Source organism: Astyanax mexicanus, chromosome 1 (assembly GCF_023375975.1).
Source record: "Astyanax mexicanus isolate ESR-SI-001 chromosome 1, AstMex3_surface, whole genome shotgun sequence".
Taxonomy (NCBI): domain Eukaryota; kingdom Metazoa; phylum Chordata; class Actinopteri; order Characiformes; family Acestrorhamphidae; genus Astyanax; species Astyanax mexicanus.
In genome coordinates this window covers 115,567,416-115,631,043 of record NC_064408.1, presented here as the reverse complement: position 1 = coordinate 115,631,043, position 63,628 = coordinate 115,567,416, and the positions used below count along the sequence as shown (strand labels likewise).

The 63,628-nt window shown below is 36.9% G+C and overlaps 1 protein-coding gene across 1 annotated transcript; it reads right to left on the bottom strand.

Moving 5' to 3' along the window:
- Window positions 1-23,663: 23,663 nt before the first annotated feature.
- On the bottom strand, window positions 23,664-47,375 carry nr2f5 (nuclear receptor subfamily 2, group F, member 5). Its single transcript, XM_007242152.4, has 4 exons — window positions 46,180-47,375; window positions 28,288-28,568; window positions 27,924-28,170; window positions 23,664-25,191 (listed from the first exon to the last, which is right to left on the bottom strand). Exons 1-4 carry the CDS (start codon window positions 46,544-46,546, stop codon window positions 24,875-24,877), a joined length of 1,212 nt encoding a protein of 403 aa, XP_007242214.2. The 5' UTR covers window positions 46,547-47,375; the 3' UTR covers window positions 23,664-24,874.
- Window positions 47,376-63,628: the final 16,253 nt, after the last annotated feature.

The window sequence follows — 63,628 nt, the reverse complement described above, 5'->3', positions numbered from 1 at the left end:
ACTGGGACAGCAGTCTGCCGCTGAATGAGCTCCTCTGCCTGGTGATGGTGCTGTGCAGAGGGTGGTGAACATTGTCCATGATGTTCAGCAGCTTGCTGAGGGCTCTCCTCTCTGCCAGTGGTGTTAAGGACTAAACTATAGCCCAGTGGTGTTAACTGAAACTATAGCCCAAGCCTGCTTTAAACTCCACAACCTTATTCCTGCCCTGTCTGGTGAGTTCTTTGGACGTCATGATGCTGTTAACTCCCCAATACTCTCTTAACCAACCTCTGAAGCCGTCACAGAGCAGCTGTATTTGTGCTGAGATTAGATTATACAGGTGGGCACTTTTAGTCAATAGCAGTCATCAGGCAACTTCTGAATGTGATTGATTGCATTCAGAGAAAACTGAAAACTGTTTGCAAACCACACTTTTCAGTTTATTATTTGTAAAAAAATGTTTTGAATCATATAGTGCTGTGCGATATGACGATATATATCATTTCTACAGTAATTTTATAAATTATTCATGCACATCTGAGTGTTATTATATTACTATTTCGTTTTGCTCTTTTAGAATTCGTTAGATTATATTTCTTTTAGCATTTTGAGCTTAGTGTAGTTGGTAATTTTCCTTTTTTATATCTATTTTTCTGTTTTTATTAAATGTTCTTATTAGCTTATTAGCTTTTAGCTTGTTGCTAGATTTTTTGTTATTTAGCATACAGAACGTCTCACTGGTCTTTTTAATGATGTTATTCGCGATAACACACGACCTCGAGTGTTCTATTGCTTTTATACAGTTTCTTTTTTTACTAAATAAATAAAGAAAATAAATTAAAGAACTTCAGAAATTCAGTTTGAATATGCTTTAATATGGACTGTGCCTTCCGCCAAAAAGTAGCTCCACCACAACTTAACTACAGACAGTGTATGGTTCAGGCAGACTAACACCACGAAAGTTAGCTTGAAAGCAAAATTGGGAATAAGTGAAGATGGTGATGTTAGGAGCGTGAAATAACGTTAATACTCTCCTCTCCTGCTCCGTGGAGTCGTCTTCAGGTGAAAGCCGCGAATTTTAGCATTTCTGCTTATTTTCCTGGGTGGTGTTGGTTTTAGCTAGCTGGCTGGACTGTGGTTGGGTTAGCGTAGCTTGCTTTAGCTCAGCATTAACTTAGCTTAGCCTAGCCTGGCTGGTTAGCGTTCTGGCTGTAAGATGGCATTAGCCGAGCGATTTTCGTTCCCTTTTTTCCACGAAAGACGAGCCAGTGCTGCGGCTGAGCGCTAGTCTGTGCTAAGCTAACGCTGCTGCGGGTGTCCTGTGTATATACGCCGTTACTCGGCAAAGCATCGGCGGAGAGATACAAGTTTAGTGTGAGAAGGCCATGATGTTATCACGAAATATCATCATGGCTAGATCACTTCTCAACCAATCAGATTGTGAGGTCGGAACTAACTGTTGTATAACATGATATATATCTTTATCGTGATATAAAAAATTCCATATCGTGATGTATGATTTTTCCCATATCGCCCAGCACTAGAATCATGCATAATTTTCTTTCCACTTCACAATCGTATACAACTGTGTGTTAATCTTTTACATTAAATTCCAGTAAGATACATATTTATGTTTGTAATGACAAAATATAAATAAAAGTTTAAGGAGTATGAATACTTTTGCGAGCCACTGTATTTTTACTATTTATAATCAGTCAGCTAATTACACAAACTGCTGATAAAGCTTTGGATCGTGTGAAAAACAAACTGAATTTGAATTTGAATTATGTAATCTGATTTAAATATTTCCTAAAAGAATTTAAACTAGTTTAATGTGAAGAACTACACTGACAGATACCCTCAGAAGTTCCTGACACTCTTACACAAATAAGGTGTAAATGAAAACACAGAAACAGGCTATTAGTGTTAGTCATATGTACCTGACTGACTATTTAAGGTCACCCTGTTGCTGTTATGTTGCCTCTATGCCTCAGAGAAGAGTTTAAAACTATTTGTGTGTGTGTGCGTGAGTGCGTGTGTGTATTGCATGTAGCACATTGTGGGAGGCCAGCATGGGGTTCTGCTCCGCTCCGTAGGGTAAGAATGGGATTCTTGCCCTCTTTTCTCACCCCAGAGCTCATATTTGTCCCACTTCACATGGCCAGCGCCGGTGCCTGATGGAACCCTCTGCTTTTCATCTGAGAGCGGCCCACTCTCCTCCCCGCTGACATTTTGCAGCTGAATGCCAAACGGAGCCGGGGATGGTATGTTCGACACTGACCTGTCCATGACCCCTCAGCTGCACTTTACACTCCCCCACTAGGCGTGTCAAAGTGGGCTGTTTAAAGGCTGCTGTGTATGTGTGATTGGTTAAGTGTTGTGAGTGTGTGTGTGTGTGTGTGTGTGTGTGTGAGAGAGAGAGAGAGAGAGAGAGAGAGAGAGAGAGAGAGAGTGAATGTGTATGTGTGATTGGTAAAGTGTTACATGAGTATGTGTGCATTTATGTGAGTGTCCATGTGAATGTGTATGTGTGATTTGGTGAAGTGTTACTTGTGTGTGTGTAAGAGTGTGTGTGTGCATGTATGTGAGTGGCAAGGTGAATGTGTATGTATGTGTGTGTATATGAATGTGGTTTGTGAAGTGTTACTTGTGTGCATGCACATATGTGTTTGTATATGTGAATGTGTATGTATGTGTGTTGGGTGAGTTGTGTGAGTTGTAATCTGTGTTTGTGTGTATGTGATTGTCCACAAAAAAACAGAAAAAAATAATAAAACAATCCATTATTTATGCATATAATTATAAATACTTTAAAAAGCCTATGGGATATTCTAGTATTGCATACAAAAATACATACATGCAATACATATGGGGCACTTAGATATTAGTCCTATAATTCACAATGCGTTGTCGCCTCTATCACAAGATAACACCTCATAACCAGTGTGTGCATGCATTGTCAATGTGTATGTGTGATTTGGTGAGGTGTTACATGTGCGTGTGAGTGTGTAAGTGTGTGCATGTACAGTGCCCTCCATAATTATTGGCACCCCTGGTTAAGATGTGTTCTTTAGCTTCTCATAAATTGAGTTTTGTTCAAAATAATATAGGACCACGATGGAAAAAAGAGTAAAATACAACCTTTAACTCAAGTAAATTTTAAATTCTAACAATTCTTAGGAAATAAATTTAATAAAAGTATTTCTGTCACTTCTACAGTAGTTTACGAAGTTGATCAGAGTATGTAGGAACATTTAATTAGTAATTCACAACTTCCTGTTTCCCTGGGGCATAAATATGACGTGACACAGAGGCCATTTATCTTCAACATGGGAAAGACAAAGGAACATACCATTCAAGTGAGGCAGATGTGTGTTGACCTTCACAAGTCAGGCAATGGCTACAAGAAAATCGCTACTCGCCTACACCTGTCCATATCTACTGTCAGAGGAATTATTAAGAAGTTTAAAACAACTGGAACAGTGGTAAACAAGCCTGGACGAGGACGCAAGTTTATTTTGCCACCACGCACAGTGAGGAGGATGATAAGAGAAATAAAAAGTTCTCCAAAGCTCACTGTTACACAATTGCAACAAATGGTAGCTTCTTGGGGTCACAAAGTCTCCAAAACAACCATCAGGCGCTATCTACATGCCAACAAGCTGTTTGGGAGGCATGCACGGAAGAAACCATTTCTCACTCACAATCATAAACGCAAACGTTTGGAGTTTGCTAAGCGGTACTGGGACTTCACACATTGAATGCACATTCAATTTGCATACATGCTTAAAAACACCGTACAAAAAACTGCATATTTTAATCTTTAATAAGAGAGATTTATTAAGTAGTCATTTATTATTAAGCCATTTTAAACCCTCACACAAATATTACATATAAAGCATTAGATATACCGACATTTATTATACTGTACCCAATAAATCACATCAAAACTATTTAACAATATTAATTTTATGATGATCTGCATAACAGTGTGTTTACTGTACTGTATTTATCAATACTCCAGTTTTCTACTATAAACCTTTTGGGTTCTAGAGATATTTTATATTATTAAGATTTAGGGACTATTTTTATGGTTAATGCTCACTTTATGATTCAGATGAATATGTGAGTGTTTTCGTTTAACACGCACTTCCCTGAGTGAACGTCTCAGCATTTTATGTGATGTTTTATTAAAGTCCCGCTGGGGAAAATGGGACAGGAGAAGTTTCTGGAGGAAGATTTTGATGTACTGAGGCAGCACAAATCTGCTGCTTTCAGGATCTGAAAACACTCCTGTTACTTTTAGTCACTGCTTAGGTAAATTCATGCTGAAGTTTATGAATCAAGACTGTAACCAATGGCACAGTGGGTCTACTGAATTCTAATAGGCCACCTCAATCTGTCTTTAATGTAATTGGCTGTTCGAAACCATCCACCAATCGGAGAGTAAAAAATACACTGACATGGCAAAAATCATGGGATAGCAGTGTGTATATTGATTGGAAAATGTAATTTCAAGGATGACTTGGGAACACCTACCCCTCTTTAAGGGCATATTTACACCTTTTGTTTGTTTGTTTGGTCCGAATAAGTTGATAACTTTGTTTAATTGGAGCGTTTCCTCCCTCGGTTTGGTTTGTTTTCACACAGGCATAAACCTAAACACACCAAAATGCTCACCAACAAACCACATGAGCACATTCTCTCCTCTGATTGGTCAGAGTGGTCAAGTGCAAGAGCAAAAAAGTAAATATAGCTAGAAGTTGGAAGGTTCTGTGTTCCAGTACAAGGCATATATTTGTTATAGTTATGCTTTTACAGCAGTTTAAGGCTGATTTGACACTGAACACAAAAAGTTTGTGGCTTCCCTTTTAAATAGCAAGCACAGTTGTGCAAAGCACATGAGTGACGAGCGATGCACATACAGTGTTCAGTGTGACAACAGCTTAAAAAAACAAGGTTTGTTCATAGCTGTAGTAATTATCTGACTAATCTAATATATCAGGTTAAACTGCACCTGAACAGCAGTTTAGCTCAAATAAAAGGAGTAAATGTGATAGTTGGGTTGGATCGAGACCAGATTATGTTCTCACCACAAGTGAATGCATTAGAGTTCTGGTCCAATTTATAATTTCATTTCTATTTTGTCACGTTTTCTCCCCAATTTTGCACAGCCAATTATCCAACTCACTCACCAGGACTCCCCTTATCACTAGTAATGCCCCAACACACTAGGAGGGAGAAAAACAAGCCCTTTTTAAATGAACCAGATAGTGCTGGTGTGAAAACTTCCCATGTTGCAACAATAGATTTAAAAGGGGTTTGAGAAAGGAAGTAAAATGGTTGTTAAATGGTTTATATTGTGGGAAACAAAAAAAAAACAGTCTTGTACAGTCTTGTACTGTACAGTCTATTAAAAACTACATAAAGTGTCACATTAATTATCCAGTCTGTACTCTCCATTAATCAAAACACACTAATTGTAACGTGATGTGTGCAGGTGTGATGATGGATCACAGTATAAACCAATAGGGAGTTGGGATGGTATATGTTTATACTTCGCTACATCCAATCACAATCAGGTTCACTCTTTCTGGATGGAGAGATTTATCTGGATAGGGGTTTTATTGAACGATAATAAGCCGGAATGAAAACGAGCTGAGATTAAATAGGAGGAACGAGGCTGTTTTTAAAATGTAAGGAGTAGAAAGTTCAGATAATTGTGTGAAAATGTAAGAAGTAGAAGTAAAAAGTAATCTGAAAAATAATTTTTATTTATACTTCTTTTATACAAAGTATTTATACTTCTTGAAACATCTGATGAGTTATAAGGTGTTATCTTGTAAGTAAGGCAGAAGATTTTAACAATTCCAGATCCACAGTGTCACATGCATAGTGTGAATACATTATAGAAGGCATTACAACCCACATATAGAGTGGACAGAGCATAGGGTGGTAAATATGATGGTGACCGGCAGCCTCTGGCTAGAATAACACACACACACACACATCCCACAGATCAGTGCAGCGTTCTTAAGTTGTCATGGGAGATAGCAAGAACCATGGGACATATGATACTAGTTCCTGTCCCATGTTTTTTGGCATGCCTATATATAAATGTAAAAGTATAGAAAAAAGCTCTTTGTTGCTTGTAATTAAATATATTGGGGGAAAAAACATAAAATAAAATGTGATGTGCACAATGTTAATGGCAGATTTTACATGTTTTTAGTTCTTCTAAAATTTAATATATGGACTAAAATGCATTACAACACCCACTGTAACTAAATAACCATTAATAAACATGTGCTTTTCCAAGCAACAGTATTTATGAGGAATTCTGTTGCTCTGAAAACTCCTGTTTTTATCATGATGGATTGATTTTGGCAGAAAGTCACGTACAGTGACACTGTGCAGCTGGAGAAGACTTAAAAACTACAAATAAAAAGAGAGCGCTGCGCCCTGTTTGCTCCGGATTCTGCTTGTTATCTCGGTGTAAAGTCAAGTAAGGTTCATGCTAGCCAATTCTCCTCATTTTAAAGGACCCCCCCCCGTGCCTCTTTCACACTTTTGGTTACCACCAGAGAGATGTGAGGAGCCAGAGCTTTCCTGTCCAGAGCTTTCGGACAGTGTGTTCCCACATCGCAGGCCCTATCTGCCAAAACAAATAGCCTGTAAGTTATTTGGGACAGAGGGGACAATATCAGCTGCTGCGCTCCCTCTGTTGTCCTGGCCGGGTCGTGCTGACTCCCCCCTCTCCCTCCAAAGAAGCTCTGAAGCTTTCTCTTAGTGCACGAGTCAAGGGTTCACGGTGGAGGCCCAGGGCGCCGGTGTTGTTCCCATAGAGGAATGTGAGCTTGTCGGACCACTCGAGCCGCATGGTGCTGCTATTATCATGATCAAAGCCTTGCACTGCGCTTTCAGTCTGAAAGAGTGAGATCCACTATTCTATCACACCTCTAGCTTTTTGCAGACGCTGCAGTCTTTGGATTGTGCCTTTTGTCCATTTTTAATAATTTTATTTCTAATTATTTTCCCATTTTCTCCCCAATTTAGAACAGCCATTTACCCAACCCACTTACTAGGACTCCCCCTATCCCTAGTAATGCGCCAACACACCAGGAGTGTGAAGACTAGCACATGCTTCCTCCGATATATGTGAGGCTAGCCACTGCTTCATTTCGAGATGCTGCTGATGCAGCATTGCCAAGTAGCATCACAGTGCACTCGGAGGAAAGCGCAGCGTCTCGGTCCCAATACATCAGTTCACAGATGCCCTGTGCCGTGGACATCACCCTAGGAGTTATGTGGGGAGAGAGTGCCATCTACCCACCCAGAGGGAGCAGGGCCAATTTTGCTCCCTCTGAGCACCGGCAGCTTGATTGCAAAGCTGCATGTGTGGGGGTTCGAACCTGCGACCTTCCGCTCATAGTGGCAGTGCTTTCGACTGCTGAACCACTCGGCACCCAATTTAAAATTATTTAAACATGAACAATAACAATTTAAACATTAAACAATTAGATTGACAGCACAAGGCATAGTGGTTAGTACATTCACCTTCCAGCACTGGAGTCTTGGGTTCAAGTCCTTATCTGTGTGGAGTTTTAATGTTCTTTCCGTGTCTGCGTAGATTTTCTCCCACAGTCCAAAAACATAAAGATCAGATAAATTAAATATTCTAAATTACTTAGATAATTAATTTTACTTATTTGTTACTTAGAAAAAATTGTCTGTTTGTGTGTGTGTATGAGTTTATGACCAAGATATGAATTGGCACTCTTTGCCATTTCAGCTCCTCAGGGCGTGGATGGTTGTTTCTGGTTGAGAGTACGTTGAGCGCTATTGGCTGCTGCTTCTCATTGGTGTGGGCGTGTGTGGATGAGTGCTGAATGTAAATGGTTGTGTGTAGAACGTGAGTGTAAAGTGTTCTTGGGTTTCTAGAAAGGTAAGGTGTTATATAAGTGAAACTTTTTATTTATTGTTTTTTTTATTTGCACACATATGTGAAAGAAGGAAGCAAATTACAAAAGTGAAAAAAAAAAACGTGCAGGGAACGTGAGAAGGCCAATCAGGCTTATATACAGTACTTTCCCTATAAATTACAAACAAAATCATAAGAAAAGAATAATTGCAATAATTGAATAGTTGCAAACTTCATTCATTCAATTAAAATTGAATTAAATCTCATCTACAAAGTTAGGTGGCTGCACCTAATGATTATTTTTTCAATTAGTTAATCAATCTAACAACTAATTTATAACTTATATTGTGTTTGTAAAATAATTTTAAACCATAATAATGAAAAACAAATATTTTAATATTTTCTTTATTTGTTTGTTCACTTTAGGCATCATTCTGCACTATTTTTAGCACTCTTTTTATTGAGCTACTGTGTGGTGTCATCGCATTTAATGCAAATCAGCATTTTTCTGTAATATATACAGTTGATTACATCAATGAGTTCAATAAGATGCACTAGTCCTACTGCCAATAAAGGTTTTCACACTTTTTTATTAAATATTTATTTTAGTTAATCCAAAGTAATTTCCTTCCAAGTAATTCTTAATTATGAAAATAAATATTTTAGTGAAAAATAAGTGTTTAGTTTAGTTTAAATAAAAAGAATAATTAAATTCTTCATAACATTTAATGGAAGTCAGTTTAAAAACGATTTTATTCCAAGTCATTTTGGAACAATTCTATTGGTCCATTTATCATTGAAGATACTCTGGTTTTTGGCTGCAGTGCCTGACCATTAAGTGCAATTAGCATGCCAGCAAATGTTAGCTAACCTTCTTTCATAATACAGAAACCCCTTAATCTTATCTGTGGACTGTCCAAAAATGTTTTGTGCATTCCAAGTGCACTCTTCAGAACACCAAACAACATGTATCTGTATCCAGTGGAGTATTGCTAATATTTGTTAAATGCTATACAGTATATACAGTGATTTTTATGCGAACATCTGCCTGCTCTAACCACTGCCCACAAAAATAAATGATTTGGACTGTGTCATTATTAGTCATATTTGCAGTACTCACATGTTTCTGAATAGATCAGTGTAAAAACATACACATACAATGTAAAGCATAGAGGCATTGCAGAGGCGAAATTTACCACAATAAAAGCTTATATTAAAGTTTAGGAAAAGCTTATATTAAAAGCTTATATTAAAGTTAGGAAAGGAACACATTGCAGTGGCTAAGGTGTGACATACAATATTTTCAGATTACACAGTCTAGACTAAAACGGCTGTCTGTATTATTTAGTTTCTAATCTAAAAGCAGCAGCATTTCTGAGTGGAGAAGGGATAAAATATTGTGTTTAATGGTACCAGTGTGCTGAAACCACCATCCCTGCTAAACCTAATAATATATTAATTCTAAAAACTGGGGTGTAGGGTCGCTTTTCATGGGAGTTCTTTACGTACTTACGCGTCTTTACGTACTTACGTCACAGGTACAGTCCGACTCAGTTTTACTGAACGTGAGCAGCTGGTGGAGCAATGGAGACTTCAGAAGGGGAAACTCAGAGCTCAGTAGCTCATTTACTCATATTAAAAACAAAGAAACGAAGGAGTGAAGTTTCTGACTGAGCGCTCTCTCTCTCTCTCTCTCTCTCTCTCTCTCTCTCTCTGACTGAACATAACCTGGAATCGAATTAATCCGCTCTGAAAGGAGACCGCATCACATCCGCCCAGTTTAAAATGACCCCTCTGCATGCTCGGCGCTATTACCCATTCTCACCAGAGAGGGCCATAAATCCCAATAATCTGACAATGAACAAAATATATACACAACTAGGCTTTCAATTCAATAACTTTAAAAGAGAAACGGTTTAAGAATTATTCAGCGAAATCTAAGTTCATGCACTGCTTTATATCAAGTTATAAACAGCTTTAATCGGTGAATCAGGAACCTGTACAGTAGGGACAGACTGAAAATAAGCTCTCCAGCTCTGAACAAAGCTCTTTAAATCATTATGTTCTCACTGCATGCCGACACAGCTGTGAGCCGGGACGTAGCGCACACGTCCCAAACAAGTGGAGTACCAACTGGAGCCGGAGCCGTCCCGGGACCCCAGCAGGTGTGGCCGGACGCAGCTGTGTGCAGAACGGCAGGGGGACAGGTGGAGGAGCCGTCCAGCACTGCAGGGGGTTCGGTTACACCACTAGATGTCCACCACTGATCCAGGACAGGAAGATGATTTATAGATTAATACAGACCAGATAAGAAGGATAAAGAGGTGTAAATTTGTTTTTCACGGTCAAACTGTTGATTTTTTTTTAAGTATTTGGCCCCAAAAACAACTGTGTAAGCCTAAATTAAAATCTTACATATTTTAAGTAAGTGTTTACTGAAAACTTGACTTGATTAGGCTCAAAACTTGTATTGTTCTTGTATTGTTCTACTAATTAATTGACTTGCAATAATTCTACTTGTATTTCATGTGATAAGATTTCATTTAATCCCCCTGTTATGTTTAATCATGTTTAACAATCTAAATATATATATAAAAGTAAAAACTCTTCTTAATTTTTAGCTTAATTAACATACATTAATTATAATAAGTGATTTGTGTGATCAATTATTATTTTGCCTCTTGCAGATCATTGTTCGTCATTATGATATTTCAAAATAATGAATAAAATGAATAAACAAAATTAAGAAAACAAACGAATAAATAAACAGTTTTTTTTCTGGCCATTAAATGTAGCTGTGAAATATATGCATACTGAGAATTAAGATACATAATGTATACATACATTTAAATCACTAAAACAAAATACTGTGTAGCCCTATGCCTAACCACACTAAAATTAGCTGTCTGGCTAAACATCATACTGCGACCAGCCAGTAGAGGCGCTAGGAACACTCACACAGGAAGAATACACCAAAACGATCCAAGGATCAGATCTACAGTCCCAGTCCCTTGGATTCCCCTTTGGCACACACTGTGGTGCCACTGTGCCACCCTCTGTCTGGTCGTATTATTTACATAGTGCTGTGCAGTCTGAGTCTGTAAGTTTCATATATTTAATAAAACAACACACAGTATTAATATGAGAAATTGTTTCACATATTAGACGCACTCATACACACATAAACAAAGAGTTCACAGAGAAGAAAGCAAAAAAAAAAAAAACGCAGTGAGAATCATGCAGCTGCAACACCCTGCACCAATTAACACGGCTCTGACCTCACACATCCGGGTCAGTGCGCTCAGCCGGCGCAACAAAGACAAAGCTGGTCCCAGAATGTGAGTCCCCAATTACCCTTCAGTGAGCCGCGCGGACCACAATGCTGCAGGTGAGAAGTTGAGCGGGCACTTCGGTTACGGCCTGGCACTCACACAATGAACCTCTATGGCTCTGCCTGGAAAGGCCTCGAAAACCTGGAGCAGAAAATAATCATCAAGCCGAGCATGCAGGAGCTGTTATCACTGTCACAGATTACACACTTTACAGCAGGATGCTATACGACTGTACGAGTCACTTAAAAAATTTGATTTTTGTTGTAGTAAAACATGAAAAAAAGTACTTACCTTAGTTGAATAGCACACCTCCGCTCTCCCACAGCTTTCTGAGATCCAGTAATTTAGTGCTTTTTGCCCAGCTCTCTGTACAACAGCCGTATCAGGTCATATTTTGCTCAGATAAATCGTTTTTTACACCGTTATCCAGTCTCAAAGTAGCTCAAAGTGGCGCCAGCTGCTACACCAAGAGGCAGGCTATGCAGAGACTATGTATATATATATATATATATATGTCTATGTTATTATCAGTACAGTGATAATGGAGCTTGTAAAGAGTGGTTTTTGTATAAGCTTTTTCTACACGTTTTAAGTTATTAATGCCTTAATTTAAATGTCAGTGCTCTCCGAATCCTAGCAAAGAGGTGTGGAGCTACTTTAAGCCTGGATAACGGTGTAAAAAGTGATTTATCGGGGGAAAATATGCCCAATACGGCCATTGTAAAGAGTGTGAGCAAAAAGCACAACATTACTAGGTTTCATAAAGCTGTAGGAGAGCGAAGGTGTGCTATTTAACAAATAAAAGTATTTTTTAACATGTTTTACTACACCCAAAGTCCATTGTACACCGGAGTTCTCCTTTAACTCACAAGATATTCAACTGCATTTAAGAAATATTCCAGCATTTCCCATTTATAAACTATACACAAAAGTATATGGACAAAAGTATTGAGAAATGTGCTCATTTATTGTTTCTTCTATTTACTATCAAAAATAACCAGTGAACCCATTCATATTCACTTAGTCATACAGAGTACCATATTTTTTGCGCTATAAGTCAAACCTAAAATCCTTTAATTCTCCCAAAAATAAAAAATCATCGCCTTATAATCTGGTGTGCCTTATGTATGAATTTTACCAGTAAAGCAGTAAAGCCACACAGGAATGTACAGGGGTTTCAGTTTAGTCAGTAGTCTGGAGAGGCTGGAGCAGTATTAGCATTCCTGCTAACCATGCTAAGGGCTTGCTCTTTTCGCTGGTCAGAGGTGAGTATTATGAGCCTGTAACCTGCTTTTAACCCTGGCTAGCACTGCTGGAGCAGTATTAGCATTAGTCGCTAACTGCGGTAAATACTAGCCTAGCTTTCGCTGTTCAGGGGTGAGTATATCACACTGTAGTCTGCATGTTTACCGTGTTAAACCAAGCTATGTGGGACAAACCGCTAGCTAATATCACCCTGGATTACCAGAACACTTAGGGTTCCTTAGTGTAGTGCTGTCAGGTGGCATTTATTTACAGTAAGCTGTGGTTAGCGCAAGTGAATGCTGCCCGACAGCACTACACTGAGGAATCCTCAGTGTTCCAGTAAGCCAGGCTGATATTAATACTGATCTTTACAATCATTATATTATATTATATTATTATCATTTTAAATCATCTCAAAACTATGAGAATTCATCTTAAAACTATGAGAAATTACCTAAAATTTATGAGAAATTGTCTTGTAAAAGATCAAGAATATCTCAAAATGTTGAAACATTTTGTGAGATGATAGACAGGTAGATAATGTAGGTAATGACATCACTTCCAGTAAAACTCATAATTTACATTCTCCTATCTGTGTTACATCATTCACATGGAGCATAGAACCCCATTACAATGATGTAAAATAATCTAAAAATAATGAGTAATCATTATGAAATATTGAGAAAAATCCTCCTCAAACAATCTCTCAAAATAATGAGATATCACCTCAAGACATCAAGAACATTTCTCAAAACAATTAAAATATTGCAAAAGTATCTGACAATCAAAATTATGAGAAATCCGCTTAAAATGATAAAATGTTACCTAAAAATGTTGAGAAATCACGACAAGACATAAATTACCTAGCCATTCACAAACAGTGGCTGGAATCAGCTTCTATTAAACATATATATATATATATATATATTTTCCTGAGATGATAGGCAGGTAGGTAAAATAGGTTATGACATCCCTTTCCATTAAAACTGCTAACTTTCTAACATTCTCCTATCTGGGTTACATGATTTACATTTAACATTAACTGTGTGTAAAATCTTCAGTATAATATAAGCTGTATATTTTATATATTATTATCTATATATTTTAATGAAGCCAATGCAAAACATACTCCATGTAGCATAATTGATACTATGTAGGTGTATAGATTAGGTTGGCAATACAGAGAAAAAAAACAAAAAAAGGAAATCAGGATCATTAACAGTCACATGTTTGCTTAGAAAAGCATGAGAGACCTTTGGCCTGTGGGGCTGTAGGCGATCAGGAATGATCGCGGTATCTGGAAATTTGTGTTTGTGGAATCTCATCCCGACAGCAATTACGCCGGCCTGGCTGCACCCGGGAACTCGATACAGCGCTGCTGTGATCTAATGTGGCTGATCCATCAGCGCCGGATTTAGGGCACTGGTGTGAAAGAATCAATGTAGGCTAGAGCTCATTGGAAAGCATATCATAAAGAATACAGTACTGTGATACTGTGTATGGAACATATGATATAATCAATGCAGTTAATGCATAAATGTGCAATATAATGTATTGCAATGCTTAAATTATCGGTCAGTTTTTCTGGAAAGTCACTATTCGGCTTTTCAATGATGGTTTATCTCTCTCTCTCTCCCTCTCTCCATCCCTCCATGTAGCATCCACAGCCCTCCAGGCTCTGCTACCATGACTTAGTGGGTCAAATGGTGCCGGAGGACATAACAGCCAGAGAGAAAGAGAGAGAGAGAAAGAGAGAGAGAGACTGAGAGAGAGAGACTGAGAGAGAGAGAGAGAGAGAGAGAGAGAGACTGAAAGAGAGAGAGAGAGAGAGTGACAGCATAGCTGTACACACAGAAGAACATACAGTATACAAAGTGGAAACAGACGAGTCTAAAAATACACCATCTGAAATATTTAACTTACTGGCCCAGAAACTTCCACAGTGTAAATCGCATCAGCGCTCCAGCAGAGGAGACGCCACTGCGAGACTATGATATCATTAGTGTTGGAGGAACGGCAAAGAGGGAACACACACACACACACACACACACACACACACACACACACACACACACACACACACTCACACACACACACACACATATACACACACACAGCTGAGAGAGAAAAAATATGATAAACACAAATAAGGCATACACCACTGCTCCTTCAACCCTATAGAGAGTCACATGACCTCATGAATCATACATGAAGTTCTCGGTCATGTGACGAATAGGTCGTTCGGCCCTGGAAACACTTACATATTTCATGCCTAAGCTACTTCTGTATATACTAATGCATTAAAAAAAATTATAATATCATGGAAAAGTTACTTTATGTCAGTAATTCAGTTAAAAATGTGAAACTCATATATTATATAGATGTATTACACACAGAGTGATCTATTTTTTATTGTTAATGATTATGGATGGAACAAGTCCTGCTGGAAAATCTCCATAAAAGCTGTTCTTAGCTGAGGGAAGCATGAAGTGCTGTAAGATTTTCTGGAAAATTGACTGCACTGACTTTAGACTTGATAATAAAACACAGTGGATCAACACCAGCAGATGACATGTCTCTCTAAACCATCACTGATTGTAGAAACTTCACACTAGACCTCAAGCAGCTTGAACTGTGTGTCTCTCCACTCTTCCTCCAGACTCTGATCCCTTCATTTCCAAATTCCAAATACAATTTGCTGATGGTCAGTGATGGTTTGAGTTCAGTCTGCTCAGAATGATGTTAATTAATATTGCAACACTGAAGAAGCATAGACTTATTATTTAGGAAGACATTTTTTTAAGAACAGCTTGACACAGTGCTGCAAGACAAGCAAGTGATGTGGACAAGTGGAGGAATTCACGTGTGAGCCCCAGAGATGCGTGATTCTAACATTTTAAAACACAGTTTGATTTGTTACTTTGCTATAGTATGATCAGTACTGGGCATGTCACTTTGACAAAGTAATTAGTTATAGTTACTCGTTACTTCTCCAAAAAAGTAACCGAGTTACTAACTGAGTTACTCCACTATAAAAGTAACTAGTTACCAGTAAAAGTAACTATTGCATTACTTTTGTTATTCGCCCATAAAAAAAGGGAAATCAATTAGGTATTTACTACTATTATTAGAAAAATAACAAACGAAAATAAACCCAAAATGTTGACAAAAATATAATCTAACAAATTTAAAAAAAAAAACGAAAATTTCCACACAACCAAAGAAACGTAAAACGCGTCTGGGGATGAAATTAAACAAACCAAGCCACACTCAAAGGAAATATGTATATATAAACAAAACAAAAGAATGGACAAAAACAACAATCTAATGACTGTTAAAATGTTATTAATATAACAGTTTAACAGCTGGATCAAACAGCTTCACCAAGAGAAAGCAGCAGCATCACAAAAACCGGAGCAGCTAAAAAGAGCTTAAAGTCCTTAAATCGGAACTTGGCCTGTCCACGGCAATCACTGAATTGCAAGAGCACACAAATCGTCACAATTGTGCCTCACTTCACCACGCCAAACCACGTAAACCTACAGGCACAGCGGCCAGAAGCTCAAGTTCACCGGAAAGAGGAGGGGTTAACCAGGGCAAAGCGAAGTAAAAAAAAAAAAAAGTTCATTGAGCGGCTAAAGTAATGTGTAGTAACGGGGCATGGGAAATGGTAACGGTGTTATAGTTACAGTAAGAGTAATTAGTTAGATTGCTCGTTACTGAAAAAAGTAACGGTGTTAGTTACTCCCATCACTGAGTATGATTATCTCAGCCCAATTTAAACTCTAAGTGAGATCAGGATGTTGAATAATGATCACCTCCTTATCCCCAATTCTCCAACTAATTCCAGTTCCAGATTGGATGGAGCACCATTATTCCAGAAAACACAGTTCCACTGCTCCAAAGCTCAATACAAGTTGCTTCTGCCTTTGCTAGTGTAGTTATTGTATATTTCTTATAATTATTTATCTGTTCTAGCATTCCAGACTCATCTTCAATCACCATTTGTGCTCTCTTATTAACTCATAATGCGTTGAGAGGGAAATATACGTAACGGTTGTGAGGAATGAGCTTGTTTTCACGGTTCCTGAACCAGTCGCACTCCAGTAATTACCATATGAGAGTTCCAATAGGTGGCAGGGATGTAGCACAAGCCCATCAATATTGATGCTGTGGGGCTTAACAAGGCTTTGGAGGAACTTTCTCCCACGTTAATATTGATGTTGTTGCCACATATTGGAGTCAGGACCCCTCTTTAAGGATTTATAACAGGAAAAGCAGGGGTGTGTATCTTTATTAAAATGCAGTGGAATGCATCTCAGGCTTCCTCTCCCCATGATTTCACCATGGGATTAGGAAAGACTGCAATTCTCATGAGGAAATCCTTAGAGAAGAAGCAGGGCCGAGGCCATTTCCGATTTTAGTAGTCATGGTTAGAGTCTCAAGTGTCCTAGGATGTGGTAAGGCTCTGGTTGAGAGGGAAAAAGAACTGGGAGGCTTTTGCATAAACAACATGGTGGGTCTACAATGCTTCCAGAAGCTTCTGCTTCCACTTCTGCTGCTGAGATACTAGATCCTGGCTTGGACCAAAGTAATGTTGGCCATGACCAAGGATATAAGCTGAATAAAAGGAGCTGAAAACCACAAACAATCTGGATTCTAGACTCTTTCAACCCTATTTCCCACTAAAAGGATGCAGAAGGACATATACACTTATTATATCCAGACTGCTCAGCTTTTAAAAATCTCTGAAACAAATCAATCTTATATTCTTTTATTTTGTTTTGTGCTTCTCTGCATCCACACAAATTAAAACTCAGGCCTATAGAAGCTTCTTAAAGTTCTACTCGAAGAAGAACTGAAAAAACTGTGCTGGGAGATTAGGTGTTGGAGCTTAAAAAAGGTAATGGACTAAAATGAATCGAGGAACAGTACTGAGATTACTCACTTCATCGTGTTTAAAGGTTTAGATTAAGAGTTAAGATTAGGTTTAGGTGTAGATGACGGTGTAGGTTAGGGTGTGGATATGTAGATTAAGGTGTGAATTAAGATTAGGTTAAGGTGTAGATTTAGGTAATTAAAACTGAATTTCACATGTTTGTAGTTTTGCTTTGTTACAGTAATGGTGGGTCTGACAAATTGACAAGTAGTGAGTTGTGAGTTGATTCTCTGTTGTAAGTTGACTATCGGTTGTGATTAAATTGACAGTTGTGAGTTCATTCTTGGTTGTGAGTTAACTTTCAGTTGTGAGTCGATTCTCGACTGTGAGTTGATTCAATGTTGTAAGTCGATTATCGGTTGTGATTAAATTTCAGTTGTGAGTTCATTCTTGGTTTTGAGTTAATTCGATTATAGGTTGTGAGTCAATTCTCAGTTGCGAGTCGATTCTCTGCTATGAGTCAATTATCAGTTGAGTCAATTATCAGTTGAGTCAATTATCAGTTGAGTTAATTTTCAGTTGAGTTAATTTTCAGTTGTAAGTTAATTTTCAGGTGTGAGTCGATTTTCTGTTAGTCGATTAATTTTTGTGAGTTATTTTCAGTTGTGAGTCGATTCTCTGTTGTAAGACGATTCTCAGTTGTAAGTAAATTTTCAGTTGTGAGTTGATTCTCGGTTTAAAGTTGATTCTCGGGTGTAAGTCTATTCTTGGTTTACAGTCGATTCTTGGTTGTGAGTTAATTCTCGGTTTAGAGTCCATTTTCAGTTAGTCGATTATTGTTTGTGAGTTAATTTTCAGTTGTGAGTCAATTATCATTTGTGAATTCTCAGTTGTGAGTTGATTATTGGTTGTTAGTTGGCTCTAAAATGAGTCAACTGTAGTCATTCCTTTTTAAGTAGAGGTTGCATTTTTTCTGAACATAGAAATGAGTCATTTCACAAGAGGATAACAAAAGACCCATGTGGATATTTTCACTAGGAGATTTAGGAGAGTTATCATAGTTCAAGTGCCTGGGGATACCTTAACTTAATATCATTTTGTTACCTAATTAGATTTGAATCATGTTAGACAGGTAGGCGAATGTAAAGTTAAGCGTGTTGCCCAAGGACTCTTATTGGTGTATTGTGGCATGGAAACAATGGAATTGAAGTGTACCTGTTTCATCATACTAATTGCAAAAGGGCTTGTGTTTCTTTAGTGTTCTCCTCCAAGCGTGCTGAGCTTTTCCATGATGTTGCAGAAGCACTGACTTGAGGAAGCACATGCCAGCTTTCTCTTTTACAAAACTGGTCAAATCATTTTAACTGCACCTGTATCTCAAAAACTGCAGCAGTGCAGCAGAAAAAAAAACTTAAATAAATAAAAGTCAATGTAAAAAGATATAACTTAAATAACAGTTAGATATACCAGTTTGGAGCACTTATATTGGTCCATTTATCGTGAAACATAGCTTAGAAGCATTTGAAACAATTGTTAAATTTACATTATGTCAAAAAGTGAAGCACAACAGTGAATGCAAAGTTGTTGCAAAATTAAAGCAACAAGATTTTGGCCAATTTTTGTGAGATTATGTACGACAGCGTAAATACACTGCTCCCTCATGTACTAAAACTGATTCCTCCTTGTCTCTCCCACAGTTCCAGACATGTTCCAGGGACGTGTCCTCCCTCTGACTTTCTCCATCTCTATCTATCTATCTGCAGATTAAAGAAGAGAGCACTCATCAGAGGGAAACTCTGCCCCCCCTCCCATCGTCCCAGCTGCCTTTTTGACAGTCAGCCAGAAAAGCAAGACCCCTTATGGACAAACAGTGACCTCAATTCAATTTGCCTATTGATCCGGACACCGCCGGCCGCTCAATCCCCCAGAGACGGGGACGGCTCGCCCTTGTGGCTAGCGTTCATGTTTAAAAGCGAGGGCCGCAGGGCGTCTTCATTCATCCACTTAGCATGCGGGACAGATTCCTATTGGAGCCGTGCCCTCCCGCTCTCACCGCCGCTCAGGTCCGCCCACATCTCGGGCTAAATTGAAATCGTGTCATAACAGATTGAGGTGTTGGGGTTAAACGTGAGGGACTGCTCCCAGATCGCCGCCAGACACGGGGCTGCTGTTCGGGATGGAGGGCTACGGGACAATTAATGTCAGCTGTGATTGATTTAGAACCACAGAGACTGGCTTTGGCATTCTGGCCATTGGCTGGTATTCAGTGTGGTCTTCTAAAAAAAGCCTCTGAAGAGCATTCTCTTCACTGAACGACTGGAATATTATAACCCCTATATGAGCTGTTACCATCTTTTCACATTTTTATTACATGTCTAAATCAGTTAATCCTGTTAAAAGTGTGTATTTTACCAAAACTTTTTGTTGTGTTTCTTGTTTTACTGAGAAATATAAAAAGAGTATTTTTCGGACATCTACAGTAGAGAATATACAACCTTTGCATTATGTGCTTGATACACTTTTAGTCTGGTGGATGACCAAATTCATATATATATATAATTTTTTTTGATAAATATTAGTTTAAAATATATAATTATAAATACATTTTATAAAATAGAATTATTTGCTACTAATATTACTGCTAATAATAATAATAATAATAATAAGAATAATAATAAGAAGAATAAGAATAAGAATAATATGACTACTACTACTACTACTACTACTACTAATAATAATAATAATAATAAAAATAGTATAACTTTCACTTCTACAACTACTAATAATAAATATAAACATAATCCTAATTCTAATATTATTTACTACATACTAAGTACTTTTACAACTACTACTTGTTCTTTTGAGAGACATAAATTTTTCTTTCTTTTGTTAAATTGTATATATTAAAATACTAAAATGTGCTTTATTTAGGCACTTAAAGAATAAATAAATAAATATAAAAAATAAGTAAGGCAGTAATGGTTGGTTATTAGATATGGTTATTCTTTGGAAGAGCTATAATTTGTATTATGTTTGAGTAAATAAATGAGATAATAATGAGGGGAAGATGAATGAGTAAGTAAGTAAGTGTTACAGAAGTGAGGGGATGGACGTAAGTGCAGAATATAATTAATTTTATTAAATTAATAAAAACTAAAACAAATTAACAAACAAACAAAATAAACCAAAGTTACACTGAATACATAACTACAAAACACTAAACTTGAAAACAGGAATCTAAGAAACAGCATGAAACAAACCTGAACACAGACAGCAAACAAACCAACAAAAGACTAGACAAAGAAGGGTTGAAACAAAGGGGCTTATATACATGAGGAGGGAACAGGAAACTGGAAACACCTGAGGATCAATCAAGAGGGGGCGGGGTTACAAATCACTGATGACAGGGTGGGGCTAGGGCGGAGACCAAAACACAACAGAAGCACATGGCTGGGAAACATGACAGGTAAACAGAGGGGCAGGAGCACAAGAGACCAAATGAGGGAGAAACACAAGGCAGACATGGGCTAAACTGTGACAGTAAGTAAATAAATAAATAAAAAATAAATAAATAAGTGTTTGAGAAATATTTTAAACGAATCACTTTGCCTTTCATTTAAACAGAAAAATGTAGAGGGCTTTTATTATGACAGTGACAGCATAATGGGCACTTGGTATTGCATACTATGTGGACTGATAAAACGAAATAAATCTGCTTTTCTGGTGGATTTGAAAATTACACTCTAAAATAATGTGTAATGTAAATAAATATTGTTAAAAAAATGTGTAGCAAATACATTTAAAAAAAAGAGAGATACAAAAATACAAAAAAAAGAGAGAAACAAAATCGGAGAAAAAACACTTGATATTTATCTGCAAGCATACATGCTAACCTTATAGTTAACCTATTAACCTTAAAATCTTTACAAAGAGATAATTCTACAAAATCACATTCTGTGTGACTTTTCTGCTGTTGTTTGTGATCTCGAATGTTTCAAACCATACAGTATGTAAATATAAATTTTATTAGATAATTATAAAGACATAATATAATTAATATGAATAATATGTGTAATAAATAAATAATGCATAAATCATGTTATTTTAACTAATTTATTTAATAATATATGGTTAGAAAATATAAAAGCTAAGTTCTCAGGTCACGCGTCAGTATAGAACACATCCCTGTGCTCCAGTGTGTGTGTGTGTAAGGCGTGTGTTTTATATTCACGAGGCTCTGTGGCGTATTGGGGCGTACTGTGGGTCGGGTGGCTGGGTCAGTGTGTCAGGCTGAGACTGACAGCTCTGAAATGAAGGCATAACTCATCCTTATATGAGCGGCTGTATTACTGCAGGGTGGGAGGAGCCAGCGGACACAAGGCCACCAGGAGAGGACAGATGGAGAAGGAGAAGAGCACAACAACAAACATCTCACCAGTGGGGGTCTGCACTGAGGGTCTGTATTAACAATGGCTGCACGCTTAAAGCATAAAGCCTAGTAATCCAGAATTACCACTAATAGAATATTAACCCTCATACAGAGAACAGTTCATCATCATTATAATAACTCTGATATGGCCACATATGTATATATATCATTAGAAAATAATAGAATGGAATATAATTGAAAAGTTACTTTATTTCAGTAATTTAGGTCAAAATGTGAAACTCATATATTATATAGATTTATTACACACAGAGTGATCTATTTTACGTTTTTACTTCTTTTATTGTTGATGATTATTGCTTACAACCAATGAAAACCCAAAAATCAGTGTCTCAGAAAAAAATAGAATATTATATAAGACCAATTGGTATTTTTGGCAGTGTGGGCAGTGTGCCAAGTCCTGCTGGAAAATGAAATCCGCATCTCCATAAAAGTTAAGGTCAGCAGAGGGAAGCATGAAGTACTGTAATATTTTTTGGGAAAACCCAGTGAGTATTTTTTCTTCCTTAAATTTTATGTGTACTTTTTATGATAAAATTTTACGGTTTGTTTATTTTAAAATTACACTTTAACATTATTGGTAAGTTACCTCTGTTCTGATTGGCTGTATCATTCAATAACATTTCAAATTAAACACTACATATGACTTCAATGTAAACATGTGAAAACATAAATTGTTACTGTGACGTCTAGACTGATTTGTGTCAATCTAGACGTAAACATAAACAGTACCCCTGTTCTAATTGGCTAACCTATGTTGCCCTATGCCTTTAATTTAAACAGAAAAATGTAAAAAAAAAAAAAACTTTTATTATGATGGCAACAGCATAGAGGGCCCCTGGTATTGCATGCTATGTGGACTAATACAACTAAATAATTGTGCTTTGCAGGTGGATTTGACTATTACACTCTAAAATAACGCGTAATATCAATAAAAGTTGTTACAAAAAAATATATATCAAATTTTGTTGAGAGAGAAACAAAATCGGAAAAAAAAACACTTGATATGTATCTGCTAGCATACATGCTAACTTTATAATTAGCCTATTAACCTTAACCTTAAAATCTTTACAAACATATAATTTTACAAATATTGATGACTGATTGATTTACTGTAATATCAGTGTGAAAGGGTCAGAATTCAAAACAGGCTGTTTTTATAGCAAAATATAAACTTAACCCTTGTGTGGTGTTCATATTTTTGTACTTCGCCTAAATTGCAAGCAATATAAACAGCTTACATGGTTAATATTTGCCCTTTACCTTTCTTATGTTACATTTCTTTCAAAAAGTGCTACTGAAAATGAATTTAACTCAAGATATGAGGAGAAAATTTGTTTAGTTTAAAATTTACAAATGAAGCAATGTTTATTAGCCCTTGACCAAACATACTGTATGTAATATAAATGTGTGGGGGGGGGGGGGGGGGGGTGTACAGTGTGTGTTTATCGAAAATGTGTTTTGATATATGTTTTTCACAAAAAATGAGCCAATGCCAATGAGTTTGAGTTAGAAAAAATATTTTTTAGGATCATTTGATGAAAAATTAAAACGGTTCCCACAGACCCGAACACCACACAAGGATTAAAACCTATTTGCATATAACTGGCCTATATCTGCCTTTAATGTGCATGCTCATATAACTGAATTTGTGTCCAATATAGGATTACATATAAAATTGACTCATATTTGATTTAAAAAGATCAGATTTAACATGTCCACACAGTCATAAAAAGTGCAAAAGTCTCTTTAGCCTGGTCATTTGGTCATAATCTAAATTGTGCTGTCTTAAAAGTAGAATTTTATTGATAACGCTTTGTGTTTAGACTGATAACAGAAATGACAGAAAGAAGAAAAACATTGTGAACAACAGCTTTTATTCAATTGATTCATTTTTTTTTCAAACCTAAAGTACAGAAAACAAAAACTCTTATAGAAATATTCTGTGAACTAATACAACAGGTCCTGCTTTCCAAGGCCCCTATGGCTTATAGATCCAAACGTTGCCTTTGAAAAGCTGTAGTGCCATGTTTAAAACTGTGACGACTGGATTTCGACATAGTCAAACCAACTGCTAGAAGGATATCAAAATATTTGCGATATATCTATTGCTACATACAGCAGAGGCGCCCTGGCCAGGAGAGCCGACTATACATGTTCGCTGAGGTTCTGATATACGTTTCAGTGTTTTCCTCGATTTAAGGAAGAGGAGACTGAGAACTTTTACAGTAAGCATTACAGACAGACCTTACATGGCAACTACAGTGTGTCTATCTAGCCGTGCTGAATTTTTGGTGGTAGCTGGAAAGAGCATAGAGAGAGAGAGGGAGGGGGGGTGCCTGGCTGGTTTCAAATATCAAGTGCCTCTTTCACATCTTCAGACTCCTTCAGAGATTTAAAACACAAGTGTTGACGTCGAGGACAAACCGAAATAGACGTTTGTGGCCAGTACTGGCAAAAGTTCGGCACAGTTCATACGCCGTTTCGGCTTTGGCAATGGCTGTGTGACCTCGGTGTGACCTCTCAGTTTTTTTTGTTGGTAGGGTTGTACTGTTAACTTCCGTCAGTCCTTTTCCTCAAATTCAGCCCCCTTTCAATACATTAAAGTTCTCCACCCACAAACAGATTGATCTATACAGTCTTGAGACAAGCCCCCAACCCAAGTACAGACTTTCTCAAAATGTCCAACAAAAAAAAACAGAAACGAAAGAAAAAATGGACACATTTTGGCATCGGCTTTAATGGCTTCTGGTTTGTGTGAAAATCAGGAATGGACTCAGCCCTTTTTGAGTCAGACAGTGCTTTAAGTGAAGTCCTCAAGTCACGTAACGTAGAGATCGTAAACGTAGAGATCGTGAACGTAAATCTCTTCGCAATCGCTTTCAAAGAGAGAAAGAGTCAGACAAAGGCTCTGAAAGGCCGGCCGAAAATACGGCGAGTTCCATTCCTGACCGCTGGAACTGGTGACTGGAGCGCCAGAAAAGCGAGTGGTGCTGATTGGGTGCTGAAGTGGGGCGTGGCCAACAAACAAGAGTCTACCTATTGGCTGTGACCCCACCGAGGAGGCGAGATCAGGGTCCGTTTTCGTTGTAGTGGAGGGAGATTGGACGGTCCCTCTGGACGGGCATGTAGGGCCAGTTGTAGCTGGAGCCAGACAGCAGCATGTCCCTCAGGAGGGTCTCGATGGGCGTCTTGCCCACCAGGCGGACGAAGAAGAGCTGCTCGATGACAGGAGAGGAGACGATGCGCAGAGACGGCAGCCTGAGCAGCAGTCGGCCGAAGCGGTTGGGCTGGTTGGGGTACTGGTTTCGTACGTACTCTTCCAGAGCACACTGTGACTTCTCCTGGATGCTCTCCACGTGGGCGACGTCAGACAGACCCATGGCATCTAGAAAGGGGCAGAGAAAGATGGGAGGGATGTTAGCTGACACTGCTTGCAGGTAACCATAATGTGGCTATAAAATCTCAAAATAAAAAATAAAGGGTACAAAATATTAACAAGTGAAGGACATCTATGCACTTCAACAAGACATGTTCATTTGAAGACAAAGGTACATTTTGTAATTTCAGTGATATTCCAATGTGATATTCCAAAGTCCAACACCTTGTTACAGAGAGGGACACCATTGTCACGTCAGTCTCTGCCACATTAATCAATTCTTGAACCCAGTGTTTTAGGTCTATACCTGTGATTCTCAAATCCTCATGACAGCCTAAATAAGAAGTCGTCATCCTTGTTTCACAAAGAAACATGACTGCCATGTCTACCACTGTCACATTATCGTGGATTAAGTCATTCTTACTCATTGTACCTAGTCTTTTGGGGGCCTAGAATAGGTGTTCTCAACTTTAAATCTGGCTAGTCCCTAAAATACCTAATCCATCCTTTGAAGCAGTTCATAACAAGTTGAGATGACTCCAGATGACCTGATAAGAATTTGCCCATCTTGCAACAAAGATGGACATAGCTGCCGGATCTTGTACCCAGTGTTATAGGGGGTAGGATTTACTCCCTGCCCTAGAAGATCTTGACAAAAAGACACCTGCCAAGCTACAGAGCTGCACACATTTAGTTATAGTATGCAGTGTTTTGGGGGTTTGGGGATTCACCACTGAACCCTAATCTTGTATTCAAGGTTTTGAGGCCACAGATCAATGGTTTACAACTCCAATTCCTGCTGCTTCCTGCTCAAGATGACCTGATGTATTGCATAGAGGGATTGGTGAAAAGTTGCCCAACCAGCCCCTGTCTCTGACATAGGTACCCAGTGTTTTGTAGCCCTTATATCATTAATGCTCCTCTCCAATCCTAGATATGTCCAGTCTCAATAAAGCTATTCCAGCTCAATTAGGGCCTTGTCAAGGAACAATACATTATCAAACACAGTAAATCCCAAGTACAAGAGCTGGAACCCCCTGACCCAATATAGCTCAGTGTTGGGAATGGCGTCAAAGCTGCCAAGTTGCGTGCCTCAGCTCAGCATTCCTTGTTATGGACAGCAGGCACTCTCTCTTCCTTTGTGTCTCACAGTAAGAGCACGCGTGGTGGAGCCCCCAAGGCTACGCGTCCAAGGATCGGGGCGAGTCGCTGACATTGGACGCCTGTCGCACAATTGAGGGGAGCAACGGGGTCGGGGTGCAGAGGCCTCTAGGCTGGTCTCAGCAGGCAGCGGGGGGTTGGGGAGTCTGGCCGGGATTCGCGGGACGGATCACGCCCTGGGCTACAGGGGTTATGTAGGTCAGGGCAGGGGATGGGGTGAATCCCTCTTGCTGTAACTCAGCATGCATAATTCAGGCATGTTGGTGGGAGTAAAGGGGAGGGGGGGCAGGGTCTGCCTGGCTGGTTTCAATAATAGATGGCAGCACGAAGAAAAGAGCCCTGGAAAAAACAATCGAGTCCAGGCAGCTGTTTGGAAGAGTGCAGGTCCGAGCTTCCGAGCAAGGAAAGCCTTTCTGGCGGTGAGAGCCAGAATCTAAGGGATGGGAAAAGGGATTGCTGGTTAAGAAAATAAAAGAGGAGAGGAGAGGAGTGGAGTGTGGAACACCACCAACAGTTGCGTGTTTGGAAAAAAGATGTACTGTATGTGAAGTGCAGGTCTAGCCAACACTGGCAACATATCACTCAGCATGTAAAGGCAACATTTAACTGGGGTTTTATGAATAAAAGAGATGGAACATTGCTGAACTTGGCACATGGACTGTACTCTGGTGTCAAAAAATGCGGTGGTGCGTCAAAATCAATGTTGCTTGATGTTTCTATTAGTATCTTTGTAATAATAAAGTGCATGAATATGGTTTAAACATTTCCTGAATATCTAGAGCCTGTTTTTCCCATTGCATCTTATTACAAGCTCAAATCTGACATACATCTGGAGTTATGAGGCTATGAATAAGCGCCTGGAAGGCTGCATTTACAGTCATTTTACAAATTATGCAATGAAATCACTCCAATTAAGTCTTCAGTGATTTCCTGAGGGTCCATTGGTCAGATGCTTTAATGTTTTTGTTTTTAAATCTTAATCTGGTCTCTGCCTCTTTTTTCCCAGTCTTGGTCTTGACTCGGACTCAACTAATAAAAAGTCTTAGTCTTGACTTGGACTTGACTACTAAAAAGTCTTGTTAAGGCTTAGACTTTACTACTAAAAAGTCTTGTTTTTGACTCAGACTTTAATACTAAAAAGTCTTGGTTTTGACTCTGACTCGACTACTAAAAGTCTTGGTTTTGACTCTGACTTGACTACTAAAAAGTATTGGTTTTGGCTTGGACTTGACTACTATAAAGTCTTGGTCTTGACTTGGACTCCACTACTTAAAGTCTTGGTCTTGACTCGGACTTGACTACTAAAAAGTCTTGGTTTTGGCTCGGACTCGGCTCTGGGGGTCTTGACTACAACACCACCTCAGAGAGTTAAATCAGGTTTCCCAAATTCTTTCCTAGAGTGCGACATGGCTGTATAATTTAGGCTAAGGCTTACCAAGCCTTAACAAACATTGCTTAGTCATGGCTAATTTACCAAAGCCTTTAAATGTACAATTTAGATATTTTTTAGTTATATCATGGCTTTTAAACATGAGCTTGTCTGATTGATTAGCAATCAAGCTAATGGTTTTAGCTCGTACCTGAGGTGAAGAGCACGATGGACTTCAGGCAGGAGTACTCGGCCGTGTCCACCTGCAGAGCCTTCAGTTTCTCCACTTGCTCCTGGAAGACGCGGATATGGTCCATGAAGGCCACCACGCGCTCCGCCGACATGGGGGAGGCGTGTAGGCCAGCGGCGGCCAGCAGAGGCGCTACATGCAGAGGCATGGAGCATTGCGCCGCATTCAGCACAAACAGCTCACTCCACGACATGCGCAACAGCGCCACCTAGGAGCAGATGACATAGTGATGAGCAGGTCTTCATTAATTATAAATTCTTATGATACAGTATGACTGTTTTTTTTTATCTCAGTCACATGGCTACAACAGGTTCGGTAGGTTTACCTGGTCCATGAGTTGCAGGTCAGGAAAGAAGGGGATGTTCTTGGCCCATTCCACTGCACTGAAGAGCAGACGAGCCGCCAGCTCACAGATGTTCTCGATGCCCATGAGGTTGTTGGACTGCATGCACTGGGCCCCGTAACGAGAGGTGGGGTAAGGCTCGGCCCGCAGCAGCAGGGAGATGAAGCCGGACAGATACGGCTGGCCATTGTATGGTTCGTTGCCGTTGGTTAGGTACTGGCCTGGACTGGACTGTGAGCTGGACATGCGGCCTCGCTGGACGGCTGTAGGACAAAGAACAGAATAGCAAAGGTGAGTGGAATAATTTTTTTTTGTTTTACACACAATACATATTTATAGAGAACTACACAGAACAGGAAAAGGTATTGTGGATCTGATCTGTGCCGAGATGCTTGTTTGTTGGCGTGGACAATTCTAGCCAGACACCACAGGTCACCATCATTAGCCTTCTATGACATATTCCCAGTGCACATGTGACACTGTGCATCAAGGAATGTTAAAAGCCCAATTCTTCTAGATATCACCTCACAACTTACACAGGAGTGGGCATTACCAAGCCATCCCCCGAGATAACCAATTGTTATGCGGCTAAGTTATGCGGTCCCATAACTTACTTTCACCAACAATTTAAAACAGCAAGCAAACAAAACATACATGTCGCCAAATGTAGGATTAACTTAGAAAAATAAGATATTTTCCTTTTTTTACTGGAAAAGATAAGAATTGGGTATGAGTAACAGGTCTGATGTCAGTGTGAAGCTTCATATCACCAAGGCAAATAAAAAAAAAACAAGGTTTTGGTCTATATATATATTGTAATTAGGCTTATATTATTTCTTTATAATTTCTCAAAGTTATTTATTTAAATTGCTTTTACATTTATGTCTGTAAAAAAGTCACACAATCATCAATCTAATCATTCACAATTTGTACCTTTCCCAAAAAAACAACCCACTCATTAGGACTCCCCCTATCACTAGTGATTTCCCAACACCAGGAGGGTAAAGACTAGCACATGCCTCCTCTGATACATGTGAAGTCAGACTCCGCCTCTTTTTGAACTGCTGCTGATGCAGCATTACTCTCTGATACATTCTGGTTCTGATACATCAGCTCACAGACGCAGCCTTGTGCTGATCAACATGACCCTTTGGAGTGATGAGGGGAAAGAGCGTCGTCTACTGTACCCACCCAGAGAGAGCAAGGCCAATTGTGCTCTTTCAGGGCTCCAGCAGCTGATGACAAGCTGCATGACTGGGATTCGAACCAGTAAAGCGCTTTAGAACGTTGGACCACTTGGAGCCCAATTAAAGTCAGCTATGCATAAAACAAATCAGAATTTGTTCAAAATATTTTTTTTTCTTAAATATCTTAGATTTATCACATTGACACTCACTCTTCATTCATATTCCACGTGAATTCAACTGTTTTAGATGTAGATGTAATATCAGAATGTCATATCACTTAGTGGGCCACAATAAAAAGCGGAGTGATGACACCGGCCCCTCGCTGAGTGTGTGCAGTATCTGTGGAGCCCGTCCGAGAGATGAACCCCCTCTTTGCTCTCTATCAATGAGTAATGAGCGGGTGAAGCCTGCTAAAGCGGAATGGTTTTTCACACCTCCCCTCGACAAATGGCTCAGCCAGAGGCCAAGGGCCAAACAGAGGCCGGTTCTGCCGCCATGCCACTCAAAGGCCATTTGGAAAACACCTGTTCCGCCATCCCGCTGTCCGGCTAATAACTCCATCTACTGTTACATGTGCCGAGCGCGGGCAGGACAGAACACAGAGAGAGAGAGAGAGAGAGAAAGAGAGAGATAGAGAGAGAGAGAGAGAGAGAGAGAGAGAGAGAGAGAGAGAGGTGTTTGAGATGGAAAATGTTTTAAAGCCCTGCGTCTCCTGCTCTTACAATAGAACAGCTGTGCCACTCAAAGACTTTGAGGTATGGCAGAGGTCACGACCTTCCTCGTAATCTAAGTGGAGACTATTCTTAATCGTTGTTACTTGCCCTCGGACACAGCGGTAAAAACAGACACCGGCCATGCCGGGCGGAACACGATATCGCATGTTGAATCAAAATTGTTTTATATATACACACATACATATCTATGTATATATAACCAACATGTATATACATATCTAAAACAATAAAGGCTTTCTGTATGTATAAATAAATCAAGGGAGGCTTTTCTCACTGCCACTAGAAATACATTAAACACACTGGCCAGGTGCCAGAGTATGCTATGTGTCACTAGTTACAGCAGGAGATGAGGGGTCTGAGCATGACTGCTCCCCAGGGGTGTCCGTAAATCTCTGACCCCACAGCAATTCATAAAGAAAAATGAATTAATGCATACAAATTGAAAGAAAATAAATAAATAAATAAATAAATGTTGTATTCCAACTCAATTTCAGAATGACCTTATGATTTGATGTGAAGATCAACTGACAACTTTTTAATTTTTTTTTAAGCTGTATGTTTTTTGTTCCAGCGGTGAAGATACAGTATATGTATCTACTTAAACAGCAGTGGATTACAGTAAACTATAGTTTGGAATTATATCAGATATATAAATATATATAAGATTTTTTAGAAACGGCCAAAAATGAGCAACTATTGCTTAAATAATTGACTATAACACTAAACCAACTTTATAGAAAGTGGCACATGTTGTTAAAACATTTTTAATACCAATGCTAATACATTCATTTCAATACAAATAACTGATACTTTTTTTTGAGACTGTGAATTTTGATACTTCTAAGTACTACACTGCAAAAAAATACACCGGCAAAAAACTAGACAAAATATATTTACATTAAGACAGTAATGCTTAAATCCTTAAGCATAACAATCTGCCAATGAGGGGAGCACAATCAGTAACTAATTACAAAGTCTCAAAATGAGTGAAGTGAGACTTAAATCATGCAAAAATCCCTTTATTTGTGTCTTAAGACTAAAATAAGTAAAATAATCTTACACTTTTAATGCTAAGTAAGACAAACATTTTTATCAGAGGAAAAAACTATAAATAGATTCTTAGGTGTAGTGTAAAGTGTATTTTGTTTCTTAGAACCTTAGAACTAGAGCTGATTGATATATTTTGTTTTTTTAATGTATGTTTAAGATATAAGAAGACATAGTATTGTTTATATTGATATAGATTATGTTGCATTCCTGTTAGCTTTGATGATTAGCCTCACTCTTCTGTTTCGTGGTTGTAAGAACACACCTGAGACCGTTTTAGACCAGATTTAAAGAAAATAAAAAAGTGAAACTAAATTACTTTAAATTACTGTTACTAAATTACTTTTTTAGGCCGTTTAGATGCACTTTTGTCCGACAGCACACTGTATTTTTTGTAAATGCTTTGTCTCAGAAGCATCTTTTTATTGTTGCCTTATGGGATGAAAAATATCAAGATATACATTGTATACTGCCATTAAGCAAAAAATATATAATTAAATATAATTTTTGCTCCATAACGCCCAGCCAGTGAACATGACACAATGCTCTAATGCAGCAGGACACAGTGGGTGGCTTGTCCTGACCTTACCCTGCTGTTCTGCTCTGTCAGGAACCCATGTGAACGCACTGGGGGTTTACAACTTAGCAGATGATTCACTGAAGTGTTTATTTTACCAATAGCAGTGCGTCCTTTCCAAGTGACCTAAAGCCGGACAAATTCCCGTAATGATGATGTCATCTGTGCTAATGAACTCCCCTCGCGCCAATCTTTGACCAAAGCCCTGTGAGTCACGGCTCTGAACACCGCTTTAGTATCACCTGATCAGGTCACTGTGCTCTCTGCAGTGCAACCAGGCTGTAAAGAACAGGTGAGATGTATATTGATAGGGATATGCAATTATAGTAGTGAATGTAGGCCCATATATATATACACTCTATATATATAGATTATATATGTAGTTTAACTACTGTATGTCACGCTGCCACTATGATCAGGAGATCGCTGGTTCGAATCCCGGTCATGCAGCTTGCCGTCAGCTGCCAGAGCCCTGAGAGAGCACAATTGGCCTTGCTCTTTCTGGGTATGTACTTAGCGTTCTTTCCCCTCATCACTCCAAAGGGTGATGTTGAACCGAGGCGCTGCGCTTTCCTCCGAGTGCGCTGTGATGCAATTCGACAATGCTGATGTTCAAAAAGAGTGTGACTTCACATGTATCGGAGGAGGCATGTGCTAGTCTCCACTCTCCTGCTGTTGTGGCATCATTAGTGATAGGGGATATGTGTAGGACAATTGGAGAAACTCATTGCTTGCATGTACGTGCAAATGTCCACACACACAGCTTGTCTAGATTCTGTAGAAAAGTATTGCTAATAGAATAGGACTCTCTGGAACAGACTGAAGCAGCATGAACCTTTTGGCACCATGTTTAATACCAGGCATAGGCTAGAGGGTTATAAAAAAAAAAATCTTTCCTACTAATTTTCCCAAGAGCAACTTATAATCCAGTATGCCTTACATATAATTTTTTTAAGGAGCAGTAAAGCCATTCTGCTGAAGTACAGCGTTATATGCATTAGCGCCCTGAGTTACCGAAACACTCAGGGTTCCTTAGTCTAGCACTGTTGGGCAGCATTTAGCGTTGCAGGTAGCGGCTAATGCTAATGCTGCTGCACCAAGCCTTAGTGCTGGAGAACCTTCACTGAAAACTTACCCTTAGACAAAATATTGGAAATCTAAGCTTACTGTAAACAAACTGAAGTGCTATAGTCACCCAAATAAACAGTTTTCAGGATAGAAATCTGTGTAGATTAACATCCAGCACTCGTTTGACTTAGAAAATTTAGTTTTTACTTAGGCGCTTCCCCCAGCTTCCCCATTAGAAGGGAAAGATGGGGATTTATGATGAAGACTGACAAAGACAATGTCTCAAAAACTCTCAGAAAAGGCCAACCAGACCTGGACCTAAAATCCACTAATACTGTGCTCCAGCGAAAGACTCTGCGTGAGGAGGGTTTGGCACGTAAGTCTCCACACATCCCATAATAGCAACAGTCACACTGAGCTCTTAGGACGCGCTGATGAATTAATAAGAGAATATGTTAAACCTGTGGTGGAGAGCTGGGGGAAGTCTCCTGCTGAAGGTCAGGAGTCTGAGAGGCTGGACTACCCCCGTTCCTCTGTCTCTCTCTCTCTCTCTCTCTCTCACACTCTCTCTCTCTTTCTCTCTCTCTCTCTTTCTCTCTCTCTCTCTCTGGGTCTCTTTCTTCTCTAGAGATCAACAGTATTGTGAGGGTTCTCCACACAGCCACAGAGAAAAACGTGTATGAGTATCACAGTCAAACATTAACCCAATAAAGAGAATATAACACTTCAAAAGAACCTCAAAAACTGACTAACACACCTCATTCCTACAGGAGTGTCTGGAGGAATGGGTTCCAGGGCTGTGCCATATGGAATCGTATACAATATATTGTGATACATTAATATCGTGATTAAAAAAAAAAATCATATTGTAATGATAATAGTATTGTATCTCAAAAGAAATATTTTATTATCAGGTATTTATGTTTGCAGTTTATATGCATTATATTGCATTATGTTGCATTGTTAATAGTAACATTATTAATCTCATTCTATATAAGATACTGTTGTTTACAACAGACATTAGACAAAAGTTTATGGATTTTAATGATCTGCTAAATGTTTGAACTACTAATGGGCATTAATGCTCATTTACCCCATTACAAAAGTAAAAGTACTGACAACCAAGTAAGGTAGGCGATATGGCCCTAAAATAATATCACAATATTTAATGGTATTTTCGCGATAATGATACTGGATGTGCGGTATGACAAAACACTGAATTAAAAAAATATATATATTTCAAGAACAAACTACTGCACGATACTAATAATGCACTCCAAATATCTCCATATATCCAGGATTAAAGTAAAATAAATGATACTAGACAGATATAATCTCTATGTTCAATGTTCTATTCCCAAAGTTAGGGTTAGGGTTAGGGTTAGGTTTCAACCAACTGAACACACAAAAATCAAAATGTGAGATCAAAAATGACACCAAGTCTCAACTAGTCTATAGTCTAGCTTATTTCCATTCATTTATCTGATTATTTAAATATACACATTACTCAGGTTTGTGGACGGTAGAGTGGATAGACACCAGTGTTTCAGGTTGCTCCCATGTCTATGTTACCTTCTGGCTCTCTCTTATTTTAGTTAGACTCTTATAGTCAGATAATAGGCAGAAAGTAAACAGCCAGTTCTTTAAGTTGATGTGTTAAAAGCAAGAAAATTGGAAAGTGTAAAAAACTGAGAGCTGTTTGATAAAAGCCAAACATCAGACAGGACCATACCAACATGTCGAAGGCTATTTTCTGTAATTTAAAGCAGAAAATCCCAGGCCTGAAAAGCCCAGGCCTGCTTTCTGGCCAAAAAGACCAGTATATCCACTTCTTTCTGGCCTAAGGCTTGAATGTAGAATGTCCACTTTGAGTGTTGAGTGTCCACATTGCAAGAATGTTTTTTTTTTTTCAGGCGTACAATTCTACTGGGGTCAAATCCTTCAAATATTGTTAACAAAATACTGGTAGTAATGTGGGCTGTAATAATAAAAATGCAGGTATTTTGCCATCAGCTGCCGGCGGCCAGAGGGAGCAAAATTGACCTTGCTCCCTCCGGGTGGGTAGATGGCGCTCCCTCCTTATCATGCTTAAAGGTGAGCTGATGTATCCGAAGCTAATCGCTGCGCTTTCCTCTGAGCGCGCTAGCCACTCAGGCAGTGATGCATCAACAATATGTGTGTTTTAACTAAAAATATTAACATTTCAGAAATTTTAATATAATATTTATCATACATTATTTGAGTAATATTGTATATTGTATAAGTAATTGTAATTAGGTCATATTGTATGCAGAAATGAAGTAAAGTTTACTAAAAGAAAGGATTGATTCAGCAAAAATAAATGAAGTAAAGTTTACTTAAAGAAAGGATTGATTCAGTATAAGTAAATTAAGTAAAGTTTACTAAAAGAAAGGATTGATTTAGCAAAAATAAATGAAGTAAAGTTTACTAAAAGAAAGGATTGATTCAGTAATAATAAATTAATAAAGTTTACTAAAAGAAAGGATTGATTCAGTAAAAATAAATGAAGTAAAGTTTACTTAAAGAAAGGATTGATTCAGTATAAGTAAATTAAGTAAAGTTTACTAAAAGAAAGGATTGATTTAGCAAAAATAAATGAAGTAAAGTTTAATAAAAGAAAGGATTGACTGAAGTTCAGTTACTCTGTGTAACATTTAAGTCTTGAAACCGAGTTAAAGTGACTTAAATTTATCTGAAATTAAATTTACTTAAAAAAAGCAAGTGCAGAAAGTAAATTTTACGCATCATTTTTTCAGTGTAGGTTATCATTCAATGCCCAGGCTGGGAGGATTATATAATGCTTCTTAAACAGAAGCTTGTTCAGAGAATCCGTCAGGCTTGCGCCCAAATGCACGTCCTCATGTACTCATGTAATAGACAGCATCCAGCAGCACTGATTGAGCAGAAGAATCAGCAGGGTAAAGAGTTAAGCAACTGCACGAGCTGTGATATTTACCCAAACCCCACCGAGAACCGGCACATTTGGACTTTGCCTTTAAACCTGTCTATTATTAATGTTTACTTTCCGTTGACCTATATTTCACCCCGTGTGTGTGTTTGTGTGTGTGTGTTACGGGTCACGGGAGGGATGATGCCTCTATGTGTGTATGTGTGTTTTTGAGTGTGTGCTAGGATTCCTGTAGTAGCAGGAGGTGTGTATGTGCGCCTTTAGCTCGCTTTAGCGAGTGTGTTGCTCAAATGCTGTCCCAGAGGGAGCGGAAATTTTCACACCCTCGCTGCTGCAAGAGCTGAACTGCTCTGTTTACTACTGAGCACTGGATACGGCTCCAAAGACATGAGTTTTGTGAAGTGTGTGTGTGTGTGTAGAGAGAGAAAGAGAGAGAGAGAGAGAGAGAGAGAGAGAGAGAGAGAGAGAGAGAGAGAAAGAGGTCCATATTGGTTGATTTCTTGACTTGATCCTAAATCTAGAGTTACTGCTAAATAAGAGAAAATAAGAGACCACTTAAAAAAGATGAGTTTCTTTGATTTTACCAAATTGAAAACCTCTGGAATATAATCAAGAGGAAGATGGATGATCACAAGCCATCAAACCAAACTGAACTGCTTGAATTTTTGCACCAGCAGTAAAGGCATAAAGTTATCCAAAAGCAGTGTGTAAGACTGGTGGAGGAGAACATGCCAAGATGCATGAAAACTGTGATTAAAAACCAGGGCTAATCCACTAAATATTGATTTTTGAACTTTATGAATATGAACTTGTTTTCTTTGAATTATTTGAGGTCAGTGTTTAACAGTGTTTAACATAAACCTATAAATTGCAGAAACTGAAGTGGTCTCTTACATTTTTTCCAGGGCTATATAGTTAATCTGTAATGTAGGATTAAGTCCTAAATGGACAGAAATGTATGTTAAAAGCATTCAGTGTAGACATTGGTCTATATTTCAATCCCCATATTAATACAGATTAATACAGATATCTTTGTTGATTATCCATTAAGCATTCATAGCACACTTAGACCACAGTGCTGTGGATGCAGAAGTGAGAATATGAAGACAAATACAAGCTGCTGCTGTTGCCATTCGTAGCTATATTTCTCTGAATGTGCATGTCAAAGAATAATGAATAGGTATTGTAGTATAGGCTACAATCTAGGGTTCAGGGCTATGCACAGGCTATGCCGTAGACTCTACACATAAGCAACTGGCTATAAGTTATGGTTATTAAGTTATGGTGTACAATATAGTGTAGGGTTTTCAGCTGAATGTGGGCTAAATTGTCTTCAGCAGTAGATCCTTTAGGTTCGCTATGTTGACTGCCCATGACCCTTTATTTATTAGAGTGTATAAGCAAGAAATGGCAAGAAAAGTTTTTACAACATATGTCGTAAAAAAGCAATATATAAATAAAATTCTATTTAACTGAAGTGTTGCTGTTGGACAAAAAACGATCATCTCAATAGAAATCAATGTAAAAATGTAGTTAATGTTATTTCCAAGTAATTTTAGGCATTTCTATTGGCAAATTCACATCAAGACATTGTGACACAATGTAAGGAACAATTACATTTGCATTGTGTCAAAAAGTCATAAATAAAGGTGCAACTGTGACGAAATATGACAAATTTAAAGTAATATCTCCATTTGTTATAGCTTTTTGCTGGTTATCACAATATTTTAAGACTTCTAATGACTTAGAGCTGGACATTGACACATTCCAGGACTTTGGAATTGGACAGAATTTCTTGATTTGTTTAAAAAGTGTGTAAAAAAAGAGTATGAAATCATTCATATGAAATTACTCTCTGCTGCTCTGTGTCCACTGATAACTATGGCTTTTAAGGATGTACCAGAGGTCACTGCAGTGCACTTAGAACATTCCAGCAAGTGTGGATCTGCTGCTGCTGCTGCTGTTAGCCGGTCACACACTCTTTCTTTCTTTCTCTCTCTCTCTCTCTCTCTCTCTCTCTCTCTCTCTCTCTTTTTCTTTCTCTCTCCTCGTCACAGGAGATCCATTGTCAGGCTGGAATGTCAGTCATGTCGCGAGGAGCCTGAGGTGAGAAAACAGGTAGAGCAATCGAGAGGGAGAGAGGGAGGGAGGGAGGGGTGGGGGAGAGGACAACAGGAGTCGGCCTCTGGTTCAGAGAAGCAGAGTGAATTCCCGCAGCTCAGCCCTTTGACCCATTTCCACCAGATTCCACAAACCGCTCGGTCATCCCGGGTCACGTTCGTCCCAAAAATCCCCCGATGTCAAAGTACGCGCGGATAAACAGCGCAGAGACACGGGCCTGAACCGAGGTTCTGTACGGAGCACAAAGCAGCCAGCATCATGATTCAGCCCCATTCGTCCGCCCGACACATGTGATGCGTCAGTAGGAGTGGAGAGTGGGATTTCAGAGCACTCCAGATCACAAAGAGCTCAGTGAATCCACACTCTTCACAGCGGCCAGAAGCCACGCAGCCATTCAGACGCTCGCTCAGAGGGCTTCTGCTCACCAAACAAGCTTTTTATTATTTTTCATGCTCATAAATCTCTGTCTGTTAATCAACGTCAACACCTACTAACCCCTTTCATCTGCTACACAGAGAAAGGAGCATTACTACTGCAGATCTGCTTCCATTACACTGCATGCTCTCTTCAGGCTATATTTACTACATTATCTCTCCACATATCCTGCCCTATCTAAATATACCTGTATATAATGATGCATTTAATGATATCAGTTGTGTTAACCCATTCATATCTACATTTTGAATTAAGTATAATGAGAAAAATGCAAAAAGGCCAATTTGATTTTTCAGATAGAGCTTTTTTTTTGTCTGCAGTCCCATCAAACAACCTAATGAAGTGATCCTTGACAATGTTTAGCCATAATTAGTCTATTGAAAAATAGACTAAATTAATTGTATCAAATAGGCATGTGCAATATCAGACCGTACGCAATAATAATGCAACCTTTTTTTGTTACAAGATAAAAAACTTAATATCGTTATAATGCCAATACTCTTGAAAGCATTTTGTATTTTTATTTTGCGTTTTACTGTACTTCTTTAATTGTTTTATACCGGTTTGTTAACTTCAGTTTTGTGGTACATTGTTGTTGTTGTGTTACTTTATACTTTATTGTTACACTATTATTATTTTATATAAAATTTGGCTCTTGTTAAGTTACTGTTAATAAATTAGACACAACAGATGGTTATAGATTTTTTTTCCTACTAAATGTGTATACAACTGGGTACCACTTTAAAATAAGACTACCTTTATAAAGGGTTTATAAACGGTTTACAAATAAATGGTTAATTACAATTAGCTTATTATTGGTTACTAATTAGGTTGTAAATACCTTAAAATCATTAATAATCAGTGACAACACATATGTAGAAAGGGTAACAATATAGATGGCTGTGGGTTCATTATTTGGCAAACAACAGGTCATTGTTGCCCTTTTTATGTATGTGTTATAACTGTTTATTAATGATTTTTAAGGCATTTACAACATAATTAGTAACCATTAATAAACTAATTGTAATTAACCATTTTAAAGTGGTACCTAAAACTGTTATATTTATAATATGCAAAAGTTTAATGCTCATTTTGTTGCAGTATTATATTCTTAAAATAATCATTCATTAAATATATATATATATATGTTTTGTCATATCGCCAAAAATATTGTTTTCGCATAATGACCCTAAAATATTGTGATATTACTTTAGAGCTAGATCGCCAACTTCTAGCCTGGACTCCAAAAACACCAAAATATAATTATTATATATTTAATGTGTTTAAAAACTAAAGCACAATCAATACACACTCCCTCATACCACTATGATTAATATACCAAAACCAATAGTCATGAAAAGTCAGTATGATGACTGCACACTAATATATGATCGGAAAAAGATATATAATATTCAAATATTTTCTCTACTGTATGATACACAGAATATGTGATGTCCAGTCTGAAGATCCCATACGTATAACTAAGCGATATGTAGTTTAGATGGCAGAAACCAGTGTAAGTACAGAGATGATAGCACAGTGTAATAACCCAGAAAACAAAACAACACCTAGATCTGCAGGAAACGCATCACACTACACAACACACTCCTCTGTGTGTGTGATTCCTGTCAGTCGTGCACGCTGCATAATTCAGAGAAGGCATGACTTATGTATGAACTCAAAGACAAACCAGGAAGATATGGTATATGGATATGTATGTACACCACCAGTCAAAAGTTTGGGATCACTTGTCTTATGTATGGTTTTGGTTATTTCATAGAATGTGGATTTAAATAGTATGAGCATTAAGATATTCCACTCATTATTTTAGCATGTTGTAAAAATGTACTTTTATACATACAGCTCAAAAAAAAAAAAAAGAGATCACTTTAGTTTTTTTAATCAGTTTGTCTGATTTTGCTATTTATAGCTATATGTTTGAGTAAAAATAACTTTATTCTATAAACTACGAACAACATTTCTCCCAAATTTCAAATAAAAAAAATGGTCATTTAGAGCATTTATTTGCAGAAAATGAGAAATGTTCAAATTAACAAAAAAAAAATGCAGAGCTTTCAGACCTCAAATAGTGCAAAGAAAACAAGTTCATGGTCATAAAGTTTTAAGAGTTCAGAAATCAATATTTGGTGGAATAATCCTGGTTTTTATTCACAGTTTTTATGCATCTTGGCATGTTCTCCTCCACCAGTCTTACACACTGCTTTTGTATAACTTTATTTATACGCACACTCCTGTGGCTAAAGATCAAGTAGTTCAGTTTGGTTTGATGGCTTGTGTTCATCCATCTTCCTCTTGATTATATTCCAGAGTTTTTTTCAAATTAGTAAAATCAAAGAAACTCATCATTTTTAAGTGGTCTCCTGTTTTTTTTCCAGAGCTGCATAGAAAAATATATTTTTTAAATTGAAAACACTGGTTCTCAACTTTTAAACTGGGGTGTATGTATATAGATGTCATCTGTGTTCTCTGTGTATATGCCCTTTCTGTTATCTGAAACATGTTAAACATGCCAAAGATTAGGACCAAAAAAAGAGAATAACAGTTAATGCAAAACATATATAGATCTATATTGATCTATGATCTATTTTTGATTAGATTTAATGCCAGTTATGACATACTAAGCCTGATAAAATGCTTTTTGTGGTGAAATTTAGCTTGATTTTAGTTCTATATCTTGGAACAAAAATAAATTAAAGTTACAGTACAACGTTACCTAAAATAAATATAAATATATAAATATATATTTTAGCTGAGAGACCTACTGTTGAACAAATTAATGGAATGGATTTATACAGTGAGTAACTTATATAGGGTTAAAGTAGCTGCCTATACCAATACTAACTAAATGTGGCTTTTATTTATTGATTATATAGTTCATTAAGTGATGTATTTCTTAGAAATACATTTTTCTGCTTAAAAAAAAAAGGGATATGATCATGATTCTGTCATCTAGCGACTAGCTATCACCTCAGGTGATCATGCTGAAAGATTAACAGAGAGAATCTTTCTGGAAATCATATTTCATATGTGGTTAGACTTATGACTTGTGATGTGGTTAGACTACATTATACATAAATACCATTCAAGCACAGCTGTCAATTAAAATAAAAGCGCAATTACAATAATCAAAAAGGCTAAGCTAAACCTGTACAGTTTCATCTTATTCTAAACATATAGAGCTTTTTTAAATATACTATATTAAATATAAGCAAACAGCAGGGCTGGAGATTAGCCTAGCTCTTGTTTCAGTTGCATTCACGCTGTGTTTGCCTGTATCTCTGAGGGGCTGAGTGGCTGAACTCGACATGGATGACTACTGACTGATGAAAGACAAGCCAGTTTTGAGCTAATTCACAAGACAATAGCTACAGTAGCAGCAGCTTCAGTTACAGAGCTTTGTGTACACTCTGTTTTTACTCCACTCACATACTTAATCATGATTTAGCACATTTAGATTTGTATTTTCATTCATTCACTGCTTATTCAGACACTTTAAACAAGCCATTTCCACGTTTATAGTCCAATTAAACTATAAAGTTGCTGTTAATAGAAAAACATGTATCTCCAAAAAATCACCTTTACAGAAGAAGAACATAACCTAACTTTCATTTAAATCAATAGGCAACACTTTATTTTAAGGATGCCTACACATATGAGCTTCATAAGCATTGAATAACTTAACTTATAAATCATTATTTGAATGTCTATGACCAGCTTATGCCACTTCTGGCAAAATGACTTACAACAAGTGCTGCATAATATGCATAAGTGTTATATACCCTAATACATGTTATACATGTTATATAACCTAAAAATGATTTTTATAACTTTTCTAATGTGGATCAAGTAAATAGCTAATGCTAGTCACAAATATCCAAATATTATTTTATACTCTTAATACATTATTTAGTGCTTATTAATGTGTTATGAATCCTCTATGTAGGAATCAATAGATCAATGTAAGAAGCTGTTTTTCAAGTAATTTTGGAGCATTTCTATTGGTCCATTCATCATGACATTGTGAGATAATGGGAATGAAATGTGAATTCAAACTAGAAACAAATCAACAAAAAAGGATATTATATGTTTTTTTTTTTTACAGCAATGGTGGTAGATATTATTCTAGAATATGTTTTTTTGTTTGTTTTGTTCATAAACATTGAATAACTTAACTTATAAAACATTATTTGAATGTTTGTGACCAGCTTATGCCATTACTCACAAAATGACGTACAACAAGTGTTGCATATTATGTATATTATAAGTGTTATATGCATGGTATATAAGGCAAGAACGAATGTTTCCAACAGACAATTTGTCTATACTACTGAATGCTGTGTAATAAAGGTGTTATGAGTGTAAAATATCTCACTACTTTAATTTGGGGGCCTAAAACATATTTTTAGAACTTTTCTCATGCTAGTTTTAAATATCCAAATATTGCTTTATGCTGTTAATACATTATTCAGTGCTTATTATTGTGTTATGAAGCCTCTATGTGGGTATCAATTAATTAATGAGATGCTTTCCAAGTAATTTTAGAGCATTTCTATTGGCCTATTCAATCAACAAAAAGGACATTATATGTTTTTCTTTTAACAGCAATGATAAATATTATTCTACCATCTGTTTTTTTTTTCATTTGGGCTTCATTAGCATTGAATAACTTATGCAATATTAAATAATGTTATATACATGTTATGTAAGGCAAGGGCAAACATTTCCAATAGACAATATACTGAATGCTGTGTAATAAAAGTGTTATAAATGTAAAATATCTCACCACTTACGTTTGAGAGCCTAAAAATGATTTAATTCCTTTATACTGTTAACACATTATTCAGTGCTTACCAAATGTGTTATAAAGCATCTATGTAGGTATCAATACATCAATGTTAGAAGATGTTTTTCAAGTCATTTTGGAGCGTTTCTATTGGTGTATTAATTAAAACATAGTGAGACAATGTGAATGAAATGACACCTGCTGTGTTTAAATGATGTGTTCAAACTAAATGGCAAAAAAAAAAGATTCTATACTACTATTCATTGTTACCATTTAAAGAAAAACATATTGTGACGTTTTTCTTTAAATGGTAACAATGAATAGTAGTATAGAATCATTTTTTTTTTGCCATTTTTGTCCCTTGTAAGCTGTTAAAATAAAAACTCTGGGAGTTAAGTACTATCTAATTTATTGTTTAATAGAAAAACACGATGGTTCCTCGACCAAACCAGGCCAAACTGAGAAAGGAGCATAACTACAGAACTGTAACTAGCCATAACTGTCTAACATCTCTATGCATTTATATCATGACACAATAAAATGTAGTGAGACCGTCACTTTTGGCAGGGATTAAAGTGTGAGGATCCAAACTCCATCACTAATGAGAAAACAAAGGAGTTTCTCGTCCAAGAAAAACTTCCGGACTGTGAAAGAGTGAAAGACATTCGTTAGCTAGAGAATTATAACTGGCTATAGCAGCTCTGCTGAGCCTGTTACTCATTATTTCATTTATAACATCCACTTTCATTACAGCTGCCTCACTCTCCACTCGGCTCTCTTATTGGCTGTATCGCTCACTAGCATCAGATAGATACAGGTTTTACTGAATGCAGCAGAGCAGTTATAACAGTTATAACACAGTATGATTTGTGTATGAATTCTACTCAACTGGACAATCCTAATATAGTTAACCACGTCTCTGGCACCCAAAATCCTTAGCGGTGACAGACCTCTGTTACATTAGCCTCATGGCTCCATCGCTAACCTCAACAAATGACTAATGGCTCACATGTGGGGTAAGAGCTAAATTGCCTAAATGTGTTTCTCATTTTTTCAGTGAACCACTGCTTTAATAGTTCTAAACCAGGCCTAACATTTGGACATATCTTTATCTTTTCAAATAAAACTAAAACTTCTATTCATTCTTATTTAGTACTAAAGAAATCTACACTCCAGTGTTCCAGTGTTATCTAGCTCAGCTGAATTAAGCAATATAAAGCATTTAACTAAAATAGAAGTACTTCCAATCCATTTTTAACCCTTAAATTAAGTTTATTTTATTTAGTGTTTCACTCTGAACTACATACATTCCTAATCCACTATAATAAAGGTACAGTTAGTCGTTAGTTTACTAAAATAAAGGTATTTATAGTCATTATTGCACTAAAATAGAGGTACTATTAATCTGCATTTCACTTAAGTAAAAGCACTTTAGTGTCATTTCTCTAAAATAAAAATACAAATAGTTATTACTTAACTGAAAAGGCCTTATTAATATTTAGTTTTTATTTCACTGAAATAAAAGTAGATTTTGTCACTTTTTCACTAAGGTAAAATGAATTGAATCATAATTTTACTAAACTAAAAGTATTTCTACGACTTACATCACTGACAAGTCATTTTCATTGACATTATCAAACTGATTTTGTCATGTTATGGTATTTACAAGAATTTAACTGAAAGGATCTGCAAAGGAAATCTTATTATTTAACTTGAAAAAAAAGTTTTACTCATTTATTTAATGAAATGAAAGTAAAATTCAATTACTTTTGATTTTATATTTATTTAACTGACTTAAAAGTACTTTTAGTCATTATTTCTCACTTTCAATTATATGTTAAAATGCACTACTACAACCAAAGTAATACTGTTATTTATTCACTTATACTTTAAAAGTAATTTACCAAAGTGCTTTTAGACATTTTCACTAAATAAAAGTGCTTTTGGCCATTATGTTAAGTTACCCAATACTAAAGTTGAGTCCCTGTACAATACTACTCAAGTGATTTAGAAAAACTACTTTTAGTCATTATTTCCCATTTCTACTGATAAGTCAGACTCATTGATGAAAGTTGCTGAGTACTTTTGATAGATACATTTTTCACTAGAGTAAAAGTACTTGTAGACATTTTTCGCAAAGGTAAAAGCACTTTTTTCATTATGTCATGTTACCCAATACCCATTTACCTCAAGTAGTTTAAAAAAACTACTTTTAGTCATTTTTTTCACTGATATGTCACTGTTTAGACATTGTTTCACTAAAGTAAAAGTGCATTTAGTCATTATTTCACTGAGGATAAATGAATCTTATGCAGTATTTTATAAACTAAAGTAACTAAACTTTTACTGATGTTAATTACTTAGTACTTTGTGGGGGGTTGTTTGGACTTATAATCATTGGTTTAATTATTATTTCACTGAAGTAAAACTACTTTTAGTCATTATTTTATTAGTCAGCATTTAGTCAATATTTTATTCAACGTAAAGCATTTAGAGCTTTTATTTATCTGAAGTAAGTTTTACTGATGTTAATTACTTAGTAGCAGAGTGATTTGAAAAAAGTACTTTTAATCATTATTTCACTAAAGTAAAACTACTTTTAGTCATCGTTCCCTTAGATGTCACATTTACTGATGGAAGTTGCTCAGTAACAAAAGTTAGACAGTTAATGTGAGAGATTGTTTCACTTAACTAAAAGTGCATTTAGTCATTATTTTATTAGTCAGCATTTAGTCAGTTTTTAATTCAACTTAAAGCATTTAGAGCTTTTATTTCTCTGAAGTAACTTAAAGGATGTTAATTACTTAGTATTAAAGATGTTGTGGGGTTTATTTGCACCGTTACTTCCAGAGTGATTTGGTAAAAAATTAACGTTACTTTTTATTCATTATTTCACTGAAGTAAAGATACTTTTAGTCATCGTTCCCCTGCAGCCTGTAACAGTTACATTAGAACCGTGGGACCGGACTCACCCTCTCTCCTCATGCCGACCTTCAGGCACTTCTTCAGGCGGCAGTACTGGCACTGGTTGCGGTGGTGCTGGTCGATGGGGCAGTCCCGGTTTCCGCGGCACGTGTAGCTGAGGTTCCGCCGCACGGAGCGCTTGAAGAAGCTCTTGCAGCCCTCGCAGGTGAACTGGCCGTAGTGCTTCCCGCTGGACTTGTCCCCGCACACCATGCAGTCCACGTTGGGGATCTTGTCCGCGGAGAGCGCGTCGTTGCCCGGCGTGGACCCGGACGGCGTCCCCGGGGTGCCGCCGGGCTCCTGGCCGCACAGCTGGAGCTGCGAGCCGGGGTCCGCCGAAATGTTCTCCTGCCACTGGTTTACTACCATTGCCATGCTATCCCGGTACAGGTTGGGTGGGATAGGGAAGGACGGTGGGGCAGATGGGGATCTTTATTAAGTTTGTTTGTTTTTTTTTTTTTTAAGTTATCCGATCTGATGTCCTGTGCCCCAAAAATGCACAATACAATGCAATGCAAATAAATGCAATAAAAAAGCAATTCGAGGCTTTTCCACAAGCCCTCCTCGAAATGAACTCAAATGCACAGAAAACGCTCAGATATGCACGCTTCTTTAACGCTGTCTGCAACGCGTGCGAACACTTCAAACCGCACAAACCGTGCACACCGCGCTCGCGCCGCTAATCAAACGACTCGTTTGGGAACTTTCCAATGCGTGCGCGCCGGTGGCATGGTCGTGCACGATTGGCACGTGAAAATCCACCCAAAAAACACGCGCGCTCGCGTGCATGCACGCATGCAAACACAGCATGCAACACGGCTGTATAGCTACGTTACCTCTACAGCTGGTCACGCTGTAGTTAACTCCGAGGCGTATTGCGTATTGCGTATTGTTACTAATGTGTTTAAAACGGGGTGAAAACTGATGTCCAAAGTGGAGCAAACAAGCGACCAGTGGTGATATTTGTCCGGTAAAAGCGCGAAAAAAGCACGAAAGGCGCAAAATTTCGTTTTGTTCTTTTTTGCGTAGAAAAGTGTAAAAGAAACAACGCTTTCAATAAAAAAACAGGAAGATCAAAGCGTACAAAGTTCGCAAACAAGCATCCGTCAGCCACGAAACGGCGAAAATCAGTGTAAAAACGAGCGCGATCTTTGTCCAGCTCGAGCTGCGCGGCGCTCCCTCCGGCTGTCAGTCCGTCTCTCCCGGTCCTAGTTCACAATCCGGTGAAAGTGACACTAAACGACCAGGGCCGCCAAAGCCACGCCCATTCCTCGCCAAATAAGGGCATGCGCACCATATTTGGACATGCCGCCTGCTTTCGAGGACCATAGCTCGATTCCTATTGGCCAGTGGGAGTGGCTCACGTGAAGAACCGACCAATCACACGGCGGTCGCTTTAGGCGCTCTGCTTGCTCCGCTTTTATTATTGATAGGAGGCGTCTAAAGAAATTAATGCATTTGTTAAAAAAAAATATATATATATATAATAATGTAAATTATTAACTCTTTTTCCATTATTATTAACCCTGCATCCATTGTCCACAATGAACATCATGTATTTTCTTTATTTTAAATGTTTTGTTGCACACAACACTTTTTGAGAGCTGTTGTCCATGAGAATAGACCATGAACCAGCCAACAAACAAGTTTATAAAACAAATGAAACAGTAACAGCTAAACTAACAGCTAATTTTTACAAATTAAATGTGATTTAGAACACTTTTTAATCATGTTTTTACTGTTAAGGGTTTAATGTTTAAGGTTAATATAAAATCTAAAATATTACACACAAGCTTCCAATGCAATGAAAATAAAAAAAAAAATTTAAAATATTTAAGCTAATTGGATTTATTATTACAGTCTTTTTTGTTTTCTGTGCATTACAGACAGATAACAGCATTCTTACATCCCCATCACTGGAGATAATTCAGGCCTGAAAGGGTTAATAATTTAATAATTAATCAATAATAATAGAACTGATTTAACCCTCTATGGCATGCTGTTGCCCTCAGGCAACAAACCATCTTTCGGTTTATACACCATTCCATATCACACTATTTATTTTATTTTTAAATAGTTACAATGCATATCTAAGTCCAATACAACAAGGTGTACAAGTGGATGATAAATTTGTGTAAGAATACGTTAAGAAGTATATTTTGCTGTTTAGGTTCTTCCTGTTGTAAGCTTACTAAAATTGCTAATTGCTTATTTGTTGCCTTTGGGCAACATTATGTAACTAGATTATTTTTGTTAGGGCCATTATGATAAATGATCAATGTGTTATTAAAATACAAAAAAATATAATTTTAAGAGAGTCTTGTTTAACTTAATTAATTATTCAATCTATACAATCTATATATATATATATATATATATATATATATATATATAATTAATCCCAGGGAAATTTAAAACTATATTAAAACTATATTTATTACATTACAACAACACAGGCACAATTGTGGTGCACTGCTTCAAAATAAAAATAAGAATATATGTGCTGGAATATGCTATTTCAATGTATTGATATATATATATATATATAACACTTTACAATATAATGGTACCTTAATATATATATACAAAATATATAACAGAATGTCACAAATAATTATTACACTAATTGACACTAATTAAGGCATTATTAATCATTAGAGAATTTTGAAGTAATGTTTCAAATCTTTATTAATTAACAGGATTTACAACATACTTAAACATTAAAATTCAGTAATGTTTAATAATGTTGTTACTAATGCAAATAAATAATTAGTTGACACATTACTTAACAATTTAAAACAATGTTTATTACTGTCCTAAGAACTCTAAAGTGTTACCAACATATTTATATTAATCAAATAAATACAAAACATACAAAATGTTATTAAATGTTAAAGTTCTTTTTTTAATTTCTAACATTTATGTTCTCTCAGAAATATCATAGAAAAAAATACAATCTAATCACAGCTAATCTGATAATCTTCAATCTACAAATACGAATGATACTAATCTTTTCTCACTTGTCTCTCTTTCATCCCAAACAGACTCAGTTTACTAAACATTAATACAGGTTATTAGTGATGTTTAACTTCTTCAGAGGGAGGACTGCAGTGTGTAAAGTGTGTGTTAACTACTGGAGCTGGACTCACATGTGTTGAATGGCTTGTTTGTGTAATGTAGGCTGTGATTTAGACCAAAAGGAGGTGAGTAGGTTCACCATGGGGGACATTATAGACCCTAACAGGGGTCCAGAGCCTCTGCTGTTGTTTTTGACAGTTTGCTTCTTCTCTCTGTCAGCAAACAAAAGGATAGCTGTGCCTGCTAACACTGCTAATGATGGACTTTTGATGATGGCTATTAACATACAGCTCTGGAAAAAAAATTAAGAGAGCACTTCAGTTTCTGAATCAGTTTCTCTGATGTTGCTATTTATAGGTTTATGTTTGAGTAAAATGAACATTGTTGTTTTATTCTATAAACTACAGACAACATTTCTCCCAAATTCCAAATAAAATATTTTAATTTAGAGCATTTATTTGCAGAAAATGAGAAATGACTGAAATAACAAAAAAGATGCAGAGCTTTCAGACCTCAAATAATGCAAAAAAAACAAGTTAAGTTAAGTTTTAAGAGTTCAGAAATCAATATTTGGTGGAATAATCCTGTTTTTAATCACAGTTTTCATGCGTCTTGTCATGTTCTCCTCCACCAGTCTTACACACTGCTTTTGGATAACTTTATGCCTTTACTCCTGGTGCAGAACTTCAAGCAGTTCAGCTTGGTTTGATGGCTTGTTGATTATCCATCTTCTTCTTGATTATATTCCCGAGGTTTTCAATTTGGTAAAATCAAAGAAAAACAGCTGTATATTTAAGTATTTGTGGACAATTATAGGGTTTTTAAAAAATAATCTGAAAAATATAAATTTAAGTACAAAAGCAATACATATTTGTTCCATCTCTATTTTTGTGAACATGGTATTTTCATACTCTCATTAATGTTAGAGAGATATTTTTGTTTTCATGTAAGGTTGGCATTTTGAAAACATGTATATTTTCTGTGTCATATGTTGTTAAACATATATGATTATGTTTATATGCTGTATGTTAATATATGGCTGAACTAAATATCCTATATTTGGAAGTGACCAAATGATCAAAAAGTTGGTATATAAGTCACCAATTTAATGAATTCAACTTGTGATAAATATATGTTGCATATAAGGAAATTACATATATTACATATAATATACATTTCACATATTTGAAATCTATAAATGCCCATATATCAGATATTCATATGTTGAATGTATTAGTTTTGGGAGGAACGTTTAGGGGTGAAATTGTAGAGGAAATACTTAAGGTGGTTTGAGAAAAATGTTCTTGTGCTTTGTGCAATAATGAAAAAAAGAGAAATATAGTTTAAAGTTAGCAATCCCAGTGTCTTGTGAAGTCGAGGTTACCATGATAAATTCTCCAAAATACAAAAAAATATGATTAATCACCCATATGCTCTTAATGTGTTCAACACAATGTGTTTGTTTGTTTGTTTGTGTTTTTTTACTGCCTTATGAGCAACATATTGGCTATTTTATGGCATCGACAGTGTTCGTGACTTCAGCATCACAGACTTAAATCAGTTTCTTTATATGAAGGACTTCCAGAAAATTAAGTATTTCAGCTGGTGGAATCTTTTTCAAACAGTTCTTTTACATTTGTAACCCTATAAAAGTTATTTCTGGTGGGTAAAAGTGCAGGGCAAGATGTGTTCGGCACCTAGTCATGTGATGGTCTGATCTTGTCTATTAAGGAAGTCCATATTGCACTTAATATTAATGATGGGGGATATTTCATACAGTTTATTTTGTGGATTGCTGGACAATTTATCTTGCCATTTTCTTCTACAGTGAACTTCGACTAGATGGAAGGCATTCGTTATCGAAAATAGTTCTAAGTGAGTTCCTGGTTTCTTGCTTCCCATGCTAAAATGTCTGCTTTCTCATTGCCCTAATGCTACTATATCCAAAAACCCAGCAATAGAGAATGTAAAATCCTCAGCTGTAGAGTTCTCTCTCTGTGGCTAGTAGTTTTCAACACAATGAACTGCAATTAACAAATTGACGCATGCGTAAATCACTAGCATTAAAGCTAAATAAGCTAAAGGAGAACTCTGGTGTAAAATGGACTTTTGTTGTAGTAAAACATGATAAAAAAGTATTTACCTTTGATGAATAGCACACCTCCGTTCTCCCACAGCTTTCCGAGATCCAGAAATTTTTACAGTTTCTCCAAACACCCTTCAGACTGGGTGACACAGGGCATAATTTGCCCCAATAAAATGCATTTTCCACTGTTATCCAGCTCAAAGTAGCTGCACAACTCCTTGCTTGAATCTGGAGAGCCCTGACATTTAAAACGAGGCATTAATAACTTAAAAAGTTCACAAGAAGCTTATTAAAAAAACACTGTTTACATCCTATAACGCTAGCTTCAGCTTCGAGCACAGCCATGTTTGTATTGATAATGTCATAGACATGTATATACAGTACATAGACTCCACACAGCCTGCTTCCTGGCGCCGGCTGCTACGCTATGCAGAGTCTATGTATATATATATATATATATATATATATATATATATATATATATATATATATGGCTATGTTATTTTCAGTACAGTAATGGCGGCGCTCTGAGCTTTAAACAGTGGGTTTTATTAAGCTTCTTGTGCACTTTTTAAGTTATTAATGCCTCGTTTTAAATGTCATGGTTCTCCAGATTCTAGCAAGGAGGTGTGGAGCTACCTTGAGCTGGAAAACGGTGGAAAAAGTGATTTTTCAGGGTAAATTTTGGACAAAATGTTAAAATTTCTGGTTCTCAGAATGCTGTGGGAGAACAGAGGTGTGCTATTCATCAAAGGTAAGTACTTTTTATCATGTTTTACTACAACAAAAGTCCATTTTACACCAGAGTTCTCCTTTAAAGATGCACACAGACACAGAAACCTACAACCCCGATTTAAAGAGCTGGCAGATAAAGAGCCCCCACTCCTCCGGTGCCCCTTGTTCAGCACAGTGCTGCTGCGAGTGCCGGAGGCCATACTGTTGGCCTTTAGCTTGGCTTAATTGTTGTCACATGTAACCCTACCTGTTGTCCAATTAGCCCCTTGACTTGCTATTAGATCATTCCGCAGGCTGTGGTTGGCCTGACTGAGGGTATTATTTTGGCAGGGCCAGTGATTAAGTGTAACTCTATACAGCGCAGCCTTTTAAGAAAGTCCAAATGAATTCCGACAAATTGTGTCGTGACGTCTAATGTACTGAGGGTTGTGTTTTCAGAGTGTTTGAAAGAGTAACAATGGGTAATTTCCAGCTACTCGAAATAGTCGGGTAGTATATTTGGAAAAAAATGGTGATGGCTACATACTGAATACACTTTCACAAAGGATTTAAAAGTAATTAAATGTATTTAAACTATTTTTTTAATTAAATAAAAAGTGTTACATCATGATCAGCGCAGTAATTAACCCTAGAATGCTAATGCCAGGTGACTTTTTTTTTTACTAATACAATTTTTTCATGTGATTTTAATTGTGTTGGTGCTGTCTGAGTTGTATGGGACTTAGGGTAGCTTCAGGACACTCATTGATGTCATTAATGTTATGGTTGATTCATTGCTTCCATCTATGTTTTTTCAAGAAGCATGCGTTCTGGTGATTTTCACCCGACATTAGTGATAGAGAGTAAGATATTTTATGGGTGTAATTTACCTGATGTTAGTGTGTTTAAATCAGGCGTTCACATGTTCCAGGAATGGGTGGACCAAAGATCACAGCACAAGTTCCCAGCAGCATTATTTCTTTTTTTGTTAGGACGTTACCTGTTAAGGATTACCTGATTTTCCAATATTTGTTCTGCTTTTTTATAGAGTATAGGGTTTTATAGGATATATATATATATATATATATCCATTGTACCTTTTTTATTTTATGTGGTGTTGTATGTCGTAAAAGTAAAGAAGGATTCCAAAACTTGTCATACAATGTATACCCAATGTTAGTGATGGTGTTACTCATTTTAACTTTAGTGTTTTAATGTTAAAATTAATGTTCATAATTTCTTTGTAATATCCAGAGAATTCGACTGTTTCTCTTGAAAGAAAGCCACTCAGGTGTCTGTGCGTCATTTCAAAAATCAGTTCAAGACTTGACTACTGAAACTCTCTACTGGATTTACCTGACCCTACTGCATCTGATTCAGAAGCACCAATATGGCTGGTCTATAGCCTTCTGAAATTCAGTCATGTGACTCTTTTACTCCCTCCACTGGCTTCCTGTTGCCGCCCACATCAAATTCTAAACTCTGACGCTATTGGCTTACAAATCCAATAATTGACCAGCTCCTTCATACTTGATGGCACTGACAGTCAAAGCCAGATCTGCACCAAGAGCTCTTAGAGCTTCCAGTACGGCTCGGCTCGAACCTCCATCCCTCAAAACCCACAGAAAACAAACATCCCGACTCTTCTCTGTGCTAACACCAAGGTGGTGGAACTGCTTGAACTTCCACTGGGAGTCAGGAGCTTGTTTCACTGAAGTTGCGACGTGCGTGCAAAGATCTGCCAGATGCGACACTGTTCCGCTGCCTTTTATTGAGCACTTCACAAAGAAATTGAAATCACAGAAAATGAGCACAAACACACACATTTGATGTCTTAATATGAGCTGTAATTACTTTTTTAACAATCAAATCACTATTATGCTCTACACGCAAAATTGGGCATAAGCCAATTTTGTACTAAATGTCATGTAAATTTGATTACAATCAAATTGAGGTAGAACTTGCTTTTTTCCTACTTACATATTACCATTGAAGTTATATTATGTTTACTAATAATGTTTTAAGTGCAGATTTCTGTGAAAAAAAACGTGAAACGCACTTCCTGTAGAAATTGTGAACTGCGAGAGGGACAAGTCGCAAACGCTTTCGTGAAAAAAGCCCCAGAGCAGCAGAGTCTCTCATGGTCTTTAAATGCTGACTGAAGACTCACCTTTTTTTAAAGAGTTCCTGAACTAAAAAGAAAGAAATGGTTCTAAACATTATCACAGCTTGATGTATCTCTGGATACATATCTTGATACAATCTAGGGGCCCTATTTTGACGACCTATAGCGCATTGATCAATTGCGCATTGTGCAACTGGATCTTTGGTATCGTGAAGACTCAAAAATTACGCCTTGCGCAGCTTGAAATGCACAAAAGACACTAACTACTAATTATCTTAATTAATCATGGTTGTATTTTGGGTGTAACATGAAATAAACTAATCAGTGTGCCAAGTTGTCATTCCCTTTAAGAGTCAGGAGAGCTCTGACTTTGGCACGTTCGCATTTTAACAGCGCTACGCTTTTGCATGTCTCAGCAGAGGATACTGACCTGCGTGTTCATGCTGTGAAGATACACCAGCAGCTCATTTAAGGGAACAGCAATGTTATTTTATTCTTTACAATGTTTATCGTGCAGGGCGCTCCTGCATGGCTGACTGTTGCCTGTTGTTTCAGGGTTTTAATCAGTCAGTGGCGCACCTGTATTTCCTGCCGTCAAGATAGAAACACGTCAGAAATTTACCTGAACACTCCACACTTCCAAACCACCACACCCATCAGTGTAGATTTGTTTCTTAACTCTGATGCTACTTTAAAAGCACGGGCGTAGGGTGTGTCTTTGGAAATAAAGAGATTTAGCTAAACTTAGTTTGGTTAGATTGGTTTAATTCGTATTGTGCTAGGGTGAACTAAGGGTAATATAATAATGTATAATAATGACTTAAAATAATATCACAATACTTCAGTGTATCTATTTTGACGCCATGAGCAAAAGGCTTGAAAATAGACTGCTGACATGGTGTAAGATAGCAATGAGCAATAGAGCTCTAGTTATGGATCATTTTGAAGTAATCAACAAAGCACTTTTGTAAGACACTATGGATAAAAGCATCTGCTAAATACCCTAAATGTAAATGCAAATGTCTCATTGGACAGCCTGGCATCCCAGAGCTTATTCCTCAACAGTGGACAAAAATGAAGATGCTCAATATGCTAAATTCATATTTGCACTACTTCCCAATCCTGATACATGGTATTTTTAGAATACAGTCAATAATCAGGCATCAGTGCATGTTAATTCTCTATGGATGTCTGTAGATAAAGATACAGAAGGAGTGAGGAGGAGATGAACTGATAAAGCTCATTATGATGAATCAGAATAGCAATTATGATGAACGCAGGGGGAAGCTGAAAGAACAGTTAGTACCTGCAGGGTGATGGACGACCACAGCAACTGGCACACTGCCTCTAAGAATGGGGTCAGGCAGTAAACACGGACGCACAGAATGGCCTAGGAAAAGCAAAGGGCACTGGTTTGCTGGGTAATTTATGGAGCTTCTGACACTTCATGACCCGTGAGTCACTGCTCTCCTCTGACACACAAGACTCCACCGTCCAGAAAGAATCCAGGGTGAGGGAATGTGAAGGTGGGGTGAAATGTGGATCTTCTGGACCTGTAGGACAGGTTTCAGTCACAGCTCTCGTAGCTGCAACAGGAATACAGCTTTCTCAACTAGAGCAGGCTTTCTGTACAGCTAATATTACAAATAATACAATATATTAACAGTCTTTTGTCTTTGAGGAGATTTAGCTTAGTTTGGTTAGATTGGTTTGATTATTATTATGCAAGGATGAACACTAAAATAATATTACAATATTTCTGGGCATTTTTGTGATAATAATAGTCAAGCTGATATGTTAAGAATGTACTACTAAACAAAATAATTTTAAATGTTTATGTAGTATAAATAGTATATATTTCAGTGAAAACAAAAGCAATCTGTAAACTTCTTTTATAAAAAAATAACCCAAAAAAAGTACCACAGCAATAAATTGCAGACTATTTACAGCTCTACGAAAAAATAAGAGATCACTTCAGTTTCTGAATCAGTTTCTCTGATTTTGTTATTTATAGGTTTATGTTTGAGTAAAATGAATATTGTTGTTTTAATTTAAAGCATTTATTTGCAGAAAATGAGAAATGTCTGAAATAACAAAAAAGTTGCAGAGCTTTCAGACCTTAAATAATGCAAAAAAAAAAAAAAAAAAAAAAGTTCATATTCATAAAGTTTTAAGAGTTCAGAAATCAATATTTGGTGGAATAACCCTGGTTTTTAATCACAGTTTTCATGCATCTTGGCATCATGTTCTCCTCCACCAGTCTTACACACTGCTTTTGGATAACTTTATGCCTTTACTCCTGGTGCACAAATTCAAGCAGTTCAGTTTGGTTTGATGGCTTGTGATCATCCATCTTCCTCTTGATTTTATTCCAGAGGTTTTCAATTTGGTAAAATCAAAGGAACTCATCATATTTAAGTGGCCTCTTATTTTTTTCCAGTGCTGTGTATATAGAGTTTGAGGTAACACTTAAACAAATGTCATGTTGATTATACTTTATAAACATGTTAATAACACATTAAAACACATTTATAAAGAATTAAAAACATGGCTATATATAAGTTTTCGGTACCTGTAGAAATGTAAAATTTGAAAGCTTCTTTCAGGCAGTAAGGGTTTGTTAGAAAATCATTGAGTAAATCACTAATGAGAAAATAAATTGATAAAAAGTTATGGTTTTATAACACTATGTTCATTAGTATTATTTATATTTCTCAGCGTATCAACACCTGGTTTGGAAATTTTAATAAAGTGTTTAATAAAGGTAAATCAGGTGAGCTGCTGGTGGAATTAAGCATATCCTCTGCGGTTCTTGTGTATTAGTGTATATGTTTATTTGAATCTTATTTGTTCTAATAATAATAATAATAATATGGGCTGTTTTTACAGACACATCCACTCTTATTTCTGTTTTTTGTACTGTAAATGTTCAAGTTTTGATATTTTGCACAAAATGAACAGTACTATTCTATATCTGTACATGTATAAACATTACTGTTAATGTTAATGTAGTATTGTAGATATCATGCACATTTTTAATTGTTTAGCTACAATAGTTAATAAAATGTGCTTTTTAAGACTCTGCATTCGCAGGAACAGTAAAAACGGGAGTTTGCTGACGCTGCTATTGTTACTGATAATGCACACTAATCGTTCTGTGGCTTCAACAACTCATTCTTCTTCTACCATCTGCTCAGAGCACAGTGCCATTTGCAACAGCACACACAAACACTGCTGTATTTTTAGTACGTCAACTGGACGCTGACTGTGTGGAACATTCGGAAAGACAGTTTAGATGTGTGTACAGGAATAAATAGGGTTAAAACATGAAAATTGCTTAAACAATGGGAGCCAAATTGAAAAGATTGATGAGTTTTTAATTATTTAACACTTTGAAATAAACACAAACAGGAAAATAGTTTTAGTTATAAAGTTTTTAAAAAGTTATCAAAGTTGTGACAAGTTTGAATATTTCGTTGCTGTCCAATGTAAAACAAGTATCTCCATTTTTGTCGATTTTTAGTTTACTACATAATTTAAACAGACAAACTGTCCCTTACACTGTGCCAAAATTTATTGATGAATAGACATATATAAATATTTCAAAACTACCTGAATTTTTTTTTATTTACATTGACTTTCATTGAAAGTTTAGAAGGTTTTTCTCTCTCCTGTAAAGTTGCTGTTTTGAAGATACTTGATTATCACTATACAGCGCTGATATTCATTATTCTGATCTAGTTCTCTACATATATTCTCTATAAATTCAAATATAAGCACATATGTGACCATGTTATGTCTTTATACAGAAAGGTCAGATGTTTTATAAGAGGTTTTATGTCTTATCTGTACAGTAAATTTCATATCTCATACAATCACATGGCTTTCTGGTTCAGTAAATAAACTCATCAGAAGCTTTAAGCTTTAGAAGGCTATGGTACAACTGTATATTTTAAATATGACAAGATAATAAGACAAGACAATACTTGTGCTGAAATTAGTAACGGAATGTGGCCTCCACCTTTAACCCATTCATGCAGTGAACACACACACACACACACACACTTGCAGTGAGGGTTAAGGGCCTTCAATATCCTGGTGCTCTAACCACTGAGCCACCTCTAGTAGAGTGCCATATCATATCATATTACTTTTATTTAATTTTATTTATTTATTAATTTTACATAATTTTAGATCAAAATTAATCTTTGTAGGCTCAAAAGACTATTACATATAATTGGTTTAATCCCAAAACACCACTTTTACAATAATGGTTATTATTCTACTATGGCATTGTATTACTTGAGCAAACTACTAAACTGTACACCCCCCCCCCCCCCCCCTTTACACTCACAAAGAACTGAACTTCACCCACACACACACCCAGTCAGCACACAGAGGCTGACATGACTTTATTTGCTGCACTCTTAAAAACTATAAACTCTACCTCAGTAACTGCTGTGATTATATATGTTCTATATGTTACAGTATGTCACACATCTCTGCACCTTATCCCCACTATACACTTTATTATACCGTATCGGTACTGCACTGTCCTGTCTTTAAATTGCCTCGTCTTTTGTATTTATTGTATTTATTGTTATTTAGTGTTATAATTTTATAATTTTATGTTGCACTGTCGTCACTCCTGCACTTTATGTTGTCTATTGCTTGTGGTTCTATGTTGCACCATGGTTCCGGAGGAACGTAATTTCATCACACTGTGTACCTGTACTCAGATGTAATGACAATAAAAGCCTCTTGACTTGACTTGACTTTCACCAGAAATATTGATATAAAAAAATACCCTGATATATTGTGATATTGTATTAGGGTCATATCGCCCAGCCCTAGCCACAACTGCCCCATAATGGTCTGTTTTAGCTCCAGAAATATTAATTTGCTGATTCTTTTTTTGTTCTGATTTTTTGTGCAGCTCAGCAGCTTATTACTTATTACAGTATGTTGTACATCCAAACTACCTAAAACAATAGCATCTCATATATATTCCATTCAATAGATAATGTTACATGCAAAGGTGTCAAAAGCATCTACATTCATCACTCTGTAGGTAGAAGTATAGATACTAGGGTTTAAAATACTTCTGTAGAAGTTGAAGAATCAACTCAAGCTTTTTACTCTTTAAATAAAGGGTTTTAAAAAGTACTGCTTTCAAAACTACTTAAAATATAAAAGTAAAAGTAATAGGATAGAATAGAATAGAATAGAATAGGTAAAAGGATATTGCTGACCTTAAACCTAACGGTTTTCAAGCGATTTTTCTGTCGCAGACGAATTTCCAGAGTCAGGATAAAATCACAAGAGTCTTGCTTTCAGTCAGGTGTTCAGATATCGTAAGTCTTGAGACTTGTCTTACGCGAATAGTGACGTGAACGATGTCAACAACCAACAGGAGAAGAGCTACGGGAAGCTGCAAGGCAAGAATATTCTATGTGACTGTTTACAAACGATTAGAAAAAGAACACATTTTACAGTTAATACGCCTTATGTGGTTCTTAATTTAATGTGTACAGAATTTTAAACACAGCTAGCGCTTTAAAGTCATTATATTTAAAGTTAAAGTATTTTATTTTGCACTACTTTGTCTTATTGTGCAGTGTTATTTTTGATACAAACACATTTTGCAAAAATTATGTTCTTTATTGTATCAATTCTTTCTAAAACAAAGGCAAATGTATAGCAGTGAAACTGTGATTCTTTACTATACAAGGTTGTAGCAAAAAAAAAGGTGAAGGAAAAGAAGCATATGGGACTAGTTGAACACAGCATATATTCTATTAAAAATATCAAAAACTAACAGTGTGACAGAAAAATAAACTGTTGATGGGAACAAAAGTTGTGAGTCTCTGATAAATAAATCACAGTATTGATATTGATATAAACACTATTTGTAACTTAGTATGTAATATGGTTAACACCTTAAAATAAGACTACCCTTATAAAGGGTTTATAATTGGTTTATAAATGAGATTATTCATTATTAATGATTAGGTTGTAATTGCCTTGAAAACCTTTGATAAGCATTTACAACACATCAATTAAAAAAAGGCAACAGTGATCCGTTGTTTACTTAGTCATTTAATTTATACTGAATAGTTAAAGCTCCACTAGGTAGGATTGAGATATTGTGCTCATGGGCTCCCCCTACAGTTGTAGAGTGGAATAAATGTTTCAGGCGGATTAGTTTCTCTTTCTTGTTTTCTGGCTTTTACAGACATATTCGGTCTCTTTCCAGCTTCTGCCGGAGTGTCTGCGTGTTAGTTTGTAAAGAATGATCCAGTAGTCCTTGTAGAAGTGTTAGAACTAAAGGTCGGAAAGCAGGTCGCAGTTCTCGCGAGCGTTGGTTGCGGCCGCCTCGGAAAACTGGTTTGAGCTCAGAGGAGCTCTGGCACAGACACGAGAGCACCGCTATTCCTCCTATTACACCTCAATGCAGCGCTGCAGTGAGTTTCAAGCTTCTTTAAAAAGATAAAAAATCAAGGAAATCCTACCTAGTCCTGCTTTAAACATAATCACAAATATATTAATATGAAGGGTTTAAATGCTGATTGATGGAAAACACAAAGTAAGATCAGGATCTAGAAAGATCTGACATTTGACAGTATAAAGGACTGTGGAATCACTACTTTGCAAATCAGCTCACTGCTGCCATTTTTATTTGTGTTGTTATATATTTATTACCTGCTTATTAATGGGTTTCAAAGTATTTGCATCCTACTTTACGAATATTAATAAACCCACTATAAAGGTAGTCTTATTTTAAAGTGGTACCGTAATATGTATTGTATGTAAACTCCACCAGAAGCATGATGGGAAATAATCTCAGAAAGAATCTAGTTGCAGTTATATAAATATTGATCCCCAGTCACAAAATCTTATTCTGTGACTAAGAAGTCTGTGACGAGTCTTTAGATGTGAGAGGGTGTCAGACTTTGGTCTGTTCAAAAAAAGTCTTTTTAGAGTATTTTTTTTAAGTCATGTAGTGTATGGACAGCATTAGTGTCATATTCTGTTTAAATCACATTTTGCTCTGATTTTGAACTGTGAAACACTACTGAACTATATGTGTCTTAACTACATAATCACATGGTTTATATGATTACCAGTGACATGTACTGTACAGTATATTATAAGCCATTAGTGTCTATAGCCTGCAGAAGATACAGTAGTCAGCACTGACCGTTTCAGCGTGAGCTCCTTCCTTTGTTAGACTGGGGTTGATTAAGAGGTTAAATGCTGAGAATCATGGCGTCTTTAACAGAGATTTATCTGTTCCTGTACTGACCCCCTCTGGGGTGGCTAACCTCGACTCAGTGCTCTCCAGATTTATTTGGTTATTTGTTTGTCTATTCGGAGGGGTCCTGCGTTAAGGTTAAGGGTCTCCCCCTCATTTTTTATCATTCCTGTTTATGCATCCAAGTTTCATATTTCACGCCAGACGTGGACGTGACGCTGGTGCTGATTCAGCTAGAAAAGTGACAGACGCTCTGTAGACCTACGTAGGCAGACGTGACCACCAGACCCCCATCTCCGCATGTGCTGAAGGAACATCCGTAGTTCAAAGAGAAAAAACTTTCACTGCCTGGCCGAAACAAAGTCAACATCAAATAAAAAAAGGTCAAACTCTAATATTTGGTTGGAGCATCTTTAGCTTTGATTGACAGTGTTGCATTAATTTTTTACCAAGATCTTGCAGCAGCATTGATGATGGTAGAGTCTGACCACTGCTCAAAGTCTTCTCCATCCAGCACATCCCAAAGATTCTCAATGAGGTTAAGATCTGGACTCTATGGAAAGAGTATGGCACAACTGTAAATCTACCAAGACAAGGCCATTCACCTAAACTTACAGGCCGAACTAGTAGAGCACTGATCAGAGACACAGCCAAGAGGCCCATGGTGACTCTGGATGAAATGCAGAGATCCACAGCTCACATATGGGAAACTATTAGTCGTGCACTCCACAAATGTGTTTTTTATGGAAGAGTGGCACGAAGAAAGCCATTGTTAAAAGAAAACCCTAAAAAAGTTCTGTTTGCTGTTTGCCAGAAGCCATGTTGGTGACACAGCTAACAGATGAGACCAAAATTTTACTTGACATTGAACAAAAAGCAAAATGCTATGTGTGGCGGAGAGTTAATACTGCACATCACTCTAAACACACCATCCCTACTGTGAAACATGGTGGTGGCAGCATCATGCTCTAGGGATGCTTCTTTTTAGCAGGGACAGGGAAGTTGTTCAGAGTTGATGGGAAGATGGATGGAGCCAAATAAAGGAAAATCGTTAAAGAAAACCTCTGGTGAACAATCCATGTGTGAAAATGATGATCTCATGCTCTCTGAATTACTCTTTCACAAATCCAGCTCCATTGGAATATGGCCATGATTATCAGGGAAGAAAAAATCCATTGATGGAATAACCTGGTCTGTATTCAGTATATTCAGGTAGTCAGCTGACCTCATTCTTTCAGCACATACTGTTGCTGAACCTAAACCTGCAGAACAACTGCAGCAGCACCAGATCATTAATATGGCAAGCAACAGAAAGAACCAACAACCTTACTCAAGACTTACTGCGTTAATTAAGGTAATCCACCGCAGTTTATCTAGAAGAGAGGAGCCAGTGATGCATGATGGGATTGAGAGGATACCATAGCCTGCTGTCCCTCCTCACCATGCTCACTGCACACACTTTTTGGAAACTCAAGCTACCCGTCATAGTACAAATGTATCAGAAATGATAGAAAATATTATTTTACAACATTTCAAATCCATTAAAGAGACCATTTTAGTTCACTAGTTATAGTTGTGTGAATTTATATACAGAAGATAGTTTAAATTTGATTTTACACGATCATTCCAAGCTATTTTAGGCCACAGTCTAAAAGTAGCCTGATATTTAAAAAAAAAAATACTTTTTTACGTCTGTCAAAATTGGAGAAATTTTAAATACTGAAAAAACAGAGAATTCACAAAAAGCTCAATTTCCAGTGTTCAAAAATGCTATTTTTGTGTGAACAAAACAGAGCTTTATGAAAACTCTGGCATCACAGTGCATGCCTGTTTCTGTCTGAATCTCAAATACCTTCATACTCCCTATATAGTGAACTACATAAGTCATAAAACTATGTGGGGTCATTTATACACACAAATATATAAAAGGTATGTCCAACAAAGTGTTTCATCAGAAGTGTTGATACAATTTAAAGAACAACAGTCAGATATTATGTCTAAAAGTACAGAAATGAAGAAACAAGGTTTATATATGGCAGTGAGGATATGCAAATATATATGCAAAATATATATGCAAATTATCTATTACCTTTTGAGTGGTCTGTATAGCACTGGACTTCAGTCAAAGCAGCCCAGACCTTTTTCATTAGAGCCCAGGTTCCCAAAAGCATCTTATTATTTAGATTTTTTTTTATCACT

Bases quoted from the DNA above. Each gene is read 5' to 3' on its own strand.
- nr2f5 (XM_007242152.4), bottom strand. From the start codon at position 46,546: ATGGCAATGGTAGTAAACCAGTGGCAGGAGAACATTTCGGCGGACCCC. The intron at 28,569-46,179 runs GTGAGTCCGGTC...TTTGTCCTACAG, and splicing joins GGTCGGCATGAGGAGAGAGG to CCGTCCAGCGAGGCCGCATG. The intron at 25,192-27,923 runs GTACGAGCTAAA...GCCCCTTTCTAG, and splicing joins CATCGTGCTCTTCACCTCAG to ATGCCATGGGTCTGTCTGAC.